The 72,089-nt window shown below is 33.6% G+C and overlaps 2 protein-coding genes and 1 long non-coding RNA gene across 8 annotated transcripts in view; all 3 read left to right on the forward strand.

Annotated features, from left to right (window-relative positions):
* The first annotated feature begins 14,035 nt into the window (after positions 1–14,035).
* On the forward strand, positions 14,036–32,649 carry SBI1 (Leucine carboxyl methyltransferase). 4 transcript variants are annotated; one of them, XR_016525222.1, is made up of 14 exons: positions 14,036–14,494; positions 14,990–15,078; positions 15,172–15,308; positions 15,602–15,649; positions 15,853–15,934; positions 18,171–18,273; positions 18,661–18,781; positions 18,938–18,985; positions 28,187–28,272; positions 28,363–28,446; positions 29,713–29,777; positions 30,593–30,644; positions 31,239–31,277; positions 32,169–32,649. XR_016525222.1 is itself a non-coding variant. In XM_039018420.2 (13 exons), the coding sequence occupies exons 1-13, from the start codon at positions 14,415–14,417 to the stop codon at positions 32,241–32,243; spliced, it is 1,023 nt and encodes a 340-aa protein (XP_038874348.1). In that variant the 5' UTR covers positions 14,036–14,414; the 3' UTR covers positions 32,244–32,649. The 4 variants fall into 4 exon arrangements, 2 of the variants coding, with proteins under 2 accessions (XP_038874348.1, XP_090164180.1); XR_016525223.1 differs by lacking the exon at positions 32,169–32,649 and adding an exon at positions 31,586–31,892; XM_039018420.2 differs by lacking the exon at positions 28,187–28,272.
* Positions 32,650–42,240: 9,591 nt separating this feature from the next.
* LOC120068147 (uncharacterized) lies at positions 42,241–44,885 on the forward strand. Of its 2 annotated transcripts, XR_005479104.2 has the most exons (3): positions 42,241–42,722; positions 43,534–43,634; positions 43,711–44,885. It is a non-coding gene; the product is annotated as an uncharacterized LOC120068147 (long non-coding RNA). The 2 variants fall into 2 exon arrangements; XR_016525442.1 differs by having other exon boundaries at positions 43,534–44,885.
* A 22,819-nt stretch (positions 44,886–67,704) lies between these two features.
* Positions 67,705–72,089, forward strand: part of LOC120092930 (bZIP domain class transcription factor (DUF630 and DUF632)) — a 7,294-nt gene continuing 2,909 nt past the window's right edge. For both annotated transcript variants that reach the window (XR_005486223.2, XM_039051177.2), the window contains exons 1-3: positions 67,705–69,270; positions 69,585–69,769; positions 71,018–71,241. Coding sequence is in view for 1 of the 2 variants with exons in the window: in XM_039051177.2 (XP_038907105.1) it covers positions 68,019–69,270; positions 69,585–69,769; positions 71,018–71,241 (1,661 nt within the window). In the remaining variant the exon portion in view is untranslated. The remainder of the gene's footprint in view (positions 69,271–69,584; positions 69,770–71,017; positions 71,242–72,089) is intronic.

A 72,089-nucleotide genomic window follows, 5' to 3' on the forward strand; every position in this document is an offset into this window, starting at 1 on the left:
GACAATCTATTTGATACAGAATGAACAATGAACAATCTATATGATACAGAATGAACAACGAACAATGAATAATCTACATCATATACAGAGTTTGGAGGGTCCTCTATGTTGTATTTGCCCATTTGTTTGAGTTTGGACGTGCCACGTGTCGATTGTAATCACATCGAGTGTCCATGAAGCTGGGTATCAAGTGACCTTCAAACGGGTTATGAATTCAAAATAATCGAGTATAAAGTAATTGAACATTGAATATGACGTTGATATGATCAAGTATACACGTGTCGATTACAGTCTTATCGAGTGACCATGAAGCTGGGTATCGAGTGACCTTCAAATGGGTTATGAATTCAAAATAATCAAGTATAAAGTAATTGAGCATCGAGTATGACGTTAACATGATCGAGTATACACGTGTTAATTGCAGCCGTATTGAGTGACCGTCCATCGAAGAACGTGTGACGAGCCATCGAGGATCGTAAATTCGTATTTACCCGTGCGAGGGGTGCATCTCAAAGGCGGATTGGTAAAATCACATGCTTATGACGTATGCAGAAGGCCACTTTCCAGAGATCGTTTTTCATTTGGGCTCCCAAATGAAGCCATCCGTACAAAAAACACAAAAAGATCATGGAGAAGAAAATCTTTTTCTCTCCCTCTCATCCTCTTCTTCCATCTTCCAAATATTGGGAATAGCCCACAACTCCTCAACCCTAGAGAATACAGAAAGTTCGTTTTGTAGTGGTGTCCTGATCGGATAAGAGATCGTGATTTCGTTTGAGGGATTTCGTGAAGAAATGGGCTTCAAGAGTATGTAAATTCTCCTTTCCAATTTCTTATGATTTATGGTAATTTTAGATATAATGCATAATCTCTCTGTCCTTTATTCTGTAATAATAAAATTATGTGAACAAAAAAAAAAAAAGGATTGATTCCTGCTTCCACTGCGAATTCGTCAATGGTTTCCCTTCAAATGGAACACTAAAATCAAAGTCAATAGAACACTGATATCGAAGTCGACGGAATACTGAGAACAAGGTCGATGGAACACTCAGGTCGAGAACAAAGATTAAGGCCAACAGAACACTGAGATCAAAGTCAGCAAGACACTGTGATTATAGCCAATAGAGCACCGTCGAACACTGAGATCGAAGGAAACTAAGATCAAGCCTGCAAAACACTAAGATCAAGCTGGAAGAATTCTAAGGTCGAAGTCGAAGGAACACTAACGACTCTAAACCACCTCCCATTTCATTTATAGTCACAACAAAAATCCACCTTTTGCAAAATATGCAGAAGTCAACAAAGCAAAAAAAAAAAAAAAAGTTACTTTATCGAATGCAAATTTTCAGTAGATTCAGTTCCTAAAAAAAACAACGGGGATAAGTTAGCAAACTTGAAAAGAAACCCTCTAAGATTAGAAAAGAAATGAGAAGTAAATAAATTTTTTATAAAAAGTTTAAGTTGGAAAAAAAAAATAAGGAAAAGAGAAATTAAAAAGAGAGAGAGAGAAATGGGAAGGGAAAAAAAAAAAAAAAAAAAAAGGTTAAAGTAAGAAAGAGGGGGAAAAAGGGTAAAAAAAGAAACAAGGAAATAAAAGAAGAAAAGAAAGTAAAATAAGAAAGAGAAAAAAAACTGAATGCTTCTCTATGCACCCTTCTAAAATCTCTCTTAAACTTCGCTCACTTAGCTTCCCGATATCATCAGTGAAGACCCACGCCACAGTAGCAAAAAAAAAAAACGCTCTGACGCCCCTGAACGGACCTCTTCCGACAAAGCAAATCCCAACGACGAACTCCGACTCGCGACGGATGGGGCGTTTAACTCCGGTAAACAGTATGGAAGACGGCGGCAGCTGATATGTTTAACTTAGGCGACGACGGTGGTGGGAAAACAACTATTAAACAAAGACAGAGAAATAGAGGCTGACGATCGGTGCTCCATCGACGACGAGATTAGTTAAGATGCTATCTTCGTTAAATTTCATTTGAGAAAATTCTGGTTCCAGCTAAAAAGAAGATGAAAAAAAGAAAGAAAGAAAAGAAGTATAAGTAAATGCGGAAAAGAAAGAATAACACAGAAGAAAGAAAAACTACATAAATTGCAAGAGAAAAAAATAAGTGTCAACCGCTAATGTATTTGCAAGATTCACAAATACATTAGAAAATAGTCAACCACCGCACAAAAATCATAACTCCAATTCTCTGGCATTCCTTGCAACCGTGGAAGTTTCGATTTATTGTAGTGTCTAACTCCGATTCTCTTCGATGACCAAGATTTCATCTTCTTTGATTAAAAAACAAAAAAATATGATTATAATAATGAAACAAAAGAAGATTGAATCGTGAACAAATGAAGAGGAAAGGGGAAGTCTAATAAATGGTAGTCACAGAAAAAACAATATATTGTGAAAAAACCATAGGAAAACCTAAATCAATAAAAACTTTGTGTGAATAACAAAAGTGAAGGATATTTTTTTACGATAGTGATGTATATTTTTTTTTTCAAATCAATAAAATAATATAAAAATCTAATAATATAAAACAATTTAAACCTTCATATGAGAAATATCTAGCTAATTTATTAAGAATATGTATAAAATTATGAAAAACAATTAAAAAAATTAGAATAAATTTAAAATTTGATTAGATAAAATGAAATTTGATAATTTATGAAGATTTAAAAAATAAAATTTGGTTGAAAAATCTAGATATTTAATTAAAGTGAGATTAATTCAAAAAGTGGTTAAACAAGATCAAAATTAATAATAAAATATGTAGATTACGTTAATTACATAAGAAAAATCAGGAGGGCAATTAAAATAAGCAATTATCCTATATACAAACTCAACCTTGTTTATGATTCTATATTAGTAGTATATCAACATCAATTCAAAATTCATTTCAAATATAATATTGGTATATAATTATTATATCATTTATTCTCAAAATTACATTTGTTCCATTACATTAATAGTGCATAATCACCCGTTAAAAATTAAATTTCACATGTAACATTGGAGTACGGATGGTTTATTGACATGCATTCATAATGGTTACTAATATTAGTACTGAGATTTATACTCTAAAGCTTTCTTTTAAAAAGGGGGGGGGGGGGGGGGGGGGGAAGAAAAAAAAGCTTGTAATTAATTAATTATTAACACTTGATAAAAATAAGTTGTTGTTTTATTTTGTGTTTTATTTTGCATTGCTAGATTTTAAGGTTATTATATGTAATATTGAAAGTATATGGTTGTATAAAATTGTTACCACAAATAATTTCTATTTGTAGATTTATTAAAAGAAGATATTAATATTTCATAAGATGATTGATTATATGTTATCAGATTTTAACCTTGAGCGAAGTTGTGAATTATTGTCTGTAAGGACTCGTCCTTTGATTTATATGGATGAGATTAGTGGTCAGATTGACCAATTCAATATGTCGACCATTTTGGGGGCCTTATTAAATAGGGAGTTGGGAACATAATTTTATAAGATGGAATCACTCGATTTATATAGGGAAAAGTAAATGAGTAGTTCCCTTAGTGCTGGCTCCATAATTTGACCAATAGGGTCTCACACTTTCATTAGCCCAAGAGATACTTGGTACATAGTTTGACCGTCAATGAATTGTTCATTAGAGAATTAGTAGTACGTAAGGAAATATAGGTAATTATAGGGGTAAAATGAGATTTTGGATGCAAACTTGTTCTATGTAAGAGTGTAATTATGGGTCTACAATGGCTTGCCAATGAAGAATAATTAATTAAAGAGTTTAGTTAATTAATCTTGTATCATTGATGGTAGATCTATAATGTCGTAGGTCTATAATGTTGCATTGCTAGCTCATGATTGATCAATAGGGATCAAACGTATTATTTTGAAATGTTCAAATACTTATCGAAAAATAAATTAAGGAAGCTTATAGTTATTATATTTGATATAATTAATACAAACATTGATGTATATAGATACATTATTATTATATAATTAATTTGAATGGGAGATCAATGTATTTGAATATAATTTAAATATATCAACCATTTTACATGAATAAAATTCAAATTAAAATCATAGGATATGAGAGGATATTTCAAGTGCTTAGCACTTTTTGTATACAATTATCATTATTATTTTTTTAATTCCAACAATAAGTAAAACATGTTATTCAATCGTTTCTGGTATAAGATCAAACTGTCCGTCCTTCAATTAGTTATAAACTAGAAATACTAAATCGTTACATAATAAATTTTGACACTTATTATGGGGGTGTAGCCCAAGAGAGTTGGGTTGGGTGGGCTTAAAAAGTCCACCCAATGTTTGATTGCCCGTTTAAAAGAAAATGGTGGGTTTAATAACCCACCGTTTTACTCTCCAAAATACCAACCCTAATAATGCACGTTTTTGGTTCCTTCCCTCGTAACTCTACCTCGATGTTTCTTTCTCTTCCTCGTGAGTCGCTTCACATTTCTTCCATTCTTATCTCCCCTATCTTCTCTCTTCTTCATCCGACTAGTAAAGTCTTCTTCGTCTTCCTCCGATTTTCTCTTATTGTATGCCTCATATCTACTTTTTTTTAGAGCCCTTGGTTTAGATCTAATTTTGTTTGGAGTATTTTTTTTTAGATCTACTATTTTTTCGTAGTTTTTCATTCATGTCTATTGGGAGTTTTCATTGTTGAGACCTACTTTCCTTTGGAGTTTTTGTTTGAATTTACTTTTTTGGGATCCTTTTCATGGGTTTTGGACCTGTAGATATGTAGATTTATAGGGTTTTGAGTGGGTTTTTTGCATGATTTTGAATCTGGCATGTTAGATTTATAGGGTTCTGCATGGTTTTTTTTTTTTTTTTTTTTTGGATTTCTTTGGAGTTTGATTCTATGATTTTGTGTTCAACTTTTTTCTTGGATTTCTTTCATTCTTCTTTGATTTTTTTGGGATTCAATTTTCTGATTATGTGTTTAATTTTTATCTTGGATTTCTTTAATTTTTCATTCGATTTTTTGGTAGGTCTCCTCTCGCCGCTTTAATAATGCATGTCCCTTGTCGTTGTTTTTGTTCTTTCTCAAATTTGATGTGCAATGAAATTTTTGATAGGGGCCAATGATTATTGGAGCTTGGTGGGGGAGTTTAATCGTCCCTACAAAATGTTTGTCTTTTATCATTTTCTTCTAAAGGTTGATGATGATTATTTAATTCATGCTTTCCCATTTTATCTTCTCTTAATTCATCCTTTGTTGTTTTGTGTAGTGATCTATATTATTACTATATATATATATATATAAAGCATTTATTTTCCGTTTGAGTTCCTTGGTGATATGTTTTTGTTTTTATTTATATTGTCTTCAGTTAATTATTGTGTTCTCGTGTTTTCTTGACAATATATTGGACTTCGTGTACAATTTGTTTATTGGAGTTGGAATTCCCTGATTTTGTTTTGTTTTGTTTTTCTTTTTCTTTTTTTTTTTAATGGATTTGGAATTTGTTTGTTTTTATTCTTTTTTTTCTATGTTGTTTATTTTATTTTATGTTAGTTGGATTTTTTCAAATGAAAGAATAAATTAATATCCCTGAGGCCTCTGTAATTTTTTTCTTTTGCAATTTCGTGTGATATATTACATTTTAATTAATGCACTATTAATTGTATAATATTAAAGAAAATTCTCAACCGCCTATTTATACCAACTTCACCCTACCTACTTTAGTTAATTCAACATTTATTTTCTCTGCATTATGTTTAATAAGTCATTGTTCATCATTACCGTGGTGCACTTAAGTGCATTGATGCGTTCTATTCCTACGATGAAATAATAATGCGAATGAGATTTAACGATTATTTTTCTTTAGTCAAACTCAAGTGCAAATTTGACCAAAGTTCCTAGTGAATCCAGAGTCGAACACAGGAATTGTTTGTAAGTATGCGATGAAACTAAAAATATGATCTTAGCGCGAGTTTAAAATGTTCCAAGAAGTGATCGAATAAGCAAACTTAAACCTAAATATGCGATGGAGATTATGTCTAAAGTGAAGCAGTGTGAGTTGGATAACCGCTATAGGATAGGAGGGTTGAGAAGAATTTTTACTAACATTTTCTAAACAACTTAGATGAAATATGAGATCAAGCTATACACTCAATGTTACGACCAACACTTCTCATTGTCTTTTGCCACATTATCTTATCTCTAAGATGCATGCAATAGGTGTAATATATATGCAGAGAATGTAATTATTTCTAATGAACATTTTTCTCTTGTTTTATGAGGTCTTAATCTAAATTCTCTCGAATTTAGATTAGCTTTACTTAGAAAAATTTCTCAATTGATTCAAGCAATAAAAGTAAGCATGCATAAAACAAGTTGATCACATGATTTCTCCAGTTATTTAGTCGTGTTAGCTACAATCTTCTCAACCCATGAAGCGATTTAGCTATGCATGATATTGGTGAAAAAGATAGACAAGATGTATAATAAAAATGTATTCATACTGCAATTCTGAATTTGTCAATACAAGAAATACAATACAAATACACAAAAAGAGAAAGGATTAGAGAGTCGACCGTGGTTCGCAATATCTTGCTTCCTTCGACTTGTTTTACAATTGCTTCCTTAGATAATCAAGCAGTATTATCTTCTTATTTCCCTAGAATCCTAAGCTTTCTCCAAGGAGTTTCTATGGAAGAATGAGAGAGGTTTCGAGCAGAATCCCTTCTCAGGATGTTCTTCTTGTCTCCCACAATGTATCCCCTAATATACGTCACAATGTCTATCGAAAAACTTAGAACTAAGAACTAAGCACTAAGAACTCCGAACTCCTGCATGGCATTTGCATCTATTTATAGGCGTTTACGAGCATTGCTTTTCTTAAGCTCATAATTGCGTTGATGGGACGCATTAAATTCCATATCCTGCCACGTAAACTGCAACGTATCAGTGGTTCATTAAATCTTCAACACGGCTTTCCTGTCGGGCACTGACACAACTCGTGATGTGACACCCACCACCCATGTCATGTCATGCCTCGTCGCTTGCAGCTTATGCGATTATCGTCATTTTCTTCTCAGGCCGCTTCTTGCTTTGAACACATTAATGGGCATGCGATCGCGCGATCATCAAACAACTGAAGGGTATGCACATAAGTAGTGAAATTAGTCTGGAATTTAAATATATTATGTGTTAGAAGTATGTGATCGCATGCTTTGCTTTTTGTATAAATTTATTGATACAAATTATCTAAATTGGATGTCTTTGCCTTATTATTTTAAATAAAAGAGATATAATAATCTGTATTTTACAAGTTATCATGCACCCAATTCCACGACCAACCACCCCCCATAATATCTTCTATTTATACATGTCTTTCTCTCCACTTTTATTTTGAGAAATCTCCATTTTCTCCGTTTATTTGGATTGTTGATGAGTCCTTCGACCCATCATCCGTCCTATTTTTTCCATCACTTCTAATTCCAATATTTTGGAATGAATTACATGTCTTGATCTGTTTTTGTTTCTTTCCCCTCTTTTACTTCATTGCTTTTACATTTATACGAGGGTGATCATGGATCGAACTATTGTGTTGAAAGAGATACCATTTCCTTTCCATTCTTTTACCATATTTCATTAATGTGTTTTGTTTGTTTTATGTCTCAGTCTTTTCTTGGTGTTTTGATCTCTAGTCACCCCGAACCTAATCAAAACGTAAGTTGTACCATGTTTAATACTTGTTTCATTTGCATTTACCTTCATCCAAATCTAAATATATATTGTTTTGTTTCTTGTAGGGCCCAAATCAATTACACAATTCGATAGTTCATTCCCAATTAGTTTGAGGTTTCGTTAGTTTTATGTTCGGAGTAAATTTTCTTGTCATCTAATATTTGTCAATAAATTTTCATGAAGTAATTGCTACGATTGTGCATTATTGCTATTTACATATATTTTTTAACACATGTACTTGAATATTTGTTGAGGACGTTATTATTTGCTTGAGGACATTATAGGAATGAAATAAGTTTATATTTTTCTACTTCTATTAATTTTTGGACCTTCAAATACTTAGAACTGTACGAATAGAATATGTTGTGTTGAATCTATTAAAAAAAAAACGTGTACTTTAATTTTGAAGGTAACCAAATTGCACGAGTGTTCAACATTTGATTGAGATGTAAATAAAATTTTTGTTGTATTTAATCTGAAAAAAATCAATTTATGGTATCCAAGTTTAAAAAGAGTTTATGGTATTTAATCGGAAAAATTGCACAAGTTTATGGTATTTAACCGGAAAAAAAATAGTTTTTGTTAAATAAATTGTACTTTAATTTTGTTGTGTGTTTTATTTAAAGTGAGTGGCAAACGAGTGAGTTTTTGGTAAGCAAATAAACTATTTAAAAAAAACAATCAGTTTATGGTATCCAAGTTTTTAAAGGAAAAAATATTTGATAAAAAGTTCAATAAACATTTGGCAAACAAATTTTTTTAAGAAAAAAACGCTTATGGTAAACAAATTTTTTAAGAAAAAAACGCTTATGGTAAACAACTTTTTTTTTTTAAAAAAAGAAAAACATATATAATTTAGAAATACTATAGTTGGTAAATAAAATTAGAAAAGAAAAAGTTGGCAAATAGATTTTACAGGAGTATAGTAGTCAGAAAAGTTATAAGAAAACATAATTTGGGATTAAAATTTACATAGTTCGTAAAACATGGTTGATAAACATATGTTAGCTAAATTTGATCCATTCTTAGGTCTAAGATAATGAGATATTTGTCAAAATATTAACGGTAAAGACAAGCCTAATGAACCATTATTTATCGAGACTTGTTTATGAAAATCCTCATAACCATTGGAAGTTGGAACCTCTAAATCTAACCCCGAAAAAATCTTGGTATTGACTACCCATGTTTTGAAAATATAAGTAGATGGGAAAACCCAAATTATACATGGTATTCGTTGGTCGTAACCCAAAAGGTATAAAAATCTTGGTTTTGACTACCAAATTCTACGTGTTTTAAATTCCAAAAGGTATAAAAATCAATCATGTACATAATCAAGCTTGAATAGTTGCATTAATAGACATGTATTACAATCCCAAACTTATACAAAACACTACTACTTACGTGATGCCGACTACTCAATTGCTAAATGATTTTTTGCTCTGTATAGAGGGGAATGCTACAATCTCTCAGGCTGGTGTGGCACAAGCAACGCATCGACAACACCGAGAGAATTTTTCAACGTGAAGCATTTTTCGGCAAGAAAAGCTAAGTGAGCAAGCATTCAGACCGTTGAAGTGGTGTGGACAATTAGGGGCAATTCCTTCTACCTGGTACAGATCCAATATCGAATGATAACTGCGTGTTGCCTGATTCACAACCTAATCACAGGGGAGACGGGGATATGTATTTTACTTGATGAGTCCTTGGACAAAAATTATGCATCTGTTGTTACGAAAGGGGGAGAACATTGAATTTATTGAGATATCAGACGAATGGACCCAATTTAGAGATGATTTGGCTACCGAAATGTTTTTCCAGTGGCAACGTTCGTGATTGTGTTTCTGGAAAAAAAAAAACATTTGAACATTTATCTACTTGTTGAACAATATTTACGTCGTAAACACATTTAATTCGACTATTTGACTTCATGATTTTTTTATTGACGTGCCACGAAGTTGTTTAATTTTGGATAATGTCTTTACCATATATACATGCATGCATCATAATGGCAGGTGATAGAAAAAAATTGAAACACACGTGACGAAAGTCGATGATGCTGGGTTGGTGAATGCCCCGGTCTCTTTGGTGGAGTCTGGTTAGAAGTCTAACAATGGGATGTTTCAACTAGGATATCTACAACATTTAGAGCGAATGATGGAGGATAGGTTGTTCGGGTGTGGTCTAAACCAGAACACCGTCAAATGCAAGATTAGAAGTTTGAAGAAACAATACTCGATAGTAATAGAGATGTTAAATCAACCAGGGATTCAAATGAAGCAAGGAGTTCAAGTGCGTTCAGGTGGACATTGAGATATTTGACATCTAGGTTCGGGTAAGTTAAAAAATAAAAATAAAAATTGAACAATGTACACCATACCTGTTTTCATATAAATTATAACATTCTATATGTACCAATGCAACGTCATCCCAACACGAAGGGTTTGTAAAACAAGTCATTCCCCCACTATCATGAACTACCAAATGTATTTGAGAAGGATAGGGCAACCGAGCAATCCTGCGAGCCCCCGGTGGTGATGGCGTCAAATTGATTCCAGAAAATAAAGGATGAAATTTAACTAGGATCACAGGAATACCTACCCATGGTGATGAACAAAGCCAATTGTCTGGTGATGCAATGGAAAAAGATCAAGCATATGTGTCAACGGAGAGAGCAGGTGTACTAGATATCTCCACAGGCATAGCAAGTGTATCAACGAAGCCATTAAGAGGGAATAAGAGGAAACGACTGACATTTCAGAATGAAATGATCGACATCATGTGATCATCCCTCTACTCGGTCATATCCATTATATTGACCACCTAATATTTCAACCCTAAAAATATATAGTTTGTGAATTTGTATTATGGAATGACTATATGTTCGGTTGTTTGATACTATTTATGTGATGTTCAACATAATGTAACTTTACTATACAGTACCATTCCCAACATCATTATGAAATGAAAGGTAAAGATTCTATACACAATTTCAATTTGACATAGATGATGCACATTATATAAACATTAACTGTTAAGTTATCGAGTTATTTAACGTTTATGTGTACAACATGAAGTTAGCAAGATTTAATACATACATACATATATAATAAAACCAATTCATAAGTAATCGAGGGTTAAAAAATCATTGTCAACTAGAATGAAGAATGTTCATTTTATTACAATATGACATGTATTTTGGTTGTATATTTTACAAATTGAAAAGAATCAAAGTTCTTACAGCTTTTTCTGGAAACAATACATTGAGAAGAATCTGTTATATTTTACAAATTGAAAAAAAAAAATAGAGTTTCTTACAATTTTTGTCATAAAAAGATTATTAAATTAGGCACATATTTGAAAATTAATCAATAATCGCAAAATAAAAAATAAAAAAACCAATTTCATTTACATAAACTGCATCAGATATCCCAACTTAACTTAGCACTCTAAACACATACAATAATTATCAACTCATTATAAACTCAACTCAACTCAACTCTCAGACGTCAAGCGCCCCTATAGATTTTTTATGATATAGATTAAATAATTAAAAATTTTAAATATAAGGACTAAATCGTTACAAATTTACATGGTCAAATTATTATTTTAATAAAAGACTAGGGACTAACTAAAATATTTTTTAACCTTTATTTAAAAAATTGTTTCACAATTTTAAATTCTTTCTTAATTGGGAAATTTGTACGGATGACCCAAAAATTGGGCCCAAAATGTCAAATTACCCTTTTTTAAAAAATAATGTCAATTGACCCTCTACTGATGTTATCACCCTATCAAATTACTTAATTTGCCCTTACACCAGTCTCATGCACGAGGTAAATCTCACTATTGTCTGATGACACGCTCTCGTTCTCGCTCTTGCTCTCGTTTGAAATTCCCTTGTTGATGTGATTGCTCGTCAGTGTACTGTTGATTTGACAAAATGTCACGACAGAAGCCTCAAATCAAATCAATAATACCTAAATACAATACAATGGTGATTTCTTTAACCTCTAAGCATTTCAAAGTTGATTATTTTTCTGATTTTCGATGGTGTTTTGTTGAACGTAGATTTTTTGAACGGGGATATCTAAGACGAGGCTTTCTCAGCAAGGAACAGAACAACTTTTTCATAAAGGTGAAACATTATTATTTTGAGTCTGTTTAATTATTTTTGATGTGTTATTTCTGGAAGGGTAGGATTATGAAATTTTGTATTGGGAGAGGGTAAGAAAGAGGAAGAGGAAGAGAGAGAGCGGGAGCGAAAGCGAGAGTACACTTCAATTGCTTGTACAACTTAATGATAAATGTTCTCTTGCTTTGTAGGATGACAGGAAAATGTATATTTATTCGATTTGGAGGTGCTTGGGATGAGAATGAAAGTTCGTATATTGGGGGACAGTTGAAAGGAATCATTGTGCCCCCTACAGTGAATTATGAATAACTTAAATCTCGCTTTTACAGGGCTATAAAAATCAGTTCTTCAGAGTTTGATCTTATTCTGAAAGTTAAATATAATCTTGAATTTGAAGCCCCTCCACAATGCATAACGGATGATGATGATCTTGAGTTCTTTCTTTTGCGATAAGAGGTTAGTAGACTTCAGATAGTTGTAACGTTAAAGTCTAAACAGGATGAGAGGGTTGGTCAACTCATCAAAGATAAGTTCACGGGCATAGGACGTGTTTATAAACCTTGTCATATCGTTGAGAATATGAGGATAGATTATGGCGTGAACATAAGTTATGATAAAGCGTGGGTGCAAGGGAAGCCGCATATGATCTCACTAAAGGTACTCCATAATACTCATACTCCATACTACATGCCTATGGATAAGCGCTAAAAACAGAGAATCTAGGTACAGTATTTGAGATCGAACTTGAAGATGAGGTGCATTTCAAGTATATGTTTATGGCATTATGGCCTTGTATTAGAGGTTTTGCAAGCTGTCGGTCTTGTATCATTGTTGATGGGTCGCATTTGAAAGGAAAATACAAAGGCACCATGTTGGTTGCAGTTTCTATGGACGGGAACAATCAGTTATACCCATTAGCACATGCAATAGTGGACAATGAAACCGATCGATCATGGAAATGATTTATGTCAAACTTGAAATGCAGTATCGGAGAACCCGATAATCTGGTGTTTGTGTCTGATCGGATGGTATCTATTGGCAATGCTATTCGTGCATTTTTTCGCACAACATTTCATGGATCGTGCACATGACATATAGAACATAATATGGTTACAAACTTTAAGGATAGCACGGTTGTTGGAATATTTAGAGATGCAGTAAGGGCATTTCGCATGACAGAGTTCCAGACAAAATGGGACGAATTCCACAGTTTTAGAGACGGTGCTGTCACGAAATATTTAGAAGACATCGGTCTTCAAAGGTGGGCAGGCGTTCTGATAAAATTCTGATACTGAACTTTGAACTTTCATAAAAATATATGTTCAATTATATAATGAATGGTCTTACATACATAAAAAATACATGAATGTTTTTACATACATAACAAATAAATGAATGTTTTTACAAAGAATAAAAAATACAATGTTACATATAAAAAATATGGAGTGTTTGCCCATAGCTGATACACTAATTGCCTCGTAGCGAATGTCATTGAGTCTAATTTTGTCATCTTCACTTCTTTGAGCAACATGTGATGGACAATTGGGCTGTTGAACACCAAATCAACGTCAACAAATCACCCAAAAACTGTTCTCTTGAACATGGCCAACTGCGTTTGCGTGAGCTTCTCTTTGACAATCTTGTTTGCATTGGTAATGTGGGCCAAACTAGTTACTTGACCGGGAAATCTGTCACCTTCAGCTATTCTGAAACATGTAGCCATCTTAAATCACTCATGCATTTATTAAAAAAATTAATCAGTAAACTCTTTCAGAAAAAAAAATGTAAAAAAACATCCTGTTTAAATCTTGCTAGAATGGATCTCGTTGGCATCACTCTTGCTCGCATCGCTCTCGTTGGTGTCGCTCTTTCTCACAATCTCGCTCTCTCCGATGTCGCTTTCCCTTATTTCCCTCACATTCTCTCTTTTTACTCGTCTTCAACCACATAATACATCAAAAACCAGAAAAACAAACAAAAAAAACCATAGGTTCACTTATCTCTCTGGTGTCGCTCTACCGATTTCACTCCCACTTATCTCGCTCACAAACTCTTTCTACTCGTTTTCAACCACATAACACATCCCAAACCAAAAAAACAAACAAAAAAAACCATATTGAAAGAAAAGATTTACCGTTAAGATTCGATTGAAAGCCGGAAGTAGAATTGTTTGCAAGCTGAAAATAGTTTTTTTTTTTTTTTTCGTTTATGAACAATATAGTCGTCAGCCTTGGAAAATTTGAATGAATAATAGTTTAATTTTAGTGGGTTTTCTCAGTAAAAAGATAAGAAGTCGTAAGGATAAATTAAGTAATTTGATAAGACGATGACGTCAACAGAAGGTCAATTAACATTATTTTTTTAAAAAAGGGTCATTTGACGTTTTGAACCCAATTTTGGGTCTACAAATTTCTCTTCTTAATTCGAAATAGAGGACGAGGGTTTTGTTTAATTGAGGTCCTACACGATTCATCGCCGAAGTGAAGAATTACCGGAGCTATTTTTAGCACCCTCCTCCCCAACTTGCCTTTTCGCCATTGCGTTAACCTCGAAGCTTTCCGGCGACTCGAAAATGGCGAAGGCCGGTCCCGATTCACAGAGCAACAGAGCAGCAGTGCAGGCCACCAACGACGACGCCTCTGCCAGTAAATTGTGAGCAAACTCATTTTAAACGCATCATTCTGTCACTATCTTTACGCGTTCATGATCCATCCCTGGCCTTTTCCAGTTTTCAAACTCGGCGCTTCAAAATTTTCTTTAGATAACCTATTTTTTTCCTGCCTTCCCAACGCCGTCAAGGTGGTCTTTTGTTTTCACGATTCAATGTTGATTGCATGAAAGCACTTTTTATCCTCAAGGAAGTTTCCAGTTGGTATACACGCTAAGATTTCGTTATTTTGTTTGGCACTCGGTGAAGCATCCTCACTCTGTCATATGGAATGCAATCATGCTAGATTTAGTTTTAGTTCTATGCTGGTAATAGGACTCTGTTCTAACAAAGACAATTTTGATCCATCATTTATTTATGAACATCGAATATGGTCCATCCTTAGGTAGAGTTTAAAAAATGAGCTGGTTCTTTTTTTTTGTAAAAAAAAATACTTATGCGTTAGGATGTAATATCAGCTTCCCCTGTTTGGTTAACAGATCATGTGTTAGAAAGGGATACATGAAAGACGATTACATACACCTTTTTGTACGAAAGCCTGTCAAGAGATCTCCAATTATTAACCGAGGTACAATCTTGTTGCTTCTCTTAAATATGCCATTTTCTTAGAACTTTCCCTTATTCACTTTGTAGTAATTTTCTTCACGTTGTTGCTGATAAGGTTATTTTGCCCGGTGGGCTGCACTGAGGAAGCTCCTCTTTCAATTCCTCAATGTTGGAAGTAATACGGAGGAGCATATAAAGAAGCAGATATTGTCACTTGGAGCTGGATTTGACACAACGTACTTCCAATTGCAGGCAAGCTGCTTAATTAGGTCACGGGCTATGACATCTCTAGCATAGATTCATTTATCTCCTTTTATATTTATATTGTATTTTCTAGATTGTTCACACACACTCACACCCACACATGTTTCCTATCGCATTTAAACTAATTACTAGGTTTGGGATTGAAGGTTGATCCTTTTCTATCTTTTCTATGCTTATGGCAGTCATGTTAAGTGGTCTCTTTCTGACCTTTGCTTACATTATCTGTTTGCTCCAATTAACCCCCCACTTGGAGTTGATGCATTTATATTATGTTTTTACAGAACGAGGGTAATGCACCACATTTATATGTGGAGTTAGACTTTAAGGAGGTGCGATTCTGAAACCACCCCCCTGCTTTTTCAACATTCACTTACTTTTGCAGTAATATGTTCATGGGCTTAAATTTCAATACAATGGGAAGAAAATTATGTCAACTACGAATATATTGCCTTAGTGGCTTTCGTTGTTGCAATGAAGCATGTCTCACTGGAATTCAGGGTTATGCACTTTTTAATTTATCTATTTTGTGTAGGTGACTAGTAAGAAAGCTGCAATTATTGAATCCTGTAGTCAGTTGAGAGAAAAAATCAGTGGAACAGTATCTATATCCCTAGGTAAGTGGTCTGTGCTATCATTTCAACATCTTTCATTTTTATATTAGTGGTGGTAGGCACAAATCTCAACCTTGTCATCTATCCATTATTGTTCTTTTTTCCATGTCATTTGACATTTATGGTTGGTTTCAAGGTTTTTCCTCGACCATAGTGTCGATGTGTAGTACTCTTTCTGATTTTGTATGATACAGAGCTTTTCTGCTGCCCTTAGACTACATTAAAATTCCATCTTAATAATATTCAAACCAAATGCATCCTAAATTTTTGACAGTATTGAAAAGATTCTTTAAAGCGCAACAAGGGTGTACCATCGGCAAATTGTAAGTGATTCAAATAAAACTATGAGTCTCCAATAGGTTGAATTAAAATTTTACCCAAACTAGCACTATGCATTAAAAATTGACTTAGGCAATCAAAGACCAAAACCAATAGAGAAAGGGAGAGAGGGTCACCTTGACGTATGCCTCAAGAAGGAATGATATTACCTCTAGGTCTACCATTAATAATAATCGAATAGTTGACACTAGAGATACCATACAACCACAAATCCATTTCCTCCAAATGAAACCGAAGCCTTTGGCATGGATGGTGGCATCCAAAAATCCTAATAAACTTTGTCAAAAGCCTTTTAGGTATAATATAAGAACTACTCCTTTTTTGTGTGAGATGTTCCGATCATTGATCAATTCATTAGCCATAAGAAATATACAAAATTTGTCTATTAGCCAAAATCAGTTTCAATCTGTTTGATAAAAAATGAGCAATCTTGTCCCATTATTTATTACTTTCTTTTATTACTTTTTTTAATTCACTCCCTTGTGGAGTCTGTATCATTTGAGTATGTATCTTTCATCTTGTTTAGTTTCTTTTCATTTTATCAATGAAAAAGTTTTGTATCTTGGTAAAAGAAAATAACACGAGCAATCATCTTGTATACATAAGGAATGAGGCTAATTAGTCGTTAGTCTGTAATATGTTTGTCAATTCTCTTTTGTAGTAAAACAAATATAAGTTTTATTTAGGGAAACATTAATTACACCTGAAGAGTAGAATTCATTGTATCCTTGAGGCTCGAAGTTCCTAATCAATCTCGTAATCTTGCTTTTTATGATTGCTTCGTGTGGGTTTCGATTTTGGGTTTCAATTGTGGGTTTCATTGATTGAAGTTCTGAGTTTTGTGTAAAGGTATATTGATAATACTATATAATAGTATCATATATATTTTTTTTGCTGATTTCTTTAACCTTGAGCAAAATTTTAAATAAAATACCAGTTGGTTAGATTATGAATTCTTGAGCAATAAAATCTGTATCTGTATTTTATTATATATTTTTATATTCATATTTAGTGGGTGGGTTGAGATACTTCTTTTGCTGTTTTACATTGTTTTCTGATAAGAAATGACCATCTTAATATTTGCATGTTACATTGTTAAATATTCAGTGGGTTGGGGTGTATATAACCTTATGTTCTACATATATTATTTATTTATTTATCGCGCTTCGCTTCGTCAGGCGTCGTCTTTTTGTTACCTCTCGCTTTGAGGCAATCAATGGACTTGTCGCCTTGAGGTGCGTGGTTATAGCTAAAGGCTATTGGTCTGAAGTGACTTTTTATATATGAGTAAGACATGCTGAACCAAATTTATCAAGCCAATCATTGGTTAGCCAGAATCTGTCTAATAACAAAAGATATTGTTCCTCACCAAAACTAGACCACATGTAACAACCATTTAGCAATTGGGTATCTTGATGGTGATAGGTAGCAATCCACTCATTGAAGTTCTCATACTTCTAGTAGTTGAATGATCATGAGATTTCTTCCAAGATCAATGAGTCACATTAAAATCCCCTCCAAGAATCCTTCAATCACCCCCTAATTCAGCCAAGCCATGAAGCTCTCACCAAAAACATCTCAAAATTTGCTCCCAGAAGATCCATAGATCACTGGTAGAATAAAAACCTTGTATAATCTCCTGAACTGTGAAATTAGGTTCACTGCACATAATCTGGATGCCCCCAAGTAATTCCAGTTGCATCAAGAGATGCCCATACACACCACTGTTTGTTAATGTTTCCTGCAAATTTGGTTTACTTGTTGTTGTCCTTGTAATTTTAACAAATGGTTGTTTGACTCTGCTGTATTACATTTTTTTATGGGAAACTTTTGATCATTTTCCTGCTTTTCTAAGTATATTCATGTATTTTCAACTGCCATACCTATCATTGCTTTGCAGAAAAAGGAGAAGTTCATAGTGATCATTACAAACTACTCCCTATCGACTTGCGTGATATTGATAAGTTGAATGATGTATTGGCTATTGCTGGTATGGATCCCAGGTATGAAAGCGCAGAAGATTTTCCTCCTTGTGGTCCAGTTTTTAGAGTGCTTTAATCATCCTTAACTATTTGGTGGATCATTTGGGTCAGTTAAGGTCATTTAATTCTTCATTATTGTTTCAACACTGTCATATTTCATTCCCCAGAGTTGTTCTTTTAATGTCTTTTATGATGAGCTGACTCACCTCTGAATTCGTTGGTCTTACAATCTTTTTAATTATGGTCTCTGAGACTGTGGGCCCTTGTGTGTGTGTTGGGGGGGATATTTGGATGGATGAGTGGGCTGTTTTGAGAGTGGGTTTGAACATCTGATGAATCCAACATTTTCCCTACTTTTTGGCTTTGCATGGAAATTATTAATATCTTTTATCCTGATATTGTTATCAGTTTGCCGACATTTATAATTGCAGAATGCGTTTTGATATACTTGGATCCAGATTCGAGTCATGCTATAGTTGGTTGGGCATCAAAAGCATTTTCAACAGCAATATTTTTCTTATATGAGCAGGTTTTGCTTATCTGAACTTATACAAGATTTTGTATGTTTACATTTCTGGTGGAATGTCTTTCCTTTTAAATTCATTTGTATTATTGATATCTCCATTGGTACATGACTTTGTTTTAATTGATGGTTTGGTAACTTGTGACTACAATCTTTCGACAGATTCATCCGGATGATGCCTTTGGCCAACAAATGATCAGAAATTTAGAGGTACAATTGTCTTTGATAGTCCATGAATTATGAATATTTTCAGTCTATTCCTCCATTTTTTTTAATTTATTAAAAACAAGCTTTCATTGAGAACAATGAATGAATATTGAAGGCCATATGAAAAAAATAGTGAATTAAAAAAAATGAAACTTTTCATTGAAGAAATGAGAAGTGTCTAATGCTCAACTACTTAAAATTACATGGGATATATAAAAGCATTCCAATTAAAATTAAAGCAAATATCCCAAAAGAGAAAATCCTACAAAGCCTTCGAGAGAGATCACCAAGAGAAATTAATGAATACAAATTGGCATGTAAAAATACAAGCAAACAAGAAATGAAACTTTTTCATTGTATAAATGAAAGAGGAGACTAATGCTCAGCTATTTAAAAATTGCAAAGGATATGTAAAAGCATTCTGATTGAGACAAATGTTCCGAGAAAAAAGTCCAGCAAAGCCTTTGAGAGATAGAGAACACCAAGAGGAAGTCGAGAGACGAGTTGACTCAAATCTGTCCAACTAAGAGAGTTGCATGCTGTGGAAAATTATTTGAAAATACTTGTGAAAACCCATTTGAGTATCTTCATTAGTGCCAACATGTACTAGTGAGAGGAGACCTAGAAGTTATAATCAACATTTGAAAAAACCCTTCATTTTTATAATATATCATTAAATGTTAAGGAAATCAAAGCTTGAAAAGCCCTATGGTAGCCTGATGGACCCAACCCTAGAAACTACCTTTCGACCTAACGCTATAAGTCGCCATTGGTGGACATTGTTTCATTTCCACTGATCCTATTCGCTGTTGTCTGTCTGCCATTGCCAGACATGGCCACCGGTCTAGTTTCTGAACTCAACATCTTCATTCTTGCTTGTGAAGGTTCTCTCTACCCAATGGGCTAGTTTCGTAGTTGTGCATCGTTGCTGTTTCACCGTCAATATCGCCATCTTCCTCAGTCATTGCTCTTGTTGTTGTCCATCAACTATGTTGCCATTCGTGTAGCCATTGGCCGGAAATTTCTCATTTTTTCCTTACTTTTTTCCCTTACTTTTTTTCCCTTACTTTTTTTCCCTTTCTTTTCTTCCCATCGCCAAGCCCATTCTTTCCCCTTCTCCCATTTTGTTTCACTGCCATCCCCAGTCGTTGCCTAGCCTTTTCTACTTCCATGGAGAAGATGAGTTGTTGAATCCGTAATCTTTATTTTTGCATTTTGATGTGGTCTAAGTAGCCTCAAATATTAATCCTCCAAGAATCAAGATTGTAAACCTTTTATTAGAATGAATAATGTGTTTCATACAAGAGGGAATTGTTCCTGTTTATAGAGTTTTTTTTTTTACAACTGCGGTTAACAAGTGAATTAACCTAGAATATAACCTTATTACCCAATTAACCCCTATTCTTCTTACATCATTCTACCCCTCCAAAAAAAAAAAAAAACTCGTCCTTGAGTTAAAAATGAAAAAAAAAATTATGAAGCAAACAAGGAATGAAATAAATTTGTTCAATGGAGTATGACCAAACCAACCTCCTACATTTTGAACAAAAATATTATGATCAAAGTGATAAATTTGAGACAAAAAATCCAATATTGCCACCATAAGATGAACGTCTCCATCGGCCATAAACCCAAAAAAGAAGTTTCCATCAAGCTCATTCAAAACTGTAGTCATATTACCAATCACAAAAGAATTAGCTTTTGAAGAAAACCCTTCAAGAATCATCTTTTCTTCATCTTTTGCTTCAAGTTATTTGAGGTTACGGTAAACGATTTCCAACGCAATCGGTGAGTCGTTCTTGGTCGGGTTTTTTATTTCCGCCTTGATGTTTAGAGTTTCGATGTTCGATACCTCTTTTCCATCTTCTTCGTTGGATTTTTCTTCACTCAAGACTACTTCTGAATCAACATTTTCAAATTCTTCTTTTTAATCATCTACTTCGTTCGCGTGACTTTTGCCCCAATCACCTCCATCAACTACATGGGTCTCGACAAGATTTTTCTCAAATTTATCTTCAAGATTTTCTATTTGAACATTTTCCAATCATGATTCCTTTATTTTTTCTTCCGCATGAGAAATTAATCCATTCTTGAAACTCTTGCAAATGAATTGATAATTGATCAATATGTTGAGTCATTTTTCCCAATGAACGTTGGAGTTCTTTATCTCCTTCAATTCTATGGGATCAAAATAGTCATTTGTTGGATTCTTGGATATGTTTCAATCTCGTAGTGGGTATATGACTCATCCATTGATTCTCTTGAATCAACCTTTCTTGATCGTGTTTCATAACCAAAAGAGTAATTTTGAGTCTTTGGACGTTTTTCTTGGGCTGTAAAAATTCATTCTTGATGATTTTTTCATTCATCTAACTCAATCTTTATGTTGATTTCTTGAAAAATGGGTTTGATTGGATCGTTAGAGTCCTTTTTCAATATCGTTGCCTTCTTATTCCATCCCAAATTGACTTAGAAACTGTTGAAAAACAGCTTGTAACCCTAGGGGTATTTTAGTAATTGTTTGTACCCTAAGGCTTCCCACTAGTCTATTTGTTTGGCCTATTCTCTTGTACTTTGTGTATTAATTCAATAATAAAAAATTCGTCTCTATCGTGGTTTTTTCTCCCTGATCTAGGGTTTTCCACGTAAATCTTGTGTTCTTGCCTTTTTTTTTTTTTTTCCCAACATGGTATCAGAGCATGGTGACGAAACCCTAGCCACCATCGATGAGAATAGACCAGATTCTCCTCCAGGTAACTCCATTGGAACTAGTGGGACCATAAGCGCCGACATCACTAAAGCCGTTCGAAAAGCCGTGGAACAGTATCTTCAAGATGCACTGCCAAAAATCATCCAATCAGTGTCAGACCTCAACCCTAGCCGACCTAGCTCCAGCCGCCCATCCTTGGCCGGGGAAATCCCGTCGGACTTCAACCCCAACTGACCTAACACCAGTCGATCTTCCCCATTTGAATCGCCGCATCTTCAGTCGCGCGATACACGTGCGCTCCAAACCCAACCGGCATATTCTGCCGCGAAATGTCGTGATGAACCAGTTGATTAGCCACCGATCGCGATTTCGCGCAACTCCAGGGCTTTCTAGATGCAGTCGATCGATTCTGCCGCCTGCTTTCACGATGACCCAGTCGTGCAACCACCAATCGCGATGACCCAGCGGGCGAACCCAACACCCTTCATGGTCGAGTCCACCTGGGAGAAGTCGGCCGAACCTTATGTGCCGATCTTCTGCCCAAACACTTCGACCGGATCTTCGATCCGGTGATCTACTCCGATGGCGCTGGCGGTCGGGTCTGTACAGCAACCTTGCCGGGGTCGAATGATCTCCAACGACGTTTTGCCCATCTCCAACAACAGATTGCCGATTTCAGAACAGTTCTTGGGACAAACACTCAAGATTTATCAGACAACATACCAATATATTTTGAAAAATTTGGTAAATTCTTTCCCTATTTTACCCACTACAAATATTTTGACTGGATCCATGGGAAATTCTACAGGATTTATTACCGAAGAAAAATTGAATGGTCAGAACTATTTTTCCTGGTCCCAATCCATCTGAATGGTCTTGGAAGGACGTCATAAATTTTGGACACTTGACTGGAGAGATACCTTAGCTCAGATTAGGAGACCCTTAGGAATGAATTTGGAAGGGGGAAGACTCGTTGTTGAGCTAAACTGAATAATAGTATGGAACCCCAGATTGGTAGACCGTTACTCTATGCTGCAACTGCCAAAGATATTTGGGATGTTGTACAACAACTTTATTCGAAGAGGCAGAATGCATCCTGACTCTATACGTTACAGAAACAAGCACATGAATGCAAGCAAGGAACAATGGACGTAACGTCATATTTCAATAAAATATCTCTTTTGTGGCAAGAGATGGATCTGTATAGGGAGATAGTTTGGAAATGTGCACAGGACGGAACATAGTATGCAAAAATTGAAGAAGCTGACCGTGTCTATGACTTCCTTGCTGGACTAAATTCAAGGTTTGATGCCGTTCAGAGTCGGATTCTGGGGCAATGCCCTACTCCCTCTCTCATGGAAGTTTGCTCAGAAATACGTCTGGAGGAAGACAGATCAAGTGCAATGAATAACCCGGTAATTATCCCTACAGATGCTGCTGCGTTTGCCACTAAGTCCTCCAACACTGACGGCCACTCCTGTTTGTGAGCATTGTAAAAAGTGTTGGAAGTTACATGGACGACCCTCGAATAGTAAACGTCGTTAGTCACATGACAAATCAACCCCTAGACGTGCCCTTGTGAGTGACTCGGCGAATGAGAACCCCCAGCATCAATCCTCAGCAGACAGTATGACTAGCCTAAATACAGTTGGAGTCGGTGCCATCGCCCAATCAGGTACTATCCAGTCTTTTGGTCTTATTAGTATTAACGGTAAAAAACCATGGATTGTTGACTCAGGGGCGACAGATCACATTTGAGGGTTTGGTTTTACGGGATTGCAGATGGGTCATTTGCACCTATTACAGGGAAAGGGCATTTATCTCCATTTGAGGGTTTGGTTTTACAGGATGTTTTGCATGTTCCTAAAATTTCATATAATTTGTTATCCATCAGTAAGACTACAAGAGATCTGAATTGTCAGGCAGTTTTTTCACCCGACTCTGTTTTATTTTAGGATCTGAGCTCGGGGACGACGATTGGCAGCCCTGCACGATAGGGGGCTCTACTTACTGACTGATGATGCTTCCTCTAGGAATGATTATAGGACTAGCCTTGTCTCTTTAAATTTTTCTAATTCTGAGAATGATTTTCTGTTATGGCATTACCGTTTAGGACATCTAAATTTTCAATACATGAAATACTTGTTTTCGCGTTTATTTCACAATATTAATATGTTTTCTTTAAATTGTGATGTGTGTATTCGTGCCAAACAGAGTCGTGTCTCCTGTCATTCCCAGCCCTATAAACCATTCAAACCCTTCACATTAGTTCACAGTGATATTTGGGGTCCCTCACCAACCACAACCTCCACAGGGAAACGCTTGTTTGTCACCTTTATGGATGATCACACTCGGCTTACTTGGGTCTTTCTTCTCACTAATAAATTCGAGGTGTTATCTGTATTCCAGCAATTCTATGCCACTGTGGAAACCCAGTTTAATCCCAGGATTGGTATTTTGAGAAGTGGCAATGGGCGGGAATTCTTTAATGCTTCATTCTAGGACTTCCTTACATCCAAAGGGGTTATCCACCAAAGTTCGTGTGCTTACACTCCCCAGCAAAATGGGGTAGCCGAAAGAAAAAATCGTCATTTGATGGAAGTTGCCAGGTCCTTAATGCTATCCACATCCCTCCCGTCTAACCTATAGGGGGATGCTATCCTTACTTCTTGAGTCCTCAACTTTCAAAATCCATTAGACTGTTTGAAAGAGTCCTACCCAGCTACTCGTTTAATCTCTGATGTACCACTTCAAGTGTTTGGATGTGTTGCCTTTGTTCACTCCCATGGTCCAAATCGCACGAAGTTCATCCCTCGTGCTAAAAAATGCGTCTTTGTTGGGTACCCGCTTCATCAGCGTGGGTATAAATGTTACCACCCATCCTCTTGCAAATATTTTGTCTTCATGGATATCACCTTCCTTGAGGATCAATCCTTCTTTCCCGTAAGCCCTCTTCAGGGGGAGATATCCAATGAAGAGGCTAACTGGTCCACCTATACAGTTCCATTAGAGTCATCTCCTATTCCTGAACATGTCGGTCCTATCCTCCCTACCAATCAAGTCCCATGGATAACATACTATAGGAAGAATCTCAGGAAGAAAACAGCGCCACCTGTCGCATCTCTGGCTCCGGTCCATGAGTCAAACCCGACATTAGGTACGTGTATTCTTGAAATCAATGGGATTGATACTTGTGCTGAGACTAACGATGCAGAGAGGAAAAAGGAGGAGAAGGTGCTGATAGCACCACTATAGCAGATGGGAAAATGATGGTGAATAGTGATCCAGAAACTGTTCTAGAAAATGTGAGTGATACTAGAGATGATGGTGTAAAAGAGACTTTTGAAAATGAAACCTAGATAGAGGAGACGATTGATCAGAATGGGAATTCTGACTGTCTGGAAGAGCATGATGCTTCTCTCGATCTTCCAATAGCCCTGAGGAAAGGTATTCGGTTATGTACAAGGTACCATGTGCATATTTACATGACATACAGTAACCTGTCATCTGAATTTAAGGCCTTTACCACCAGTTTAGATACAAGGGTGATAATTGAGTAGCATATAGGAAGAAATGAAAACTGAAGTTTGGAAGACTGCTGTTATGGAGGAAATGAGGGCTCTCGAGAAAAACGAAACGTGGGACCAAGTGATCCTACCCAAAGGGCACAAGACAGTTGGGTACAAATGGGTCTTCACTATAAAGTACAAGTCAGATGGAACCGTTGACCGGTACAAGGCTAGGCTAGTTGCCAAAGGGTTTACTCAAACCTTTGGTGTAGATTACTCCGAGACATTCTCTCTTATAGCTAAACTCAATACTATCCAAGTATTGCTGTCAGTTGCAGTCAACAGAGATTAGCCTCTGCATCAACTGGATGTAAAGAATGCCTTTCTCAATGGAGAACTTGAGGAAGAAGTCTACATGAATCCTCCTCCTGGATTTGAAGATCAGTTCAAACAACGAGTCTGCCGGCTGAGAAAGTCACTATATGGGTTGAAACAGTCTCCGAGGGCCTGTTTTGACAGATTTGCCACCTTTGTCAAAGGACAAGGGAATATCCAAGGGCACTCAGATCACACACTGTTTACAAAGAAGTCAACTTCAGGGAAAGTTGCAGTTCTCATTGTGTATGTTGACGATATTGTGCTCTCTGGTGACGATGATGATGAAATTGTGAAACTCAAAGCAAAGATGGCTAAAGAATTTGAGATTAAAGACCTTGGGAAGTTAAGATACTTTCTTGGAATGGAAGTAGTCCGGTTAAGGGATGGGATATCTGTGTCCCAACAGAAATACACTATTGATTCCTAAAGGAGACAGGAATGACTGGGTGCAAACCTGTTGACACCCCGGTCGAATATAACTCAAAGCTCAGCAATACTAGTAACAATGTCCCGTCAATAAAGAAAGGTTTTAGCGGTTAGTTGGAAAATTGATATACTTATCTCACACGAGACCCGATATTTCATATGCAGTTAGTGTTGTCAGTCAGTTTATGCAGACCCCTTATGAGGAACATATGATGGCAGTTGAACGCATCCTAAGATATCTGAAAGGTACACTTGGGAAGGAGTTGTTCAAGAAATCTGATAAATGTTGCATTGAAGCCTACAATGATTTTGATTAGGCAGGGTCTGTTGTTGATAGAAAATCAACATCTGGGTATTGCACATTTGTCTGGGGTAATCTAGTGACCTGAGGAGCAAGAAACAGGGAGTTGTGGCCAGCAGTAGTGCGGAAGCTGAGTATCAGGCCATGAGTTTAGGGATATGTGAAGAAATCTGGTTGATGAAAGTGTTGTCAGATCTTCATCAAGGCAATGAGCTCCCAATGAACCTGTTCTGTGACAATAAGGCAACAATAAGTATTGCAAATAATCCTGTTCAGCATGACAGAACAAAACATGTTAAGATCGACCGACATTTTATCAAGGAAAGATTTGACAACGGAAGTATATGCATACCTTATGTTTCCTCAAATCAGCAAATTGCAGATGTGCTCACAAAAGGGTTACTGAGACAAAGCTTTGTTCATTGTGTCAGCAAGTTGGGCCTTATTGATATTTACGCTCCAACTTGAGGGGGAGTGTCGAAAAATAGCTTATAACCCTAGGGGTATTTTAGTAATTGTTTGTACCCTAGGGCTTCCCACTAGTCTATTTATTTGGCCTATTCTCTTGTACTTTGTGTATCAATTCAATAATAAAAAAATTCGTCTCTATCGTGGTTTTTTCTCCCTGATCTAGGGTTTTCCACGTAAATCTTGTGTTCTTGTCTTTTTTTTTTCAACAGAAACATCTTCGGAGTCGCTAGAATCACTAGAATCAAATTTCCAATGTGGATAATGATAGGTTCTTTGAGAAAATCGAGCATGGGCAAAATTAGTATGTTGAAATTCTTTCTTCTGAATCACTTGAATCAAAATCCCATCATTGTTTTTGGAAGTAAAATTGATTTTCTTGTCTATAGCAATTGCTTTTTTTTTTTCCTTGGAGACAACTTCTTTGATTGGCAATAATCCATTCTTGCAAAATCTTGAAAAATATTTGGTTTCTTCTTTCTTTCTTGGAATTTCAAGGGTTCCCCCTTATTAGATGTCGGTTGTTCGGCAACGAGCACAACTCACGAAGCTCCCTCTTGTGACTGGCGTCACTAAAAGTTTCTTGGACTTCCATGGGCAGCAGTCAACGTTGGCCCAGACGGATGCTCTGATACCAAATTGATGTAGCATAAGTAGCTTCAAGGATTAATCCTCCAAGAATCAAGATTGTAAATCTTTTATTAGAATGAATAATGTGTTTCATACCAGAGGGAAATGTTCCTATTTATAGAGTTTTATTATAAGTGGGGGTAAAAAAAGAATTAACCTAGAATATTACCTAATTATCCAATTAACCCCTATTCTTCTTACATCACATTTGGTAGGAAAATGATATGGGTTTTGTCGAAGACATTAAAAAAAATGAAGATTACCCTCTTTCTCCATTTTATTTGATTCGATGGTTGAACTGATGCAATATCTAGTGGATGTATATTTTCGTAAGCAAATCAGGGATGCTTCTGGAATCTGGACTATCCATTTGACCAAGTTGTTTAGATCTCCCAAGGATGGAAACTTAATGAGTTGTTTGGCCATCTTCTGAAGGTAGAAAGACAATACATGTACCTATTGGTGTTGAAAATAAAAGTTGGTTCATTTTTTGGAACATGATAAAAGATTCTCTCTTAAAAGTTGTAAAAAATTAGCACTCAACTTTCTTTTTTCCAAATCAAGTTGAGGAAGGAGAAATATTGCAGTCAAGTTATGTGAAAGCAGTACACAAGAAGAGATTAGTTGCTCCTACTTTTTGAGGTTATTTTGTAGCGTATTATCTTTTTGATTTCAATACTATTTTATTAGTTGTTTGGGCTCTATTAGAGTCACATCCAGATTTTTAATATTTAGTTTCCATGTCAAATTCTCTGATCGTATAAAATTTTAAAATGCAACAGATAGCTACATGTGTATGTAAACTCCTGCTTTCTCAAAAATGTTATATAGATACTTTCACTCAATGCTGGCATTATATAGTCAATAGGTATCTGTCTTCCATTTGTGGTTCTAAGATTGTCTGATATACTCATTGAGATGAAATGATTTAATATATCTGTGAACATTATTGATTCAGAGTCGAGGCTGTGCTTTGTTGGGTATCAATGCTACACCAACATTACTTGCAAAGAAAAAGCTTTTTCTCGACCAAGGATGGCAGGTAATTTTTCTGTTTGCAGTAAAATAAGGCTGAAATACTGTATGTGCCCCTTCTAATTGGCATAGTTTCTTTTATTATTCAATTAGCTTTGTGATAGATAGAAACCAAATAACTGACATAATATTGAAAGATAAAAAGATAGAACACTGACACCCCAAGTATTCAAGGTATTTGGAGCTTCCCCACTTGTTTATTTCCATTCAATGCCTAAATGAACTAAACTATTCCTTGGCTTCATCTCCTCCCATTCCCTCTCTTTGTAACTAATTCCGTGGTTAATGACTGATATTTCCTTAATGCCCTAATAATATTTATTATCCTTGTGGTATTCCTAAGTTCTAACACAGACTTCTGGTAATAGTGAGTTTGCAAAGCTTTTACCGCGGAAAGATTTGATGTCTTAAACCATTTTGGTTGAAGTATAAATAGTTGTTCACAATGGCTTACACTTGGTAAAAGCCTTGGAATAAATGCTCTTCCCTAGATAATTTAATTGTCCGAAAGCACTTTTTTTGGTTATTTATTTATATTACGTAGGGAACAAATAATATTGCTGTTGATATCTTATAAATGAACTGAACTGTCCAATGGATATTTGACCAATCGGTATTTTTGAGGGGAGAAACAATGTCATTGAGGAAATAATAAAGGGAGTTAATAGCTACCAAACACCAAGAGGTGAGTTACATGAAAGATCTTTAATTAAGGAAAGAATGGATTGCTAGAGGGTGTCTGCATTTACAAATGACACCAATAAGATCATTAAAAATAACAAACCTTCACCCATCAACTTAAGCTTTTGGGTCGATTAGTGATTTAACGTGGTATCAAACAGGTGGTCCAGGTTGAGTTTTTTTACATATTTCAAATCCACAAATGAGGGAGAGTATTTAATGATATAATATTAAATTTACCTTCACCCATCAGCTTGAGCTTTTGGGTCAATCGGTGATTTAACATTCCCCACTTCTTTTTCCTTTTAACTAAAACCAAATAGAACCGTATCATCTTATACATATTTCCAGAGCTACAATGGTCTATGTAGTTGTGAAGCTTTATTCCCTCATGGTTGTTAGCTTCTCATCTTGTTTTAGATGAAGATTGTGATGTGAGGGTATCCTGTGATGTTCTCTTTAGGGACAGTACGTTCTATATTCCTGTATATTTATTGTATGTATGTATATACTTATTCCTATCCTATTTAATATGTTTTTGGTTTTAATTATTTTGCGGAGACTCTATAATATTGTCTCTTTTGGTTGACAGACAGCTGCAGCATGGGACATGCTGAAAGTGTATAATAAATTGATCGAAGCTCAGGAAAGACGAAGGTTTTTGTTTAAGAGTGGTTTTAGCGATCCTCCTTTGTTTATCTATTGTTGTCAATCTGATGCCATGGTTTGTTTAGTGTTTCATTCCTATGATGTTTGATACATTGAAAAACTTGCTCGTGGAAGAAAAAGATGGAATAAAATAGTTGAAATATATGAATGAAACTTGTTCCTTTTGTGGGCTTGTGTTTGATTGCCCTTGTACATTCTTTCATTTTTCTCCAACGGAATTTCAGTTTCCCTTGCTTTAAAAAAGAACAAGTTTGTACAACAACAAACTTCATTTTTGCTAGCTGCATTTATAATTTTCTCTAGTGAGATAGAATGGGGATTTTGTTTAATATATGGATAAATCCATGTCTCAAGACTTAAACTAATGTTGCTTTTTACTTGTAATTATTTTATTGGTTTTAGTAAGCTTTCTAGTTACCTTAGGCCAATTTTTTTTGCCTCGAGATTGAAATAATGTTGACTGAGGATTAAAATTAGACAAGTGATGAAATATACACACGTCTCACTTGGACTTGCAAGGTCTTTGATGTGGTTATGTAAATAACCACTCCGAGGTTCAGTTTGAAGAATGAAGAGATGTTTGTACAGTAATAAACCTCGGATCAGACTAATGTCTATATCAAATTGTCATATTGTCTAAATATTTAGCAGATGTCATGCATTCAGCATGTGCCTTTTTGAAGGTTTTACGTGATGTTTTCTTTTCTTTCAAATTTCATATGCTTTTCCTTCTTTGATCTTGCCAATTTTTTTCGAGTTGTTTTCCAGGGAAGATTTTCATGTTTGGCACTTTTTTTCTTTAGGATTGAACGGCTGGAGTTATTTGATGAATTTGAGGAGTGGCACATGATGCAGGCAAGTTTATAACCTATTGTAATAATGAGAAAAGGCATGGGCGTTTGTATTCCATTTCTTCTTTAAGTTTATAACCAGTTGAGATATGAGTTTCTTCTTTAACTTATTGTCAGTTTCTTTTTTCAATGCCAAGATTTGTTTTTCAGTTTGATGTCTTTTGACTTTCAAGTACTAAACGTTGTTTCATTAGTTTTTAACTTGTTTCATTAGTTTTTCTAGTACTAAACGTTGTTTCATTAGTTTTTAACTTGTTAAATCTTAAATGTCTAATCCTCATTCCCATACAAGCGTGTACTTTGATGTGAAGTTAGTACCTCCATTTTTTGTACCACTTCAATTAGAACTTGTTCCATTTCATTTCACTATTGGATTTCACTGTCGTTTTTCCATTAAGATTTTTGTATTGCTTCTCCTCTATCTCTCATAGGCATCACTAATGGTGAAGTGATTAGTGGGTTAATGTTTCCCTTCACGCTGGGGTGAAAATTAATATGAATTAGACTATAGTTTCTACGTGTCACACTATTGAATTTGACCATTTGTAGATCTTTTATCAAATTATTTTTTAAAACTTCTTAATCGGATGGTTTTCAGGAGCATTATTGCGTGGCTTATGCAATCAATGATTCCCTGGTATGTTTATTTCGTGGCTATATTTGGTTTAATATTTTCTTTTATGATTCCTTGTTAAGCGACTCCATGTTCTGGACTAACTTATGGCTATACCTTTTGAAGTGTAATGATCTTGCAATTCTTAATATTGTCTCGTAATGCTGGTATTAGACATATGTAATCATTTCCAGTCCAAGTATTTTAGTCATTCCTCAAATTCAATTTGTTTATTCTTCTGGTCCTATTTACTTTCGGTCCATATTCTTTGTGAAAATGTTTCTTTTTTACAAAAGATATTGAAAATTCGTTGATGGATGGCGGCATTACAGGGGGAAAGTTCGATCTTTTTCATCATTAATACTGGCTCATTAGTTGAAGCACATGCGCAACTGGCCTCTTTTTGTGACCCAACTGACCCATTTTACTAGCTTATGGACTGATTCTCTTGTGTGGTCAATTTTCCTTTACTTATGTTGTGAACTGACTTATCATTGATCTGTTTGTCATTACTAATGTCGGCTATAAATTCCACATATCTCCTTTTTCATGTAATGACATTTTCCTTTCAATCTAAACATTTGTGATTTGAGCACTCCTTGTCAAAATGAAGAAAATGTCCAAAATGATTGAATTCTACCAACATTATTATTTTTTTTTTAAAAATAATTTCATGCAACTGTAACACGTTGGCTTTGATTATTTAATGATGAAACTTGACATATGTGTAATGTACTGTCACATAGTGGACAATGTGAATGGCTTAGCTAGATATTCGTGTCTTCTTGTCTTCATTTCATTTACTTCTATTTCTTTTCCCGTTTGAAGGGGAAGAGGAAAGGGGTAAGATCATAACAAGGACAATGTGTTATAAGTATATCTCTTCATCTGTTGCTTTCCATTTCCTGACCCTAGGGGCTTTTTGGGAATTTTGGCTTTCCCCGGGACCAGCACGTGCTTGACCCTCCCTCTCACCAGCATGAGATGTAAAGAACTTCCTTCTGGCTGCTGCTGCTATTGACCAACTCTTCCAAGATTTGTTGAAAAATTTAATACTTGGAGTAGCACGTGCTGTTTACACGTGCCAATACCAACACAAGCTGGGGAGATTATTTGCCAGGCTAAAAGATAAAAGGTATTCTGGAGGACTTGACTCATATAACTTGTAACTCTCCCTCTCTACGAGTATGATGATTCTCAATTCCCCATGGTTTGGAAAATGCCATCTATATTTGTTTGTTTGAGTTGCTGGAAGTTTGAGATTGAATTAAGGTCTTGTTTACTAGTTCGTAATGTTACTGCAATCGTAATGATTGTTTTTTTATTATTCATAATTTACATAATATTGTTAACTAATTTTCTGAAAACGTATTTAAATGAACCCACTTTTTCATAATACGGTTGATTACTTATACGAGTAAAACTTGAGGACTAATCTTTTTTCCCCCTCTTGTGCTTGATGGAGTTGAGCCAGCTGTTTAGCAAATACAACATGGTGGGCCCCATGAGTTGAAGAATGTAGTAATGCCTATTTTGACTTGTGGGGACTGTGCCATGTGCCAAACATAATTTGCATTGTTGGCCCCTTTGCTTTATTACTCCACCATTCTCTCTTTTCTCATCTCTTTTTTAGTTTGTTGTGGGATTGGATGAAGGAAATGGTGCTACAATTTCACATTTGTTTATATATGCTCTATTATGCTCACATTCTTATATGCCTTACTTTCTTTAGGCTATACACTTTGTTTAAAAGTATATTTTGGATTTTTATTGTTAGATTCACATCTTGTGTTTCATATACATAGTGCACGATTTGAAACCATATTCATGGTAATATTAAAACCGAGTCACAACGCAGATGTATTTGAGATGTTGGGTAAGATTTTGGTAAAGTATATTAAAAAGTTTTCAAAAGAAAGTTGAAAAAAAATTTCATATAAAATTTGGAGGCAAAACTAGACCATTTGAAGGTCTAAAAGATGAAAGAAAGTTGAAAGTTCAAAATTTGCTGTACAAAAGAGTGCAATTTTTAAAATGTTTTTCCCCCTTTATTTTTGGTTAGCAGAATAGGGTTAGAAATCTTTATAAGGAGCACTTTTTAGTGGAAGTGTAAGCCAAGATTACAAGATATCTGGTGTGTTATAAAAATATGATATTTATGTTGATATCTGTAGTGGTAAATGGAAAAGAAAAATTGCCATGTATGTAAATTAGGGGTGTATTTTATATATATTTGCGAATTTTCCCCACTTAGATAGTTATTTAGCTTGGATTTATTATTTTTTTCTTTTGAGGCAAAGATAGTTGTCTATTTAGATAACCTCTTTTTTTTTTTGAAATAAAAGAATTGTATTTTGGATATTGATTCTCATTCTGTATGGCTTTTGTTATTAGCACTATAATTAAATGTATGGTGATGTGATAAATGTTGGTGAATTAGCTTGCCATGATGTACAAATGCTACAAGGAAGTTAATAGTAAATATAAAGTGACATTTAAATCTTTTTTAGGCATCACGTCTATTACCCATCCATATTTTTCATCAAAGTGAGCTTAATTCAATAGACGTATAATATATTTTTTTCGAAAGAGGTTTATGCCTTAAATCTCTTCATCACTATTGTACTAAAAGAATCTTCTACTTATTTTTTATCATCTCGTGTTCTGTTGAATTAAATATGTTTTCAATAGTCAATTTATGTCATTTCTTTCCATTAACAATGTCAATAGTTGTAATATATAATTCATTGTTAAGCGGGAATGTTGAGTAATTATTAAAGTTGAAGAACTGTGCAAACACAATCATCTTATAGGAAAAATAGAGCAATGGAGGGTAATACCTTTGTATATAATGTTTTATAGTCAAAGAACTCAATAATGGCTATGGTGTGATTGCTTCATTTACCCTTTGTTTGGATTAAAAAAAGTTTAAGAAATGATTTTAAATCATGTGATTTGAAGTTTGAGAAATAATTTTAAATTAATTACTCTGTTTGGAATGATAAAGATTTAAAATGAATGCATTTAAAATTTTGTATTTGGATGGTAATCGAAAAAGAAAAAGATTTACGAACTTACTAATATATGCTCTTAATGTGTTAATTGAAAACCAGAATTTGACAAAGTTAATTAAGTAATTCATTTTCAAATTCTATGAAATCCTCAAGCATTTTATTAAGAAAAGTTTCTTATGTAAAACGGGATTTGAAACTACTTCGGGGTTTTAAATCATTCCATTTCCTATAGTACCAAACAATGAAATTCATTTGAAATCCATTATGAATTGAAATTTCTTCAAATCATGAGATTCCAAACAAGTCATTATAATTTAAAACATATATTTAGTTCTCGAACTTAAATTGTCATAATGTCTTCATTGTCATAATTTTATTTGTGAAAGTTGAAAAGAAAAGATGAGTTTTGATACATGAGATTCTTCAATTTGGGAAATTGAAGAATCTTTACAGCCACACTCCTTTGTAATGCATTTGCATTTATATTTTTGTTAAAAGTAGAAGAAATTAATTATACACCAAGATTTCTATAAATAAAATAAACAAATAAATAAAACCCTCCCTTGTACCTACTTTTTCCATAAAAGAAAAGAAAAGTTTGGTGAAATGAGTTGCAATAATTCAGGATGGACTGTTGAGTAGATTTTGTGAGATCATAAGTTTTTTTTTTTTTTTTTAAATCTAATTTTATTTATTTATATATTTTTTAATCAATTATCTTTTCAAAAATACCCAATGAAGTTTGAAGGATATGCAAAAGAAAAGTTGAATTTGGGTCCACATTTTTAATGAAAGTTTATATTATTATTATTATTATTATTATTATTAATTAGTTAATTAATTAATTAATTTGGGGAATCATGGGATTAGAAGTCTAAGTGTTGGGACCCACAACTTTGTGTACAAAGGAAATAAAAAACAACTTTCTCTGCACTATTCATTATTTATTATTCCCTATGGATTGCTGCCAATCTTATTTTTATTTTGGACAAATATCAATTTATATCTTTAAGCTTTGAAGGTTGTATTAAATTAAATTCTAAATTAATAATTGTATCAATTTAAATCCTGAATTTTAGGGGTTGCATCAATTTAAACCCCAAACTAATAATTATATCAATTTAAACCTTAAATTTTCATAATTGTATCAACTTAAACCCTTAATTATGTTTTATTTAGATACACTTATAAAAGTTTAGAGTTTAAATTGATATATTTATGAAAGTTCAAGACTCAAACTGATACAATTATTAGTTTAGAATTTAAATTAACACAACCCCAAAAGACTTGCTGGTAGGCATACTAGGGACAGATAGACAGGTTGGCAGGCTGGGAAATACACTCTTTGCTCTTCTGAGGAAGAAGAGCTTATTCAACTCGAGTTTGCCACAGAACCCATCTCTGTCAGGATTTAAATTGATATAACTCCAAAAGCTTAGGGTTTAAATTGATAACCCTCAAAATTTAGAATTTAAATGGATACAATTCTTAGTTTAAGTTTTAAATTGATACAACTCCCAAAATTTAGGATTATAAATCGATATGTACCCTTTTATTTTGTTGGGTGTTAGTTCTACATGTACATATAGCATAATTTTGATACAATGTTATAAAAATGGAGACAAAAAGAAAAAAAAAATAACTTTACCATTATTAAAGTTGGTAATTGAAGCATGTTCAATTGAACATATAATAATAATTATTTTTTCCTTAATTTTTTTTTTAATTTTTAAAGTTGCATTTAAAATTACTGAGTAGTGTGAACATATTCAGATACATATCCAGTAGTGTGATCATGTTTGGTAGGGTACACATTTTTTTTCCTAAAAAATAAAAGCTACAGAAAAGTGAATGTTTTAGTTGAAATATATTTTTATTTACATAGGAAAATGCAAGAAAGGAAGAAATAGAATTCCACTTTAGATGTTAAAAAAAAAGTACCAAAAAAAATTTAAATGTTTTAGTTCAATAAATAACTTTTTAACCTTGAAAAAGTTAAATATTTTATGGTGAATCATGGTCAGATTAGCATCATTGGAAAATATAAGTAAAATTTATAAATTTAATAAATTGAAAACTCAAACTCAAACTATCCATCGCTGTAGGATTTCTATTCAAGATCAAGAATCACACGTAGAAATATGAAGATTTGACTTTTAGGGAGATAGGGGTGGTATCATATAATCATATATCTTATATATAAGATAAGACCAGTGTCTTTAACCGAAGCATGGTATGCCTATTTTAGAGTCGTCCTTGCTTTGCTAACCATATAGGGATATGAATCTCAACAAGCTTTCTTCTTACTGTACTCTATGCTGGAATTTTTTCCTACCACTGGGAAAAGAGAGGCCGATCTCGGGTCAGAAATATTTCCATTTCATCCCGCTTTTCACTAATCTACCATACTATCGGATCTCATAGAATACTTCTCTCGTAGAATACTGATAATTCTAGTCCGCCAATTTCATTTAAGACGCGAAATTTTAATGCTTTTCATTTTTCTTATCTTCACTTCAATCATTGATAAGAACTAAAAGTCAAGGTTAATTCAAATTAATCACTTTGACTGAGTGTTTTTACGTATATTATAAGTAAAAAGGCGGTAGGAACTAGAATGAACAGTGCAGTAGCAATAAATGCGAGAATATTTACTTCCATAATCTCATCGTTTCATTTTTTATTCGCAATAACTTGGGATTTAATCCCATAGAGATGATAAATATTTCGCTTGTAAATTCAATGGGATGCATTGCATCTCGATGATATCGAATCATATTAAAATATCATGAATAACAATATTGGAGCTATCAAATCGATTCATCGTCGAGAATTGAATAGTATAACATAGGAAGATCTTTTATCCATACCGAAACCGAATTTAAACAAAATGGGATTTCTGATGCAATCAGGAATTTCTTGACTTTTTTTTATTTATAATTTTTTGCATTCTTTCTTTTCTATAATCTACTGCCCTCTTGTTCAATGCAATCATCTGATGAAGTCTCATCAAACTATCTTTACCCTAACATTGTTTATAAACAAACTCAAGCAAAGAATAGCAGCGTTTCATAGCTAAAACATGAATATTCCTTCTTAAGAAAGTAATTGGAACAATAAATACCCATTTTTCTAAAAAAAAAAAAAATGAAATCTATTCATTAAAGACATGTTTTAAATACATATTCAAGTGTTTAATTTAAAAAATAAGTTAATTTTGAAGAAATTAGAGTGTTTGACAACCATTCCAAATAATTTTGCAAACGTATTTTAATCAATTTTTATAAAAAATGTTTAAATAAAAATATTTATTTTGAAAAACATATTTTTCTCAAGTCAATTCAAACGGACATAATACCACTCATATGTGGGTCACACATCACTTGGTTGGCCATTAAATAAACTTTTTCAAATATCTTGTCAACTTAAATGATCTCATTAGTTAACATAGCACATGCAAAAATAAGCTAGTATGATATAAAATGAATTAATTAAGCTATTTAGTTCAATTAATTCTCACTATAGCTTAATTAATTCTCACTTATTAATATAAGATTATTATGGACTCTAGTTAATGTGAAAGGTTCACTCTCATGCTATATCCCTTTTCGAGTTAGTGAGAGGACAAGATTTCATCGTTCAAGTCACTAACAAACTGTTAACAAATTGATTTACATCTATCTCCTTTTGCGTTAGTGAGAGAGCAAAATATCATCATTCAAATCATTAACTAAAATTTAACAAATTGATTAACTTTTCTATTGCAAAAATAATTCGATGTGCCTCATCTTATGACACATTACATTTTCGGCTCTTCAGTTTCGGTCATGTTCATAGGATTATTGAATACATATATTTTTAATAAGAATATTACTATATCGCAACTATTATATGAAATTTTGAATGTTTGAATATAAAAATTTCTTTACTATCAAGCCATACAATATCAAGGCGAGCATAGATCGACTAGCATACATATGTTTTAACGTCCAAGAAACCTTTGATTTGAATCTCTTCACCACTATTGTACTAAAAAAAATGATACTTATACTTAAGTAAGAGTTCATTTTCTCTTTTAAATCAAAGATAACCTCATAGATAAGAATTTCATAGTTTTCTTAGAATTACTATCAAGTTGTATATGCTAATCTTTTTGTTTTTTAAATGAATTAAGAAAAGGAAGTAAATATTATGGGCTATACTTATATATACAAATTCATTGTATATGATATAGGGGCATTTGTAAATATAACAATTAGATTAAAAAATACCAGATATAGAACAATGCAAACAAAATGCAGATATAATACAATTTAGACCCAACTCTCGGAGTCTATCAGCGACATACTATATCGTTGGTAGGAGTTTATCAGCAATATAGTCTGTCTTTGATAAATCTTGCTATATTCATCATTCTTTAAAAATTTTGTTATACACTTAATTATTAACCTTAAAAGCGCTATTCTTTGGAATTACCCTGTATATTTACTCACCACACCCTTGGGACTTAACCATTTTGATCAAATGTTTTTAAAAAAATTAATGACAGTTGCAAAATAGAAAAAAAATAGTAATATATGAGTAAATTATCTAGCAATGCTGTTTCAAATGCAAGTGGCAAAAAAATTAAACTAAATTTCTATATTTTATTATTCCAGTTTTACATTAGTAGTATATCTGATATACCATATTATGTCATTGATATACAACATTTATCAGTCAACATGTACTTATATACATGGACTTAAATTTGAATTCTTATTTATTTGTTTCGAAGTATTATTGTGCTAGTATATTGTCATCAATTTATAATGGTTTACTCCATCATATTGGACCATTCTCATTTGAATATTGTAGAGATTATTAACGGTAATTCATTATTTCCAATTATTATACATAAAATGAGAGTATGAAAAACAATGATACCTTCCCAATTGGTCGATCAACAAGCTTACCATGACCAAAAATGCATTTTTAATATTGAAGTAATAAGATACGTGTTTAAAGGAAACTAAACATGTCTAACTCACTTCCAAATGCTCCTAAAGCCAATCCTTAACTTGGTTTCTAAGTTATTTAGAAACCATGAAAGTCTTCCATTGTGGGTCATTCATTTTCATCACACTCGTTTTAAATACAATTTCGACAATAACATTAGTTTATCAATATAATGTAAATTCATTTCAAGTATATTACAATAATGATGTATCAATAATTATATTAATCATTAAAAATTCCTTTCAATTATACATTTTTTTAAAATTATTTTTACAATATATCAACATTCATATAAAATGAAATTTCAAATATTGGTGTGTCTGTAATTCATCAACAATCACTCAAGTTCATTTAAAGTATAACACTATTGATGTTTCTATAGTATATCATTTTTGTAGTACTGTTAAGATTAGTTCGTGTGTTTCTTGATGTTATTCTTTTATATATATATTACATAATAATTTTAAAAAAATCAAATAAATACAAATTTTTTAACACAAAACCAAACAACAAGGCTATGAGTCAATATCCAAACAATTCTTTTTAGAGGGTATTTCAAACCAAGAGTGAAATTGTATAGTTTTTCAAGAATTGTTTAGTCGTACGTGGATTCATAATGTTTGAAGTTAATAAATTACGAAATTAACGTTGGGATTGATAATGAGTTTAAGAGAATTCCTTGAACTAAACAAAGAGTTAGTTAAGAACTGATCCATTATACTGCATCTAACTCCTTCCTAATATAATAATGGAAAGAAGGTTGAGAAAAGAAAATAAGATGAATGTAAAGAGAGCATCATTTAGAGAAGCTTTTCATTGGAATTTTTAAGATTTAAGAAGAATCAGATGCTAAGCAGATGAACCAATCCAATTTTTGTTTCCCCTTTTTCTTATCCATCATGATATTTTTAGGGCTTTGAGAGGTTGTTTTTCAAGAAAAGGAGTGAATATGACTTGGAAAAAAAGCATAATGGAATATAAAAGGTTTTTTTTTCTTTCTTTTTTTAACAACAAAAATCACTTCTTTTGGTGAGCATTTATGTCTTTAAGGTTTAGAGGTATATTCCAATCTTCTATTTCACACCAATTTTTAAACTTTTTTTTTTTTAAGGATGAAAAGGAAAAGGTCACATATATACTAGTTGATAATATTTATGTTATTTTTAAATTTCATCCATGTAATCTTTTAGAAATTTCAATTTCTAACTCCTATGAATTAGTTTTTTTTTCCCATCAAAATGTTACTAAAAAAAGATGATATTTATTTTTTTTAAAAAAAAAATATTCTTTGTGAGATTGTCAATAATAGCATATCCAACTAGTCCTACTTTATAAGTCAAGTTACTATAGGTCATACCATATAAAATTAATTTTTTATGCCACATAATTTTGTAAATAAATTTGAGCCACAGGTTGTTAAGGATAGATTTAGACTCAAGAAGGTTCATGTTAAATTCACTAATATTGGGCTTGAATGAGACAAAAAGAAAAACTTGAAATTGAAATACCTGACTCAAGGCTCAAATGGGTTTTGAACCAAGCGAGTCACTAGGTCGTGGCCCTTGAGGAGTCACCCTCGGTCTTGATCAGGGATGAGATGAAGGATGGTCCATTCAACTCGAGGATGTGCAACTCACACACCTACAACCCACTACTGAAGATTGACAAAAAATCGAATTTTGAGTGTCTAAATCTTAAGAGGAGAAGTGAAAATCATAGGTTAACTTACCTATATATACATCATCATGACTTCAAAAGAAAGTTCATTTTCATCCTAAAAATCTCTTATTACCACAAAAGAGCCTCTTAATGATTTAGGTATCAGAGGCATCGTGCTAATTAAGTACAACATCAGTGTCTAGAATCTTTTTTGTCTTGTAGATCACATATTTAACTTCTTGAATTACATCGTTGAGCACGTGAAGGTCATACATATTTTTCTTATTTGAATTTCGGCATCAACATTACTAATAGTAACAACTTGATAACTAATTAAAAGAAAAAGAAAAACCCTACAAATGAGGATTAATTTATATATAGTCAAAGAAGAAATAGAGCAAAAGAGAAAAAGTAAGTAAAATAGGTTTGAATTTTTGATACATGTGCAATAGAATCAAACCATTTGAGAGAGAGAGAGAGTTTTGAAATTGAAATGTTGCTTTAATGGTTTTTATTTTTCCCTCCCAATCTCATTTTTTTTTTATATATATATATATGCTTTGCAGCTTTGCTTTTTCATTTTTTTCTCACCCAAAAGGTTCCACTTATTGGAAGAATATCCTCTCTTTCTCTCTCTAGAAATGATTTTGTTTTTTGTTTTGATTTTTAGGGTTTCTTTTTTCATTTTCAAAAGAAAAGAAAAGAAAATAAAAGATTCATAAATATATGAGAGGAGAGAAGTTGGATCCAATCCAAACCCCACCTCTATGTGTTTTGTAATTAAAGTAAATAACAATAATAATAATAAGTGTCCCCAAAACGACGTCATTTTGTTATTGAACAACTTGATTCCAATTCAAAAAGGAAATTATACCACATAGAAAGGTATGGCAAATGATGTTCTTCTTTCTTTCTTTGTACAACTAAATGATGATGTTGTTCTATGAATAATTTGATTTCATAGGACGACTTATTTAAGTAAGAAATGATTATTTTCAATAATAGATTTTCAAAATGTGCATTTTTTAGTCTATAAACTTTAAGAAATATGTTTAAATAGTTAAAAATTAGGGCAAACTTATTTTGCAAATTATTAGTTAAATTAGTTTTTTTTCTTTAATTGAAGTTAATGGCTTTTATTTAGGATAATGCCTCCTAAATTAGAGGATAGTGACATAATTGTTTAGTGCATTGATTAAAGGAGCTTTTCTAGGTTAGTGGCATAAATTTAAGGATAATGCATTAGTGGGTAGTTTCTTATTTTTCCTATAAATACTTGTATTATTTCCACTTAACTGAATAGAACTCAACTGAAACACTTGATCCTTCGTGCAATTTTTCTCTCTTGTTTTCAACTTTCGTTCTTTTCGTTTTGTTGTTTTTCGTTACATGGTATCAGAGCGTTCAGGTTCTTTGTTTTGTGTTTGAGTTTAAATACTCGGTGACGATGAACGGTGGAAGCAACATTTGTGTAGACGAGCTTACCGGTGATAATTATAGTTATTGGAGGCTATGTAAGGAAGCTTTTCTTCAAGGACAAGATTTGTGGGATCTTTTTTTCGGTGATGATTCAATTTTAGAAGACATTATGGAGAATGCGGAGGCACAGAGGAAGTGGAAGGTCAAGTGTGGCAAAGCCTTATTTACTTTGCAAACTTTTATAAGCAAGAGTATGTATAACATGTTCCTGATGATAATTCTCCAAAGAAAGTGTGGGGCACACTTGTAAGATTGTTCACTCAGAAGAAAACAACAAGATTGCAGTATTTGGAGAATGAACTTGCTAAAACAACTCAAGGTAATTTTTCTGTTTCAGAATATTTTCTGAAAATTAAGACTTTGTGTTTTGAAATTTTAGAATTGGACAAAGAGGAGCCTATTAGCGATGCTCTTTTGTGTCTTATCTTATTCATGGACAGTGAAAGGAGTTTATGCCATTTATTTCTATGATACAAGGTTGGATAAATCAACCTTCTATCGTTGAGTTGGAGAATTTGCTCTCAAATCAAGAAGCATTGATGAAACAAATACTTCACAACACAACCAATCTCATTTCATGGTGGAAGCTATTCTTTATACAAAAGATAAGGGAATAGTCAATTATTCTTCCAAACATTCTACAAATGACAATAATGATTCTAAGATTGAAGGGCAGTCCAAGGGCCAATTGAAGGGATGTTTTAGGTGCGGTAAGCTAGGACACATCAAACTTGATTGTTGGATGAAGGTGGTATGTCATCGTTGTAGAAAATCGGGTCATTTTAGACCAAATTATTGTGTGGATCTCAAAGAAGAAGGAGAAACTATTGTACAAGAAAGTAACAAATTTGAGCAAATTAAATAGGAACAATGCTTATCAATTGAAGCTATTGATCAACCCATTAATTTTCATGCTAATGTTTCTATAGATTACAATACAAATTGAATTGTTGATTCCAGTTGTTCTCACCATACAACTAAAAATATTTCTCTTCTCTCTGATGTATGTGCTCACAAAGGAGGAAGAGTAATTGTAACAGTTGACAATTCCTTACAGTCTATTATTGAAGAAGTGGATGTTAATGTTGAGAACAGTAGTATTTCTCTTACAAATGTTTATCATGTTCCAGGTTTAAAGAAGAATTTTGTTTCAATCTCTCGAATTGCTGACTCTGGGAGACATGTTCTTTTTGGACCAAATGATGTGAAAATTATTTTAGATGTTATGAAGGTGATGTTTTGTTCACTGGAAAGAGGAAAGGTTCTCTATGCTTTGTCAGCAAGTGATGCGTATGTTGAAATGATAGGTCAAAATGATGGTGCAACACTTTGGGATGCTCGACTAGGTCATGTTGGTTACCAATTGTTGGAAAAAAATTCTATGAAGAAGCTTCTTGATGGTGTTCCTCTCTTTAAAGAAACACACGATGATGTGGTTAGCTCTGGTTATCAATTTGGTAAGTCACACCGTCTTCCTTTCCTAAATTCAAATAACAGATTTACTGTTGCATTGCAGTTAGTTCATTCAGATTTGATGGGACCACTAAAACACCCAACTATTCTAGTTGTTGTTATGTTATGGTTATTGTGGGTACTTTTTCTCATTTCACTTGGATGTATTTTCTTGAAGCTAAAAGTGAGACTTTCTCCAAGTTTATCTAGTTCAAGAAGTAAGTAGAGAAGGAATTTATGTTACCTATAAAGTGTCTTCACATAGATAATGGGAAGAAGATATGTCTGATCAGTTTCATAATTATTGCAAAGAGCATGGGATTCAACGCCAAATGACGTATCTTGACACTCCACAACAGAAAAGAGTTGCTGAACGTAAATTAGCACATCTTACCTCCATGTGCTTGTCTCGGCTACATGTAAAGAATCTTCCAAGGGAGCTATAGGCAATCGTTATTCAGTCAACTTATCATGTTATAAATTGCTTATCTCCATGGGTGAGGTCGATTATATCTTCTTTTGAGATATTATATCATCAGAAACCCAATGTGAGTTATCTTCGAGTTTTTGGGTCATGTTATGTTCATGTTTCAAAGAGTAAACATACTAAATTAGACCCAAAGTCAAAATATTGTATTTTTATTGGATATGATACTCACAGGAAAGGATGGAGATGTATAGAACCAAAGATGAGAGAAGTTTTTGTTTCTCGTGATGTGGTGTTTGACAAAGGTTCGTCATACCAAATAGATGCAAATTCAAAGAAAGAAGACATTGTTGACGTGCCACCTTTCTTTACTGATCATGCATCGAATGAGAATGGTATTAATGTTAATCTTGGAGAAAATGTTGAGGCAAATGAAGATACCAAATTGTTGCTTATAAGTCTTCTAGACCGTGAACACGACCTAGTTATTTATCTGATTATGAGGTACACTTGAATAATTTTTCATTTGTATCTTGTTTTTTAATGGGTGATATTTGTGAAGATGAACTCCAATCTTATAATGAAGTTAAAGGCATTCTTGAATGGTAAGAAGCAATGAACGAGGAAATCTTGGCTCTTAGCAAGAATGACACGTGGGAAATTGTTCCAAAGCTAAAGAATGTCGACTTGGTTACTTGTAATGAGTTTACAAGTTAAAGAAAAAACCTAATGGTACTATTGACAGGTATAAAGTGTTGAGGGAAAATGGTATACATAGAACTGAATACACTGCAAACTGATTAAATCTCAGTTGCTGGAAACAATACACTCAGTTTATAATATTTAAACTCAAACGAAAGCAAAATGGTGTAACAAGGCTTAGATATGAAAATAACTAAAGACTTGAAATAACTTCAAAACCTTTGAAGACTCAAAACGTAGTCAAGACACGCTTCTGGTAAGCGCTATCGGGAAGAAAATTATTCGCTCTGCACGGGTTGCAAACAAACTACAACGATCGTCTCAGCAGGATACAATGACTAACTTCGGTAGAACTACAACCTCGAACTACTCGGATCATGCAAAACTCTTGGATACTTGCTCTCAACTCAAGAACAAAAGAAAGAAAGAAAGAAAGGAGAGAACTCTTCAATTTGGAATGAGATGTTACAAATGAAGAACCAAGTAGTTATTAATAGGTTAGCAACTTGGTAAATCTCCAAATTACAAAATAAAACCAAATAAATACAAAAATTGAAACATTTGTCAATTTTAACTCAATTGAGTTGTTGTTTGACAAAAATCAAACATGACTCATTTAAATTGAAAAAAAAAAACTACAAATTTAACTTTCATACATATTAAATTTGTACATGAAACATCATTTTAATTTGAAATTTCAATTTAATTTGAATTTTTCTAAACAGTAAATTTAATCTAGACAATTAAATTCATTTTATATTTTAAATTTTCATCAAACTTTCACTTTCTTTCACTATATATATCCAACGTAAAACTCATCTTGCAGCTCGTGGTTTTTCACATCAATATGGTATAGATTGTGAAGAGACATTCAATCCTATTGCTAAAATGGTAACCATCTGGACAATTGTTTCATTAGTTGCTTGCAAAAATTAGAAATTGTAGCCGTTAGATGTGATGAATGCTTTCCTTTATAGAGAGTTGGATCAAGACATTTTCATGGAACAATCTCATGGTTTTGTTCCTAAGGAATTCTCAAATTCAAGTTTATTTGTTAAAAAAACAACTTCAGGATGTACGATGCCACTGCTTTATGTTGATGACATGATCAAAGCAGGTGATGACAAAGTTGAAATTAATAGTCTTCGAGATGCTTTGTCTATTCGTTTTGAAATGAAAAGTTTGGGTGAAGCAAGATCATTTCTTGTTTGGAGGTTGAAAGGTTAGTTGGATACTTTGTCTCATAGAAAGAGTATGCAGCAAGTTTATTGGATTGTTTTGACATGAATCCGTCAAAACCAATGACTACTCCCACAGAGCCATCCTTGAAGCTAATTAAGTAAGAAGGAAAACAATTGGTTGATGCAACACCTTTTTGATAATTTGTTGGTAGTTTAATTTATTTAACTATCACAAGGCCAAATATTTCTTACTCTATTGGTGTTGTTGCTCAGCTTATGGATAAACCATGTGGAGCTCATTTTATTGCAGCAAAGAGGATTCTGCGATATGCGAAGTGTTGGGAATGTCCTAGAACTCGCAGTTCGTGTTGAACATTTATATTTAATCAATAACAATGACTTGTTGATTTTACATCTTATTATGAAAATCCAATAAATGCATCATTGGCTATAGTCTGAATGTTGTAACTTTATGTAGTGACATAAACAGGATCAAGTTGACAGTATATAAGCTTAAATGGTCTAATAAGTATATGGATGAAATTGGGTATCTCATCCTAGTAACACTATTGGATGCGGTTCACTCTGTAGTTGTTACAAGAAGTTATAAGGTGCTACAGTTCATGTTGATACATGAGAGTGGGGGCATCCTATGCAATGAGTTTGTATATAGACTGGACCACGAAAATAGTAACTTTTCTTTATAACGACTGTTTACTGTTAAAACTGACTATTTCATTTATTATATAACCTAGGTTAACTCGATCTTAATCCTGAGCTAGCTATGAACTCCTGTTTGTTCGGGATTATCCTTTGATTTGCAAATGGTGAGAGTAGTTCAACAACACTGCTCAATAAGCTTACCATTTTAGGGATAAGATCGGATGAATAGCTGGGGATATAGCCTTGCAAGATGGAATTCACTCCTACCCTTTTTAGGGTTAACAAATAGGTTGTTCTCTTAAGTACTGACTCCAGGTCTTGAGCAATTAGAGCCCTGCCTTCTCATGATAGAGAAAGGATTTGATTCATAGAGATTATGAATTAGAATTGTTCATTAGAGCATCAGTAGGAACTTAAGGAACAAGATGTAGTCACAGGGGTAAAATGGTATTTTTGACCTACCCATGATTACGAACAACCTGTGAAGAATCGATTTACTGATTATGGTTATTAAATAGACATAATATATCTACAGTGAGGGGAGTTCAACTATGAGCTATATTGGAGTGTCCCATTAGTTAACGAATGAGGGTTAGATCAGACTAATGAGTTTAGTTGATTAATCTCGAATCGTTGGAGCCCATGATCTGTAGATCCGCAAGGTCTCCCTACTAGCTTGTAAATGGATAAGCTTTATGATAGCTTGAGAGATTAATTTGAAACGTCCAAATTAAACGGAACAAGAGAGTAAATATTTAAATATGATTTAAATATATAAAAATGATTATTGTGCAAAAAATTAATTAAATATTTGATATTAAATTAATTGGTTTTTTAGGTTAATTTATGAAAATCAAATTTTGAATTAAAATGATTTAATATAATTTTTGGTTTTAAAAAGAAAATGAAAATCATTTGCATGATAGCATAAAAATGGAAAATGGGTATTTTCCATTACCATCATCTTTATGCTCACACAAAATGCATTATCTTCTTGACCTTGATTCTCCAAGCATGAGTTGCAAGCCATGCGCTCCATCATTTTGCATGTTCATCTATTATATAAAGTAGAATGGAGTTATTGGAGAAGAGGATAATGAACAGAATTTCGAGAGAAATTTTTTAGAAGAGGAAACTGTCTTCTTCGGCTGTGCTGCTGTGAGTTTCTCTGGTTTCTTCACTTCTTCAAATTGTTCTTGAGTCCCATAACTCTGCCTAAAGCTCCAAGAGCATAGTAGGGAAGGCTTTGAGGTGGTTCACATTGATAACAAGAGCAGACAGCAGCTGAACAGGTATTATCTTGAAGAGTTCATCAAAGGTATGTTCATAAAATCCACTTTTTGAGAAAAGCATGCTTTAGTTTTTGCTAAAATTAGTGAATAAGAAAGCTTATGGATCCTTGATACTTTCGCTACATATTGTTTTACTCTTTCGAGGACTCTATGTTTTGGCTTGTTGTACAAACAAGCTACATCTTTTGTTTTAAGTGGTCTTGTTGATGCAGATTGGGCTAGTCACGTAAACGATAGACGTTCCACAATAGGATACTGTTTCAATATAGGTTTAGGAGCTATTTTATGGTGCAGATAAAAGCAATCCTTTGTTGCTCTGTCAAGTGTACAACAGAATATGTAGTAGCTATTATGGTTACCCAAGAGTGTATTTGGCTAAAAAGTGGGAGAAAATATCTTCCAGTTTAAACTATTCAGTTTCCATTTTTTGGGATAATGAAAGTGCAATCAAGCTTACAGGAAATTCAATATTTCATGCTCGTACAAAACACATTGAAACACATTTTCACTTTGATCGAGAGGAAGTCCTGACTCGAGATATTCGATTGGAGAAGATACATTCCAAGATTGCTGATATATTAGCTAAGGCTCTTGGTAAAGTCAAGTTTGAAGAATTCAACTGTGCACTTGGTGTTGTTGATCGTTTGTTTGCATTAAGGGGGAGTGTTAAAAATCAGTGAAAACTTATTTTGCAAATTATTAATTAAATTAGTTTTTTCTTTAATTGAAGTTAATGACTTTTATTTAGGGTAGTGCCTCCTAAATTGGAGGATGGTGGCATAATGGTTTAGTGGATTGATTAAGGGAACTTTTCTAGGTCAGTGGTAGAAATTTAAGGATAATGCATTAGTGGGTAGTTTCTTATTTTTTCTATAAATACTTGTATTGTTTCTATTTAATTGAATATAGAAAACAATTGAAACACTTGATCCTTCGTGCAAATTTTCTCTCTTATTTCCAACTTTCATTCTCTTTGTTTTGTTGTTTTTTGTTACATAAATTTGGTAAGGCAAATATCAGTTTAATAATTTATACCTGTTGTATTAATTAAACTCTAAACTAATAGTTGTATTAATTTAAAGCTTTAACTTTGGGAGTTGTATCGATTTAAATCCCAAACTAATAATTGTATCAATTAAAACTTTGAACTTTCATGAGCATATCAATTTAAACCTTAAAATTTCATAAGTATATTGATTTAAACCTTTAACTTTCATAAGTATATCCAAATAAAACATAATGAAGGTTTAAATTGGTACACTTTTGAAAGTTCAAAGTTTAAATTGATACACTTGAGAAAGTTCAAGTTTTAAATTTATATAATTATTAGTTTAGGGGTTCAAATTGACACACTTATGAAAGTTTAGGGTTTAAATTGGTACAATTCCCAAAGTTTAAGGGTATAAATTGATAGTTGCTCTATTTTTTCGTTTGGTATGGCAGCTGGGTAATTTATTTATTTATTTATTTTCATTATTTTTAATGTTGATGTCACGTGTTTATGTTATAACTCTTTAAGCTTGGTTCAATAAAATTTTGTATAGGTCTTCTTATGATGACATTAATTAGGTAATCAAATCAGATTGCACCTGAGTCTCGATGTAAATTGGTTCAATTAAATTGTGCTATGTTTATATAGATGTAAAAGTTTTTTTTTTCCTTTTAATACAATTATTGGGGAATGAGGATCAAACCTCTGACCTCTAGGGAGGAAGACTGTGTCAATTACCGTTAAAGCTGAACTCACATCGGCCATAGATAACATGATTAATCTAACCAAATTACATAATGTCTAAATGAGCTAATCTAGTCAGATCGTGACATGTCGTGTAACAGTAAATTGGTCTAATCATAGTGTACGTAGATTAGTTGAGAACATAAGGACATGTTTCGTAAAGAATCTGAAAACAAAAATTTGAAAACAATGGATTAAATGAAAGCAGAGTTGTATTTTATGTTTTCAGATATGTGTTTGGTAGTAGAATTCAACTGAATTCTAATTTAAACAATTGTAAACTAGTTGTAGTCACCCACTAAATATTAGTTGACAATAAATTATTATTAATTTATTTATATACATGTTTTATGTTAAAAAAATGTATAATTATCGTTTTGTAATATTATATAATTTATATGAAAAATTGAAACTTTTAGTCCCTATGATTTGGAGTAAGTTAAATTTATGTCTTATGGTTTATAATTAGAATTTACCCCTGTGATTTGTTAAAAGCTTCGTAATAAATAATCCCTATGGTAATACTATTTAAGAGGATTTAACAAAACCATAGGGATTATATATAAAGTTATATCAAACAATAAGTACTAGATTCTAAATTTTAAAATGACTAACTTTATCCAAACCATGGGATCAAACTTGGAAGTTAACCTAATTTAATTTATAATATATTATATAATGCATATTTTAACTTTAAAAAATTAAATTGAGTTTATAACCTGACATCTATATTTCTATATCTTTATTTAATACAATTCTGCATTTTAAATTTTAAAATTCAAATCCTAATACAAAGAAAACATAAAAATGTTGTTTTGAGATATTGAACGGTTTGGATCACAGAATTCAAAAGTAGTTTTTAGAAACAGAATTCGGATTGTCGATCAAACATATATTCTCCGAATTATGAAAACATAAAAAAGAATCCGAATTGCAAATCAAACAAAACCTAAATTAGTCTAATTCATTGTGCCACGTGGTAGGTGAAGCTCAAAATTAGATAGGTCCAAACCTACCCCCAATTATATAAATAGAGGATGACATCTCATTTTGCCCATTAATTCAAAAGATTCAAAATTCAAAGAATTTAAAAACTCTCGAAGAAATTAATGAAGACTTCTTGAAGCTTAAATATTTGATGATCTAAATACTTGGAAGATAAAAATCTCAATGACATCCTCAACAAATTGAAGTAGAAGATTCAATTTCAAGAACAAATGTTTAACCTTGAGAGAATTAAATTTACGTTCGAGAGAAAGAATCAAAAGAATATGTGAAAAATTATACTAGTCAAAATAGGAATAAAATCAAATTTATTTTACACATATTAAATTAATTTTTTTTAAAAGATATTGTAATTAAAGTGTAGGGTAGGGGAATTGAACCTCAAACCACGAGGTTGATACTATGAACACTAACGTTAATACATGACTACTCGAAATCAATCACTCAGGAATATCAGAAAACCATGAGAAGGAAAATTGCAATCCACCCTTGAGAGAAGAGAGTATATATATATTTTGATTCTTGAACGGTTAAAATGTCCATTTTAATCTAAAATTATGTCGATTGATTTTTTTTTTTACTTCGGAAAAGAAACTATTTACATGAGCATATATTCAAATAAGCCATAATGCAAAGAAAAGCACTCGAAAGGAGATTTGAAAATGACAAAATATTTATTTATGAAATATTTGTTTTTCTTTTTGATAAGATGTGGATCGGAAGAATCGAACCTTTGACTTCGAGATTGATAATAAACATTATATCAATTGAACTAGGCTAATTTTGACAGTTTATAAAATATTAAGGATGAAAATTTAAAAGAAATTTTTAGGGATCAAATTATTGACTTCCTATTATATATTTGATTATGCGCTTATGCTTAATTTTTTTTCTTATAAAAAAGGTAATGTAATATAAAAAAGAGAAAGACAAGTTTTGTTTAACTTAAACGGAGTAATAATAAAAATAAATACATGTCGATTTTTTATGATTATTTTAATTATCACCACATAAGTCAAAACGAGCATAATTCAATAGACCAAGAGAAAGATATCAGGTATGTAGTTCAAATTCTCTACTCCTCTATTATATTAAAAAAAAATGATAACACTATAGAAAACAAAGCATTTTTGTAATAAGTAAAATTAAAATAAAGAAACAATTTATTAATTAGATCGTAAATAAGCAAGGGTTAACCTAATCATAATTAAACTAGTTAATATATATATATTCTTGATCAAAAGATCAGATGTTCGAATCTTGTCACCCTAAAATATTATTTAGTTAATATATATATATATTCTTGATCAAGAGATCAGATGTTCGAATCTCGTCACCCTAAAATATTATTTAACAAATAAAGATAATAAGAATAAAAATCGTCATTATAAATTCTTTTTATTTGTTTTAGAAGTTTGAATTTTTACCCTCCCTCATCATAATTAACTTTTTTAAAAAAATGTTATATATCTAATTATATTAAAAAAATTCTATGTTCATAAACATTGTCGTTGATTCAAATTTCCTTTTTTTAAAAAAGGACTTACCAGGTAATTTTTGTTTATGGTATATTTACAAATACATATTTTCTTCCCAAATTAAATTAAAAAATTTAGAAAAACTATAATAATATATTTGTTAGCTAAAATGATAACATAATGAATATTATTACAAAAGCATGCTTGTCTTTGATGAAGAAAATTATTAATAAACACACACACACAGCTTGAATTGGACACCATGAAAAAGCAACTTTGAAATTTATTGCTTTAAAAGTTACCAAAGTGGTAAAATTATGTGAATTACTAAAAGTTTATTTAAATGTTTAAAATGATAAGAAACTATTTAGATTTTATCTCCTTTAGAATATGATCAAGGTTTCTTTCTTTCCTTCTTTCTTTTTTTAATGGCCAAAGTTAGGTTTCAATCACCCTTAAAAAAAAAAAAAATATTAGCATGATCAAAACCTTAGGTTAAATTTTTCTTCAAAAAAACAAGATATTTGGTTGTTCATTCTCAAATCGTGATACTCTTAAATGATAAGTATATAGTTTGTCAACATGAAAACTCGACAATAATTAACATATATTTTTATTTTATGAAAGTTTAAATTCCTATACCCTCAGATTTGTTATACTTACAAAATAAAGTATATAATTTAGACGCTCTTTAGAGTTGGAAAAGTTTATAAAATAACTTTGACTAACTTTATTTTTAATGACATCATTAAAATTGTTAATTTTAATTTTTTTTTTCAATGGTTGTTGATGCAAAAAAGAATAACAAGAGGATTTGACCATTTAAATCTGGATTGACAATGGTATTTTTCATTCAATATGCTTTTTAGGAAAATTCTCAAAAAGTCAAAAAGTCACCGAGCATAAAGTTACTCTAACCTAAGCATATTTAATTTTGAAGTTCCTATTATTGAATTATCGAAAAAGAAGGTGATAGCTGTCAATTCTTTTAAATCTTTCTTAACCATACTCTCATTTTAAAGTGATATCAGTTCATTCATGTACCATTTCTAAACTCAGGCATTGCATTTTTTAAAGTGATCATATTATATAATTTTTTCAAAAAAAAAAAAAAAAAATTCCCCTTAGTTAAGAATCTTTTAAACCCTCCCATAGCAATTCCAATATGAAGCTTTAGGGGTGTTTGGGGTAAGGAATTGATTATATAGTCCTATGTTATTAAGTGCAAACTATTTTAGTTTGAGAAGAAAATAGTAAACACTGTATTAAAGAATAAAAAAATAATAAATGTAAAATAATAAAAATTAAGATTGGTAAAAATCCTCGCGGGGTCCGTCCTGAATCCTCGATTTGACCGAGGGGGTCAAATCGGGGATTCTAATTGGATACCCGGTCAAGGATGGGGCGGGGACGGGGAGGGTATCCCCGACCCCATCCTCGATTATTTTTTTATATCTTTAATATATAAATATAAATAAATAAATAATATATATATATATATATTAATTACAAATATTTATATAATTATATTTATCTAAAAAAACGGGGATGGGCCCTCGCGAGGACGAGGAAGGGGAGTTCTGCCCCGCCCCGACCCCATTGCCAACCCTAAAAACTGTAGTTGTAAATGTTGTAGCAAATAGATTTTTAAAATAGTGTTGACTCTGGCTAATTGGAAACTAAAAAATAATATTTGTTGTAGCAAGATGTGGTTATTATAGTATTAAGATATTTATGACCCAAAACGCCCCTTAATATTTAGGATTTTCAAAAGTACTATCAATTATTTCTCAAGAGTTTTTGATATTGTTTTCTTTAATTCTATATTATTTTTTTTCCCTTTAGTCGAGTTAAAATTTATTCATGAAATAGACAAAGAGACCTACTAAAAATGACCAACTAAATTGATCTACTAAAAATGTTTATTATACTAATAATTTATAGTCTAATAAAGAGTTCTTTTTGCCCATGTGAGCACAATTCAACAATTAATATAAGATATCTTCTCATGTTCTTGGTTATTATTATTATTATTTTGCTTAAATAATAAATTAAGTCTTTTAGTTTGGATGGATCTATTATATTTGGTCTCTAAAATTTAAAAAGTTAAACTATGACCTCGTTTAAAATTTTTGTAGCGTTTAAAATAATTGTTGCTAAATTGCATAAGGAAGTAAAATAGTGTTTGGTCAATTTTATTTTTAAATTAGAAAAACTAGTTACGGTATTGATGATGATGATGATGATAATAATAATAATAATAATAATAATAATAATAATAATAATAATTATAATAATTATTATTATTATTATTATTATTATTATTATTATATTGAAATTCAACTAATTTTGTTTCTAAATTATTTGATAAAAGTTTAAGAGAAAAAATTGTTATAAAGAAATGAATCAATTAAATTTGAAAATATAGACAAAAATATATTAATATGGAAGAATATTATTATAATATTTATTTAAATGGTTAACAAATTAGAAAATTTTAGAAAAGCTGAATCTAAAAGCCATTACTATCTGTTTTTACATGTTAGTTATAATTTAAAAAGTGATTCTCTTAGATTATTTAATAATTTGATTTAACAAACAATAAAGCGGTTAAGATTTTTCCAAAATCAATTGCAAACAACAATCCCAAATGGCACAATGATTAACTTAAGAAGTGACGATTTGACATGAAGTAACAAGATGTGCCAAAGAATTTAATGGGGCGGATGGAAAAAATCATTTTAAATTAAAGTTTTTGCCTTATAGCTCTATTTTATTGAGTTTTCCTACTCCTTTATGTTATTTTAGGAAAAATTATCCTTCGTTTATCATGTAAACATTTGAATAAATGTCCTAATGGTAGAATTACTAGAGTCAATATTTAGACAATTTAATAAAAAAAAATCAATATTTAGAAAAATAATTAAAATATTTTAAAGTTCATGAACTAAATAAATAACACTAATTAAGTTTATTTATAATTTAACCGAAAAAATGAAAGAATTTAAAAATACATAAACAAATAAAACTAAATTATATATGAGTTGAATTTAGTTATGTTGACAACTCAAAGAAACTATTTATTACAAAAGAAAAAATTTGAGAAATTAAATTCTCTTTAACCAAAAAAACAAACAAACAAACAAAGACTACATTTCGGGGCACATTTTAAATATAATAGTTTGTTTCTCATATCTCACAAATGGTTGAATTGAAAAAGTTAAAATAATAATAATAATAACGATAAATCCTTAGTGTAAAATATTGATTATCTTAATTACATTTAAATTAATATATTAGATATATAGGATGTAAAACTAAATATAAAAAAAAAACTATTTTTAAATATAAAAAAATGAGTCAATTTATTTATAAATATAAAAATATATAACAGTCTATCCGTGATAAAAAAAAATATAGATACTGATTGACATCTATCAATATCTATTATTGGTAGACAATAACATTTTGTTATATTAAAAAAATTTTATAGTAGTTTTGTCATTTAAAATAATTATTCTAAAAAATACAAATAATTTCCAATAAATATATGTTTATATTAGAGAGAGAAGATTTTTCCCCTTTTGACAAGAGAGGAAGAGATAACTTGAAGATTGAAGATCCCCTTTCCAAACATTATAAAAAAACAAAAGAAGAATCAGAAAAAAAAATTAAAAAGAAAAAAAAGAAATGAAGAAGAATAAAACTAAAAAGAAATATTCCATAACCAAGCACCAAAAAAGGAGACAAAAAAGCCAACAAGGTCACAACCCACAAGGGTCATTTAACAGTTAAAAATCCCTAAAAATAATAAAAAAGTTTATGGACCCCACATCATTTTCAACATCTGCCACCCCCACCTTCCATACCTTCTATACTACTTCACACATATATATATATTTAAAATACGATCGCGTGAATTGCATCTATCTTTTTTCAATTCAATAACTGTCACGTGATAAATTTTTATTTTTTCAAAGAAAAATATTATTTTACTATTTTTTTCTTTTATAATCGAAGATAGATGCAACCACTCTTCTTACAGATAAATATTATAAATAATTTTTGAAACTTATTAAGAAAATGAGGAAGTTATTGACAATATTAGTAATAAGGTAAAATTATTGAAGTGAATGATTTGCTTTATCATTATGTGTGTAATATAATTAATGATAATAACATTATTATGGTTAATTTGATGGATTACAATTATATATCATGAATGGCATTATGTATGGTCTTTATTTTGTTTATTAGAGTAGCTTACAATTAAACCAACTCCATACATAACACTAAATGTCAATTTAACACCTAAATCAACTTGACTAAGGCTATCACAAGGTATACCTTAATTAAGACATATTTTTAGCTTGGTACACATTTGTGCTTTTCATTAATCATTTGGCTCGTCATAAGAAATAGCCTATTCTTTTATTACAAGATTAAAGTGTTCAATTGCAAGATGACCTAATTGAGAGGGAGACAATACAAGTTTTGTGGATGGGTTATTTTTGGAAAAATCTCTCCTAACTTAGGAAATTTTCTTTTAGATTCTTAAAATGATTTTAGATATTGAAACATTTGAGTGTGTCTCGATTATTGTGTAGCATGATTGGAATATTTTTGACACTCAATACTATATTAATTTGGTATGTCATCAAAAGTCTATTGATCTAATTTCTTTAAGTGTTATATATTAGTTGCATGCTAAAGTGAGTATAATTCAAATGACATATACATGTGTTAGCGACTAAGAGATTTGTGGTACTATCCCTATTGTACTAATAATAAATGTTATAGGTTAGCTAACAATTATAACAATTATCGTTTTAATAATAAGTGGTGACAGCCGACAACAACCATGGTAGAGGACTAGTGAGAAACCAAATACAACTTTAATCTTCTCAAACCACCATTTTCTCTTCTTTCTAACAATTGAAGTATACGAACTAGAAGGTATAACTTTAATCGTTAACTCTTCTCAATAATAGAAATTAAAGACAACTACAAGTCCATTTTTCTCTCTTTCAATCCAAAAGCTAATGATTGTGCCAACACTGTAAGTTCAACAATAGACTATTTAGGAATGTTGTTAATGACCTCAGTGAACTCATTTCGCACAACCTTATATCTTTGAACTTTATTCGGTTCAATCAAATATACAAACCTGAATTTTCTTGATTGAATCAATATTATAAAACCATAGTGTAGTATTTTATCAATTAAAATCTTAACCATCTCCCAATTTATGTTGTTCATTAAATTCAATCATTAGACTGTTAGTTAAATTGGAAGTGCATCTTTAAAGACTACCATTTTATATTTTGTATTTAAAAAGAGAAGAAAAAGAGTGATATATATAAATATAGCAAAGATCCTTTATATTATATATAACAATAATGACTAGTGTTTGTTGGTATGAAAAATTTATACGTGTTTGTCGTTGCGGGCTCCTAGTCTGCTTGATTTTTGACCCGCCTTTTCTAATGTGGTTTTGCTTTTCGAACTAACACGTGTGAAAATTTTATATACTAGCTAGTGTGGTGTCGAGCCTACTATATGTTGATACTTAAATTAGTATAAAGAGTATATAGTTAAGCTAAACACGCAAAAGTTAGATCAAGAATCTGCTTTGTAGATTATTTACTATTTGCCTTTAGGGTCATCAAAAGAGACTATTTATAATGCTCTCTCTAACAGTCGTTTATGGTTATATGTAACTTTGCACGATGTCAAAGTAGTTTGCATTGCTCGAGGTTGCAAGGCATCAGACTAGGCACAACTCAATTATTTTTCGATTGGTATATATACACTGGTTTAACTGATCGACCCATAACTTGAAGCTCTAAAATTTCCTTTCAAGGACGTACATTTTCCCATGTCACCTATAATTTTTCTGGAGATTTGGACTTTGTTTGGGGCAACCCTCAACAGTGTTCTTTTTTTTTCATGATAATATGTGAAGTGGGAGATCGAAATATCAGACCTCGTGATTGATAGTATGTTGAGCAGGAGATCGAAATCTTAGACCTCATAATTAATGATATAAGCTCATATCAGTTGAACCATGATCGTGCTAAACAATGAGTAGTGTTCTTATTGAAGTGAGAACACCAAAAAAAAAAAAAAATGTACAAATTACATTTATCTACCAAAATTTGAAATGCTACCATGGTAGATTGTAACGTCACATTTTGCACAACATGCTTATTGCTCCAAGAAAACTCCCTTAACATGTATGGTATAGGTAAGTTGTAAAATGACTATTACTCGTATAAATAAACTTATTAATTAGGTCATTGCAACAAATTTTAAATGTGAAAACGAGCTAAATATGTAAAAACAAATATTTTATCTAATTATATTCTTATACTAAATAAAGATTAACAATTCAATTTCAATTTACATTATGAATTTTTTTCCGAAACATTAAATGTATGCCTGGGTTTGATGTTACTGAGAGGATAAAGTTTTTTACGGATGTGCCTGAGCTCGACGCCATGAGAGAAGGAGGCAGGATGCTTTAAAGCTCTGATACCATGTAAGGATGATGAAGAAAAGGTAGGTAAATGATCACAGTCAAGGTCTAAACGATCATTGAGAGATGAAGGCTAAACGATCGTTAAGGGAAAGACTAGACGATCGTGAAGAGAAAAGTCAAACAATCGTGGTGAAAAAGGCTAAATGATCGTGGTCAAATACATAGACGATCGTTGAGAAAAGAGTGAACGATAGGGCAGACGTCTACACGATAAGAGAAAGCATGTAGATGATGGGTGGAAAGACTGCATGATTAAGTTGATCGTGTAGGCGACAGAAAGTACATGATTGGAAGTAGACGATTGGGTTGAAGTGTACACGAAGGAGAGAACACGATATGACTTAGATGATAGAGGAAAGTTACTACACGATTGGTAGAGAGCATAAACGACAGAAGAAATTTGAGTAAGACGATCGACCTTCAAGACTGATGACGATCATTGTGTAGCGATATTTATTTGCATAATAGTGCTACATGGCAGAATGTTAATGGTTTATAATAACAACCATGAAAGAAAAATTACATATTAGTGGAACATGAAGCAAAGGAAGAAAAATGCAGAAAAACGAAATGAAATCTGTTATAATTCTTCATTGACACTGAACTCATTTATCATCCCCCCACAAGGGAACGAGGAGCTGCCGCTACTGTAAGCTTGGTCTTCAAACTGAGATAGCGAGGACTTGGTAATGCTTTGGTCATGATGTCAGCTAGCTGATCCTCAGAGGGAAGAAATCGAACTGAGAGCTATTTTGAGGCAACCTTTTCTCTGAGAAAGTGAAGATCAATCTCAAGATGTTTTGTGCGATTGTGAAGCACAGGATTGGCTGCCATGTAGGTGGCGTTCAGATTGTCACAAAGCAGCAGAGGAGTGGATATGTTTTTGACACCAAGTTCGGTGAGAACTGATTAAATCCATAACACCTCGGCAGCAGCATTGGACAAGCCACGGTATTCTGATTCGGCACTGGATCGAGAGACGACCTTTTGCTTAGAGAAGCTCTATGAAATGAGGCTTGAACCAAGGAAGACACAGAAACCACTTGTGCTTCGCCTATCATCCGGATAGCTAGCCTAATCAGCATTTGTGTAGCACGTCAGAGCCAAAACAGGGGACTTTGTTAGAAGAATACCATGATTGGCCGTGCCTTTGAGGTACCGAAGGAGCCGTTTTGCTGCTTGAAGATGAGAAGATGTTAAGGCGTGCATGAACTGGCAGAGTTTATTGACACTGAAGCTAATGTCTGGTCTGGTCAGCGTACAATATTGAAGTGCACCAACTAGGCTTCTATATTCAGAGGGGTTGTCCAGCAATTGTCCATCAGTGAGGAATAGTGAGGCGCCAACAACCATTGGAGAGTGAATTGGCTTGCAGTCAGTGAGTTGTGCACGATCAAGAAGACTATGAATATACTTAGACTGAGACAAGTGTAAATGGTCTGAAGAGCGAAGCACCTGAATGCCAAGGAAAAAGGATAGATCACTGAGATCCTTAAGTGCAAACTGAGTATTCAAGCAAGTGATAAAGTGCTGAATAGTGGCAAGGCTATTTCCAGTAACAACTATATCATCAACATAGATAAGGAAAATGATTAAAGTATGGGAGTTGCGGAAAATAAACATTGATGTATTAGACTTTGCATTAGAGAAACCCCATTGTGTCAGGCAGGAGCTGAACTTGGAGAACTGATGCGTTATTTTATGATGTGGAATTATGGATGAAATGCGATGATGAAAATGCGTTGAGCACTCAAGTTTGCTCAGTGGAATCCAAGTATAAACCCCACTGAGTTTCCTGGTAAGTCCAGGGTCGAACTCAGGGACTTGGGAAAACAATATGCGATGGTAATTTCTCAGAAGACTTTACGGTAACCAAATAAATCAAGTAGTTGTTGGGAATGTTGTTTGCGGTAATAAAAATAAACAAATACGACGGAGTTCGAAAAGAGTTGATAAAACGGAAAGTGCAATGAGTATGCAGTGAACGGGTTGAGAAGGGTTTCGGCTAACACTTCCTAGGATGCGTTCATGCTATGCGATCATGCAACACATATATAATAGTAAACCATCTCTCGATGCGAATGCTACGGCTTCTAATGCTAGAACACATGTGATATATGTGATAAGTCTATAGGACCTACACATAAGCCTCTATTCTTATTTATGCGATGACAAAATGACACACACAAATAAGGTGACCACATAATATCATACCTATCTCTAGGGTGCATGCGATGCAGGTTGACAAACAGAGCTTATCTTTAAGTCCCTATCTCTTGTTTATGTAGATCTAATCTTGCTTTCTCGAGTCTAGATTCTAACCTAGCTCTCTTAAGTCTCAGATTCTTTCTTTAGACTCTCTCTCGAGTAGCTCTAAAGAGGTGTTAGGCACAATATAAAACAAGATAATCACATGCGATGAAGATCCTAGGTCATGTTAGCTTAGTTCTTCTCAACCCATTCGATAAGTTTAGCTACTCATGCGTGTTAAGAGAGTGAACAAATGTAGAATAAGAACTTTCATTGTATAAATGTAAAGTTGAAGTACAAAATAACAATGCAAGAAGAGAATAAAGAGCCTGGTAGCAATCTCTTGCTTCCCAGGCTTTTACACTGTCTTTTCTACTCGTGTTCAAAAGATAATCTCGCTCTCGCGAGAATCGGCCCGCTCTCTGCTTTCTATGCCTTTAGGTTTTCTCTCGAATTGCCCTGAGCGATCTTCCGGCTTCTCGGCTCTTCTCTTGCTCCGCCTTAAAAAAAAAGAAAAACTATGAACAAGGCTAAACTATGGAAAAATTTATCTAAGTATCCGAACTACTGAACTCTTTTTCTGAAAGATGCCTTCGGTATTTATAGAGCTTTAGGGTGAAAGGTAGCTTCTCTCTTATGATTGCACAGATGGGATGGCTTTAATTCTTTGACTGATGCGCCGAATATTTGTCACCGAAAAGCTGAATGTACTTGTTATCGTTAGCGGCTTTCAACTTATCGGATTCGACCGTCATAAACTTTCTATCCCATCGTGATTAATTATGCTTTTCATCCAGATGCGCTCACCAAGTTGCGTCGGCTCTATGCGGTAATCCTTCTTAAGCAGATGTTTGTGAATACAAATCACCACAAAGTCTTGCGGTAATGCTGCGCTCGACCATTGATTTCTTATGATCGCGCTTTTCACCTTGCATTAATGCATATTCTGCATTAAAACAAAAAAGTTAATTGTTTCTATGCAATGGACGCATGCGACCGCAATGTTATGAACTTAATGCTTTTTGGACGCAATCTAACATATTTTATCAATGCAAGCCAGCATTGTTTAAAAACTTAGCACTGTAATAACGTGCATTTCTGCCCGTTATCAAGAACCATGCGCGAGGGTTTTGCTTGAGGCCATACAGTGCCTTGTGTAGCAGTAATATGTGATCAAGGTGTTTGTCACTAATAAAACCAGGAGGCTGCTTGATGTATACTTCCTTAGATAGATCACCATTGAGGAAGGCATTATGGACGTCAAGTTGCCTAATGATCCAGTCTTGGGACAAAGCTATTGACAGAACAAGTCGAATGGTGGTAGGCTTGACTACTGGACTGAAGGTCTCGAAGTAATCGATACCATAGTCTTGGTTGAAGCCTTAAGCAACCAAACAAGCTTTGTATCGATCAATCTCACCAGATGGAGTTTGTTTGAGTCTGAACACCCATTTGCTCCCAATAACTTTTCGATCCTGGGGTAGAGCTGTAAAAGACCACATATTATTTCTTATGAGTGCTTCATATTCCTCAAGCATTGCTTGTTTCCAGCTTGGATGAAGAAGAGTTTCCTTATAAGATCTTGGTTTTGTTTTATCCAAGTCAGTAACCTCGGACAGCCACGCCTTTGGTTTGAAGATTCCCATTTTAGACCGTGTGATCATGGGGTGGTTATTAATTGTGAAGGGTAGGGGTGGTGTTGGTTCAGAGGTGGTGGGGATGAGGTGTGGGGAAGCAGTGAGAGTAAAGGTAGGTGGTGGTGAAGGAGAGGGAACAGTAGGGGCTGGTGGATTGGTTGGTAGTTCAGGTGATTGGTTGAGAGGTGTAGCTGAAGGTGTGGGATGAGAGGAGGATATTGGTGTAGAAGGATGTAGGTGAGGGGAATAATGGTGATGAACTTCGTTGCTTTCAGAATTGGCAGGAACCTGATGTGGGGAAGAAGAAGCAACTGGAATAGAAATGGAGAAAACTTATGAGGAAGAGGGTGAGGAAGAAGGGACTGAGGGAAGGTTATCAAGAAAAGGAAAGACATTTTCATTAAAAATGACATGCCTAGAAACATAAATTCGACCGGTTGTGCGATGGAGCCAAAGATACCCTTTATGTAAAGATGAATAGCCTAAGAATATGCACGGATGTGATCTATATTGGAGTTTATTGTCATTGAACAGTCAAAGGAAAGGAAAGCTGGTGCAGCCGAAGACTTTTAGGAGCTGGTAGTCAGGAAGTTTGGAGTACAACGTTTCATAGGGTGACTTATTGTCAAGAATAGGCGTAAGTAGACGATTGATAAGATAGGTGGCAGTATGGAAGGCAAAAGGCCAGAAGCTATGTGGAACAGAGGAGTGAGCAAACATGGCTAGACTAACTTCAACGACATGCCTATTCTTTCGTTCGACAGTGTCGTTTTGTTGGGGTGTGTAAGGACAAGAGAGACGATGGATTATGCCAAGTTTGTCTAGTGTAGAAGAGAGAGCTTTGAAATCCCCTCATCCATCAGTTTGGATCGACTTAATGGTGATGGAGAATTGATTTGAAATCATAGCCTGAAATTTAAGAAAACAGGGTAAAAATTCATATTTAGTTTTCATTGTATAGATCCAAGTGAAACGAGAGAAAGCGTCGATAAAAAGCAAGAAAAATCTATCTACATTAATTGAATTGATTGGGGAAGGACCCTATACATCGGCATACACTAAGTTGAAGGGAGAGGGTGGACGAGAATTAAACATTTGAAAAGGTAAACGATGGCTCTTGGCCATTTGACAATGTTCACAACTGATACATTGGACTTATTTTTGTACTTCAGTTTGCATTTAGATAACACATAGTGAACTACTGAAGGAGAGGGATGTCCTAAGCGACGGTGCCACAAGGAGAAATCCATGAGTGCAGAGATGAAAACAGTTGGATGAGATGAAGGATGAACTGATCGTGTAGTTGATGGATTGACAGAGAGCTTGTATAGGCCACGATCAAGTGTGCCCCGGAGGAGTGGACTCTTAATTTGGAGGTCCTTCACAATAAAGGAATCATGAAAAAATTCGACATAAGCATTGTTATCATAACACAAACGACCATGATAATTAAATTTCGAGATATCGAGGGTGTGTGAAGAACAGAGTGAAGATGAATAAAAATGTGTGATGTAGATGAAAGGAAAGAAGCAGAACCAATGTGAGAGATGGGAAGAGACTTACCATTTTCTATGACAACTTGTTCACCACCATAATAAGAGATAGGTTGTTGGATATTGGATAGGTTAGGGGTCATGTGATGAGTGGCACCGGAATCCATATACCGGCCTTCATTGAGGTGATTGGTTGTTGGAGTAGGGGGTAGTAATGTAGGACAGCGGCTGTGGTGGGATTGGTGTGGCTTAAGCAAAGTGAGCTTAAGGATGTTAGATGGTTTTATATTTTCGATTGTCAACATTGTAGCATGATAAAGTTGTATGGCCAAACTTGTTACAAATTTGGCATTGCGGGTGATTGGAGGATTGAGATGGTTGATGGGTTGTTGTTCGTGGAGCTTGGGTGGATGGTCGATGAGGTGTATAATTCGTAGCAAACATAGCAGAGAAATGAGGATTAGAGAGAATACCTGGAAGAGCTTGAGAAGGTCGGAAAGATGACCTGGTAGGTTGTGGCCAGTAAGGACGTCGAGGTTGGAATGAGAGCTGGGCGACATTGGCTTATATCTATTGGAGTTGGTCCATAGCAGACTAGGATTCAAGTCGGCAGTCATATGCGATGGGGAGGCTGCAGACATCGACGATAGATGGGCGATCAGTCCTGTTCTAAATTTAGGTCACAAACGGGTTGTATTCAGTGCCAAGGCCTTCAAGGATGTATTCAATGTGGTCACTGTAGGACAGTGGTTCTTCGATAGTGGCAAACTTGTCGGCAATGTCCTTGATCTTGGTAAGGTATTGAGAAACACCGATGCCATCTTTTCTTATCTTCTGAAGTTGAGAATGCAAGCCCATTATTCGCGCTGTGGAGGAGGATTCATAGACTGTGCGGAGGGCTTCCCATATTTCCAGCGCCGATTCATATCCAACGACTTTTCCTATCTTATCTTCATTAAGGGAGGAATAAAACCAACTCATGATTGTTCGATTACACTTCTGTCAGTAGAAAAAATGGGGATTGAGTTGAGTTTGCTGAGGTTCGAGGTACTTCGGTGGCTGAGGATAGGTGCTATTGATGAAGCTTTCAAGTCCATAGCCCATGATGAGATTTAGGAGTTTATTCTTCCAGAGGAGGTAGTTTGAGTCACTTAGCTTGACGGTGAGGGATTGAGATATGTGAGGGAAGTTTGCAACTGGGGATTGTGGGGAAGGGATTAATCGGTACTAGATTATGAAATGGATGATGGTCAAGGACACCGAAATAGTGAGGGTGAAGGGGTGGTGGTGGAGGGCCATATTGCGAAGGGTAGAAAGGATTTCGAGCAAAGGGAGGGGCGCGCTGAGTAGCGGGTGGGGTGAAAGACGGAGATGGTATGGATATGGTGGTCGGAGGTAGAACAGTTGAATGTATGCCTGGGTTTAATGTTACTGGGAGGGTAGAGTTTTCTTTGGATGTGCCTGAGCTTGACGCCATGAGAGAAGGAGGCAAGCTGCTTTAAAGCTCTGATACCATGTAAGGATGAAGAAGAAAGGGTAGGTAAACGATTGCAGTCAATGACTAAACGATCGTTGAGAGATGAGGCTAAACGATCATTGAGCGAAATGCTAGACGATCGTGGAGAGAAAAGCCAAACGATCGTGGTGAAGAAGGCTAGACGATCGTGGTCAAATACCTAGACGATCGTTGAGAAAAGAGTGAACGATAGGACAAGCGTCTACACAATAAGGGAAAGCGTGTAGAAGATGGGTGGAAAGACTGCACAATTAGGTTGATCGTGTAGGCGATAGAAAGTACACGATTGGAAGTAGACGATTGGGTTGAAGTGTACACGAAGGAGAGTACACGATAGGACTTAGACGATAGAGGAAAGTTACTACACGATTGGTAGAGAGCATAAACGACAGAAGAAATTTGACTAAGACGATCGGCCTTCACGACTGATGACGATCGTCGTGTAGCGATATTTAATTGCATAATAGTGCCACATGACAGAATGTTAATGGTTTACGATAACAACTATGAAAGAGAAATTACATATTAGTGGAATATGAAGCAGAGGAAGAAAAATGCAGAAAAACGAAATGAAATCTGTTATAATTCTTCATTGACACTGCACTCATTTATCACATGAGTAGGAAGAAAAGGACACGATAGGACTTAGATGAAGCAGAGGAACCACCCCTAAGGCAAGCACATGAGTAGAGTGATTTCGATCGCGACGAACAAAGTAAAAATTAACAGAAATGAATGACTTAAATTTTATAACTTTTCAATTCATATATACTTATTAAAAGTGTAGCTATGAACTTTTAATTTAGATTTTTATTTGTTTGTTGTTATTCACACAATTATTTGGGCATCGTTTGGTAACCATTTTATTGGTTTTTAAAAATCAAACTCATTTTATCTCAATTTCTTACCATGATTTGTATTTTTCTTAATTACAAGAATTGAATTCTTAACCATTTTTTTTAAAGTTTTAAAAACTACTTTGGCTAATATGACGTGACACATGAAAGTAGGCCAATTTGATAAAATACGAAAAAAAGATCCAAAACATTTGAAGTGGTGAGCAAAGCAAAAATAAATAAATAAAAGAGAGAAAAAAAAGTTAAAACCAAAATTTTTGGCCATATATTATCATTTGTTAGTCTAACTAAAATTACCTCTAATTAGTCCATATTTAAACAACAAAACTAATGATATAAATAATGTGATTATATATAGGTTTTAATCTACTTGATGTGATATATATACTTTTGCCAAATAGCTTGGTTGAGTTAGAATATCAGAGGATCGAAGATTAGATAGCAAAGTTACAATAAATATTATCCACAATTCTATTTATTTTTCTAACAAATTTAAAGACTAAAATAAACGGTTTAAAAGTACGAGATTAAAATAAAACAACCAACCTAATATAGTTAAAACTTTATATAGTAGACTTCAAATATAGCTAACTGATCAAAACATATATAATCTACCAAGCAATAGAAATGAAGAGAAAAAAAAGATGATAATAATAAGAGTAATTGTTTTAGATGGTAGAACTGTTGAAAATATTTTTTAAGTATAACAAAATGTCACTGTCTATCATTACTGCGAGAGACCGTGATAAACATCTGTAATTGATACTGATAGATGTCGATAAAATGTGATAGATGTTTATTGTGATATATCGTAACCTATTATCGTGACATTTTACTATATTTATAAATAAATTGGCTCATTTGATTTTATTTGAAAACAATCTTAATAATCTTAATAATCTTAATAATATTAATATGTAAAAGCCTAGAATTTAACACATGTTAAATTATAAATTTGGTTGATTTCGATAAATTTAAAATTTAGTCCCTGTTCCTTGTGCTTTTCAGATAATTATTATAAATTATGGATATTAAATTTTAAAATTCTCTAAATTAGTGGACGAAATTTGTAATTTAATCAACATTCAAATTTAAAATGAAGATGTATATATAAGGGGAAAAAAAAAAAAAAAGAGGAGATATTCCCCCCACAAGTTGCAAAACAAAATGGTCCAAATTTGATCTCTTTTAAGAGAAAAAAGGAAAGGAAAGGAAAGGGAGAGACCCAAAATGGCCGCTGGAAGAGCGAAAGAATCGCGTAGAAAATTAGTCCCATAGATTCATTCACTCCCCACTCTCTACTCTCCAACAAAGCTACACTCAAACTCTCCTACCCCACCGCCGACCACCACACACCTCCGCCGTCTTCGGCGCTTAAAGTCGACAATGGGCTGTACAGCTTCAAAGCTCGACCACGAAGACACTGTACGGCGGTGCAAGGAGCGCCGCCGTCTCATGAAAGAGGCCGTCTATTCTCGCCACCATTTGGCCGCCGCACATGCCGACTACTGTCGCTCTCTTCGCCTCACCGGCTCCGCTCTCTGTGCCTTCGCCGCCGGCGAACCCCTCTCCGTCTCCGACCAAACCCCCGCCGTATTCCTTCACAACACTCAAAACCCTCCCCAATCACACACGCCGCCGCCGCCGCCACCGAGGCGGGGAGTTTTCGGTACGAATTCCGTCCCGCCGAATGTTCCATCGCCGTCGCCTTCTCTCCATCCTCCTCCGGCGCCGCCGTCGTTTTCTACCTCTCCGTCGCGCACCATAGCGAGCTCCAAGCTTCCGCATATTCTCTCTGCGTCGAGTATTTCGTCTTCTGTTCCGCACCACCGGCAACATCGCCGCCGTAAACAGACGCCGAAGCTCCCTCATATTCTCTCGGAATCGGATCCTTCTTCTTCTCCAAGGAGTGAGAAATCTAGCTTTTCTGCTTCTTTTCCCACTGCTTATCCTAATTCCACTTACTCCAGTACTCCTTCTCAAGCTTCCTCTGTCTGGAACTGGGAGAGCTTTTATCCTCCATCTCCTCCTTCCTCTGAATTCTTCCAGAGTCGATCTCAAACTCAGATACAACCGAAGCCTCATCCAAACAACGATTACCATGATTACGATGACGAAACCGAGCAATCGGAGTACACCTTCTTCCATAGGAAATCGGAGAGCAAAAAAGACGACGGTCATCAATTCCAGCAACAGAAGCACCATCTCGACGACACGGAGACCGAGAGAGAAGAGGTTCAATGCAGCGATTGGGGAGATCATTACAGCACCACGAGCTCATCAGACATTGATGAAATTGACGGTACAGATGCCGATTTGAGATCAGAGGCTGACACTCGGTCCAATTTCGAATCCTCGATCCGAACAGAGTCGGTAGCGCCCGAACCAGTGACTCCTCCTCCACCAGCCAAATACGCGACGCAGATGGAGAAGTTCGACGACGCAGGTTCCTCCGCAGGAAGCTTCCGGACCGGTGAGATCTCCGACCTGAGAATGGTTGTGAGGCACAAAGATTTGAAGGAAATTGTTGATGCTCTCAAAGAAAACTTCGAGAAGGCGGCTGTTGCAGGAGATTCAGTTTCAAAGATGCTAGAGATTGGTAAAGCAGAATTGGACAAAAGCTTTCGGCAGCTAAAAAGTAAGTTCAAAGTTATCTTCATTTTCCACCTCTTAAACTGCTTAGAAATTTCGCATTCAAGGATCAAAATACTGCAATTCTGCATCAAATTGTTGTAATCCAAAGACTTCTCATAGATCAATTCAGCGATTTCCGATCACATTAACGAAGATTTTCATGTGAATTGAAAACTCATCTCTCCCGATTGTTTCTTGCAATTTCTCAGGAACCAAACACGAAACCTAATTTCTTTGATTTTCAACTGAAATTCTTTATTTGATATTTGATTTTCTCTTCCATCACTCGAATTGAAATTTGATTGGTTCAAATTGCAGAGACGGTATACCATTCGAGCAGCGTGTTGAGCACCTTGAGCTCGACCTGGACCTCGAAACCGCCATTGTCGGTCAAGTACCGGCTCGACACCGGTTCCCTCGACCAACCGGGCGGTTCAAAAAGCCTCTGTTCGACATTGGACCGGCTTTTGGCTTGGGAGAAGAAGCTCTACCAGGAGGTGAAGGTAAGAAAGAAAAAAGATTAGATAGACTTTTGTTTCGTCAAAAAGTTTTAACTTTCCTTTTTCTTTTTATTATAATTAATTACTATTTAATGTGAAAAAAGTATTTTATTTTTCAAAAAGGTGTTTTTAGAAATATGACTCAGCAATGTCTCTGCTACATGTTAGCGTGAGTCCACAGCAGAGATTGCCAAATGACGTCAATGCCACTGGGTCTTTACTTTTATGACGATAATACCCTCCGTGGCGACGCCATTTGACTATAGGGGTGTGGTATTTCCGTAATTTGAGACGTCGTCGTCTTGTCTGAATAACAAATAACTTTCGATGCAATTATTTTAATGACCATATTGCCCTTTGATTTTTGTCTTATTGACAAATGGGTCAGCCTAATTCACTGTTTCTAAGCTTTATCCTTGTTGGCGGCTGGCTAAGTGAAATAAATTAGTGACACGTTGCTATAGATAACATTTTTTTAATATATTTGTTTTGAGAATATGTGTGCGGGTTTGGATATTTAGAAGTTATTATAGTAACCAATTTTTTTTAGGAGCTAACCATTAAACTATACTTTATTTTACGGAATCATTAGTTATTTGTATGTCTTATACCAACTGCACTATATTAAATAAAATGAGTTTGTTTGTGAGGTAATCCCAAAATATTACATTTTATTATTACATGCTAAACTTCCTTCTATTTTTATTTTGCTTCATTGTTTTGTTTTGTAAAATTCTTGTCATTTAAGGAATTTTTAAGTGTTTAAAAATACTTTTCTTGCTCTTAAAATTATTTTTTAAAGCATTTAGAAAGTCGTTCCAAATAGGCCTTTAAGCAATATCAGACTGTAGATTGTTGTTTTGGTTTATAATAATATAGTATTACAAATAAGGAGAGAGCCGGAGAGGAGTCAAATCTGCAAGGGATGTGTTGATGTCTCACTATTTAGTCCACTGTGGAATGTATGGTATAGTATGTTTCTTTAAGTCCGAAAGTTCGAAACACAAAGATAGAATGGAAGAATAAGAGTAGTTTATTTTATTGTGACTATGGATGTGCCTCCTAGACTATTCATTATCTCTCTCTCTCGTAATGTGTGATAGAAAAGGATAGATGTTATTCATTCAAAGTCTCCCTTGAATATTACAGTCCTCTTATCCTTACTTGGTTTCACATTTTAATTATGTATAGAGACTATATAAATGTTTGGTGTTTTTGATGGTTAATATGTTCTATAAAAAATATTTTCAGGCTAGAGAAGGTGTGAAGATTGAACATGAAAAGAAATTGTCATCGTTGCAAAGTCAGGAGTACAAGGGGGAGGATGAAAGCAAGTTAGATAAGACGAAGGCTGCTATAACTAGACTGCAGTCACTAATTATTGTCACATCTCAAGCTGTCAATACAACTTCTACTGCCATAGTTGGTCTAAGAGATTCGGATCTTATTCCTCAGCTTGTTGAACTTTGCCATGGGTAATTCCACTCTCTTCAGCATGTTTTTGTGACAATTGTTTTGGTGCAAAATTGTGAGATGAGAACTGTGCAGCAATAATATTGACAAGAGAATGCAACTTGCACATCTCTCCGATCTCTGAATTTCAAATTTGATGGCAGCGGTAGACTAGGATAACTATGTCTTTTTAATTTAAAATATCTACACGATTTAGTAAAACAGGCTAGTTTGTTTTATAATTTTGAAGTTTCAATAGGATAATTTTATTCCATCTATGAAATTGTTTCTTATCTTTTTCAAAAAAAAAAAAAAAAAAAAAAAAAAAAAAAAAAAAAAAAAAAAAAAACAGAGAAGAAGTTTTACCTAGCTCACTAGTCCTATTAGCTTGAATTGCATCATTTAGAAGAGACTTTTTCCTTGCATGAGTCGATGATTGCCACTCGCTTATCCCTGCACTATTTTGAATGTGCTGATTGTGTCATAATAATTGTTTACTTGATGTTAACCTGATAATGTGTGAGAATAGTAACAGGGGATATATTGGGAATATTAGTAGGATAGTAGTGAAGGCATTTTGGTAATTAGCTTGGTGGAACTTGGTTATAAATAGGGGGAGTTAATGTTATTGGGTAGGTCATATTTTGGGATTATTCATTATGGATAATTTGTGTGAGAGAGAACCCTCTCAAAAGGCTCTTGTTATATTGTGATTTCTTTTTGACATTGCAATTTATTTGTATCATTATTACGTGTGTGTGCACGGGCGTGTGCGTTTGTTTGTTTGTTTGTGTATCAGTGGCCCCTATCCCCATACTGGCCCCTATCCGTCATGGACAGTGTGATATGTTTCAAGCTGTGCAATGGGATC

The sequence above is a fragment of the Benincasa hispida genome, chromosome 12, assembly GCF_027475165.1.
Source record: "Benincasa hispida cultivar pf3 chromosome 12, pf3_genome.v1.1, whole genome shotgun sequence".
NCBI classification, from domain to species: Eukaryota; Viridiplantae; Streptophyta; class Magnoliopsida; order Cucurbitales; family Cucurbitaceae; genus Benincasa; species Benincasa hispida.

Coding starts and splice junctions, on each gene's coding strand:
- SBI1 (XM_090308054.1), top strand. CDS start 14,415: ATGGCGAAGGCCGGTCCCGATTCACAGAGCAACAGAGCAGCAGTGCAG. Junction 14,495..14,989: donor GACGCCTCTGCCAGTAAATT/GTGAGCAAACTC, acceptor TTTGGTTAACAG/ATCATGTGTTAGAAAGGGAT. Junction 15,650..15,852: donor TGGAGTTAGACTTTAAGGAG/GTGCGATTCTGA, acceptor TATTTTGTGTAG/GTGACTAGTAAGAAAGCTGC.